Here is a 72,089-nt window from a genome sequence, read left to right as displayed (position 1 = left end):
TCATTGGGATTGTGAAGACAGACCGATACTAGTTTATCGTAGTTGTGTGATCTGATCTTGCGTCTTCTATCGTACGAGTACAATCGATTGATTGAATTGAGATCATGAGAGTTCTCCGATAGGCAACATAAAGAAGTCACAAACATCTTCGTCTCACTGTTTGTGATTCCTCGACAATCCGCTTGTGTAGTCAGAAAGGATTGTAGAGAGGTGATTGATTAATCTAGGCTGTTTTTCGGGAATATAAGATAGGATTATCAATTGGTTCATGTTACCTTGATTTTATATCTAAAGACGGAACAAAACCTAGGGTTTATCTGTAGGAGACAGATTTATCCTCTTATAGACATTTCTGTGTGAGACAGATCTGTTTATTATCAAGTCTGTGATTTTGGGTTACAACAACTCTTGGTTGTGGGTGAGATCAGCTAGGGGAATCAAGTGCGTAGTATCCTGCTGGGATCAGAGGCGTTGGAGTACAACTGTACCTTCGATCGGTGGGAGACTGATTGGGGTTCAACTATAGTCCAGTCCGAAGTTAGTTTGCAGGAGGCTAGTGTCTGTAGCGGCTTAATACGGTGTGTATTCAATCTGGACTAGGTCCCGGGATTTTTCTGCATTTGCGGTTTCCTCGTTAACAAAATTTCTGGTGTCTGTGTTATTTCTTTTCCGCATTATATTTTATATAATTGAAATAATACAGGTTGTGCGTTCATGATCATCAATTGGAAATCCAACCTTTGGTTGTTGATTGATATTGATTGATCCGTCTTTGGTACCATCCAAGTATTCCTTATATTTGATAAAGACTCACTATTTTTTTTAGCTTGAGTAAAAATCAAATCAAGAGAGAGATATTAAATCCTTGAGATACTTTTATCTAGATTGAGTCTGACTGTCTAGTTGATTCTCTAGCAAAGTATTTCGGAGTTAGTCCATACAGATTGCTAATCGAAATATTGGGCGGTGTTGTGAGACCCCCGCTTTTTCACATAGTAACTCTCCCTGCTTGGGAAAGATTAAGATCATTGTAGGCAGTGGCGAATCCAGAACAAAAGTTTCATGGGGGCACAACTTTTTCTCGAAGATCATAAGAAAAATGTATTTTAAAAAACAACGATAATAATCCCAAATTCTTCCATCAGTAAAAAAAATGATATAGAATTTAAGTCATTGAAGAACAGAAAACGAGACATTTGAGTAGCCTTTAGGGAATAAACTACCTAATCTCAAAGCAAGAAGAAGATACCTTTACCAGTAATGCACAAGTAACAGGCAAATTTGACTGCCAGCGCAAAATCACTCTGTGCACAGATGCACATCGCTTCAATACAATAAAGAGCGGAGTTAATTATATGCGCAGGCAACACGTTTTTGCATTTTTCATTAAGAGATTGTCGTGCACACAAGGAGGACTAAATCATTCACAATCGGAAGGGTTTAAAAAGCACAAAATATGATTTGTGCTCGTGCATTGGATGACCAGGAGAAGTAGTTTTTCTCTTATGATTTGGTATATGGTAAAAACAGAAAACTGGTAACTGCATTCAAGTGAGAACCCAAGAAAAGTGGTGTTGGCAATGGGATGAAAGTGGGTGCGATCGAATTAATACTATTAATCATTCATTCATTTGCTTAATTTTTAAAAAGAAATCTGGTTAACTGGTTTGATTAGTCTTGTTTGTATGGATCATTCATATATATCAAATTTAAACCTAGGGAAATCAGTTTGTTTACGATAAAATAGGGATTGTATCACAACTAATCCCTAATATTCTGGTAGTTTTGCATTTTGTAAGATTTGGATACGAAAATATGGTTGAATTAGTTTCAAAAACATCATTTTATCCGGGAAATTCACTTGAATATTGTGGGGTCACAATATGATTTTGGACGATAATTACTTGTGATTTTTACTTTTTCTAAAAAACCTATGGGGGCCAGTGTAGATTCGTCCCTGATTGTAGGTAGATAACCTGTACTTAAAACTCTCTTGTATTGATTTGAATGTTTCTTGTTTAGAATGACCAAGTATAAGAGGTGAGCTCAAGTACCTTTTTTTAGAACTCATAACCTTAACTCCAAGAATTTGAGTGAGACATTGAGCTGTTTCTGGTTTTGTATTTTTGCTGAAATGAACTGAGGACTTATCAAAGTTTATAACTTGTCCAGATTGAGAACTGAAGTTGTTGAGAAGATCCAGAAGATTGTTAACTGAATCAAGATTGGCTTGAGTGAAAATCAAACAATCATCTGCAAATAGTAGATGATTTATGGATGGAGAGTTACCTGCCACTTTAATACCCTTAATCAATTTATCTTGCTGTGCTGCAATGAGTTGCCTTGAAATATATTCCATTGCAAGAATAAACAAGAAAGGAGACAAAGGATCACCTTGTCTTATCCCTCTTGCGGGATGATATTCTTCACAAGGGGAACCATTGAGAATAACTGCTAGAGTAGTTGTACTAATATATTGATGAACAAGTTGACAAAAATATTCCTTGAAACCAAAGTAATTCAATACCTTGATTAGAAAAGTCCATTCAAGCCTATCAAAGGCCTTAGACATATCTAACTTGAGAGCTAACCAACCAATCTGACCTATTTTTCTCTTCATGGAATGGATAATATCTTTTGAAATGATAGTATTATCACTGATGAGCCTTCCTGAAACATATGCTGCCTGATATGGAGATATGATTTTCTCCATTAAATACTTCATCCTATTGACAAGAATTTTGGAAATAATTTTAAAAGATGTGTTGCATAAACCAATAGGCCTGAAATCAGCTGCACAAATTGATTTTTTCTTTTTGGGAATAAGAGAAATGTAGGTGTTGTTGATTTGCTTAAACATGTATTTGGATTCAAAGAACTTTTTACCAGAAGACACACATCGTCTCCAACAGTGCTCCACTGACTTTTATAGAATCCTGCTTGAAACCCTTCTGGACCAGGTGCACTCCAGTTCTCCATACTTTTTAAAGTAGAAAAAATGTCTTCATCAGTAGGGATTCTGGTGAGCAACATATTTTTTTCTTCAGTGATGCAAGTAGGAAGAATTAAGAAAGAACCTTCATCAAGAGTAGGACAACAAGAAGTATTTATGCTCTTAAAATGGGAAGTAAGATGAGCTGCAATAACTTCTCTTTTTTGAAGCCAAACTCCATTCTGATCTTGTAATGCATCAATGTTGTTTCTATACTTTTTCATGTTACATTTTGAATGAAAGTATCTAGTGTTGTTATCTTTCTCTTTAATGAATACATCTCTTGATTTTTGTTGGTAGAAGTCCATCTGAATTTTATGCCACTTATTAAGATCATTGTTGATGGAGATAACTTGGTCTTGAATGATATTGGTAGGAGGATGAGCTTGTAGAATTTCCAATTGCTTTTGAATATCATCAACCTGCTTGTTCACATTGCCAAAATGTTACTTGTTCCATCTAGATAAATCTTTTCTAACAGCCTTTTGTTTCTTGGTGAGTATAAAACCAGGAGAACCAGAAAATTCACTTTTCCAAGCATTAAAAATAACATTAGAACAAGAATCATCATTTAACTAGGTAAGGAAAAATTTGAAAGGTTTCCAACAATTATTGATATTAGTATCTGAAGAAAGCAAAATTGGATTGTGGTCACTACCTACTTGATTCAGATGATGCAGTTTGGAATTAGGAAAATTAATGAGCCAATCACTATTCCCTAATGCCATATCAATTCTAGATTGTTTAGCCCCTGTACCTAGGTTATTGTTAGTCCAAGTGTAGTTTTTGCCTGAGTAACCAAGATCAATTATACCACTTTCATGAATTAAATTATTTACCCAACCATCTATAGAAGAAGAAGCACTACCTACAGTGTCAGGTAAATGGAAATTCAAATCTCCTAAAACAACCCATGGCATTCTACTAGCTTTACTAATACTTAGAATGTAATTCCATTGTTCTTTATTTTTATTATAATTGTTCAGACCATACATATAAGTGACTAGAATTTCAGGTTTACTGAGATCATAATGAACAATTATGTTGAACATATTGTGATCAGCTCCAACAACATCACAAGCAAATCCATTCTTCCAAAGCAAGACTAAACCACCAGAGAGACGTACTGGCTCTAAGAAAGCCATATTTGGGTATTGAAATTGTTTCAGAAGAGGTTTACATTGGTTTTGACCAATTTTTGTTTCACACAGAAAAACAATGTCTGGGTTTTGAGTCCTTATAAGTTCAGCTAAATGATTTCTAGTTGAAATATTTTTAAAGCCTTGGACATTCCAAGAAATTATCCTCATGTTGAAAGAAAAAACAATGTTAGATAAGTAAAAAGTAGATATAAGATGAGAAATAAAATGTCTTGAAGATACCTGATTCTCCACTGATGCATTGCCTGATTGTGCAGTTTTCTTGATAGTCATTTGTGGAGCAGAAATCTCCAATTGTTTTCCGTTACCATGATTAGCAGAGGATGAAGTTTGAATATGAGTTTCATTTTGGCTAGTAGAATTTCTATGACGCTTGCCTAGTCTGCCATTTTCTTCAAGAGTATCTCCACTGCTACTTGTTGAAGCATTACCATAGCCAATGAATAAACCATCTTTTGGTGGAACAAAATGGGTCACCTTTACCACTGTCTTTTGTCTATGCTGAGGAGCAGCGTCCAGACCAGTTTGCTTTACATCAACATTTTTCCCTTGAGATTTAGTGTTCCAAAAAAAAATGAGGTTTTTGATGAGCTAATTCCAAGAATTTTGTTGCAGCAGCTCAAGCCTTGTTTGAGTGTTTTAACACAAAACAATAGGGGCAAATCCTATGTGGTTGCTTTTCATAGTAGAATCTAATCCATTTTGTGTTACCAGCTGAGTTTACTGCCAAGATTCCTCTTCTCAAAGGAGTAAGCAGATTAATTTTCACACAAACTTTCACAGATTTACCTGGTGCAGGAATTGCATCTTTTGGTTCAATAACACGAACTTCTCCCATGATTCTCCCCATATCCTCAACAATCTTGACCTTCATGAGTTCTGTAAGTAGTCCTTTTAGTTCAATCTAAAAATCTTGAATTCCCAATCAAAGTCCTGATAAATACAATTTTCCCAGTAATGATGAAGGACAGTTAGATACCCATCAATGCTCCATGGTCTTGTAATGAACACCTTGTTGAGAATTGTATGGTTCTTAAACTTGAAGACCATAGTGTTTGGCTCAAGTTCAATAACTTTAACTTCATCAGGTTGGAGAAAATTCCAAGTAAATTGAATCTGCCTCTCCACCATCTTGTCACTCATATTCCCTTCAATGATGATTTTTCCAATGAGGCAGTTATCCCATTGACTTTCTTCTGCATCTTCCCCTTCAGATTCATAGTGATAAACAATGGCTTCCGATACACTTCCTAATTCAAGTGCTGCACTCTGGAACTTTTCTGCAAGGTCTGTGACTGATTCAATTGGAACTTCCGCCATTTTCCTAAAACTGGTTGAACTATAGCTGCCTCCAAAACAATGTTGATGTTTATAAATCTTTTGGCTTGAAGGTAATTGACAACAATACCATATTTTGACTGTTGGATACTCGACCTATAAGATATATTCAAGGAGTGAATTTTGGATGAAACTATGGAAAGTTGGCTGAGATTGATTGACTTGCGAGAAGAGGGGGACTAAATTTCAAATTTGTAACGGCTTTTTCGGTGCGGTGAAAACTGAATGCCACGTGTTCTTACGTTTTGAATTTGAAAATAATCAGTAGCAGGATCGGCGCTAACTCGGGAATCGTCTTGAACTGCAATCTTGGTAATGGAAATAATGGAGACTTCTTTAGCTTCAACGAGCTTATAATCAACCACAATAAACGCTAAAACTATCAGAGACACAGAGACAAACGTCTGTGTGACAAACGTCGTATGGGCAAACGCCATTTTAACTTGAAAACTTGCACAATCTGTTAATACACAGTGAAGAAAGAAGATAATTAGTGAGAAATCAAAAACAAACAAAAATAAAACGGAAGTAAAGAAAATAACAGAGAAAAGAGAACCAAACGAGTGGTGATTTTTTTTTAAAGGGGATTCATAATGAAAGGAAATGCAAAAACGAGACAAAACTAGTAGAAATTAATCAACAGTGAAGAAATTTGATTGTAAAAAGTCTTTAAGAAATTTCACTGAGTTGACTCCATATTTTAGTAGTTATATGCTCTGGATCCAAAATCTATCTCAAAACTGATTTTTCCAGCATAATGTGGAAGAACGCTTAGATGAAAACCAAAATCCAAAATCCATCTCAAAACTGATCCAAAATCCAAAATCTATTTGTTTTAGTTACCACTTTGAATATGCACTCATTATGTGGAAGAATGCTTCATAAATATATAAAATATATTACTAACCCAGATATGTTGAAACCTAACACCCAAAAGAGAGAGGCGAAGTCACGAAAGGGGAAAAGGCAGATGTGTTTTTTTATAAGCCAAGAGGAGGATCTAAACTTCAAATTTCAAAACTTATGGGTCATCAGTGTCTTGTCGTCCTACTTTGTTGTAAGTGAGTAGAGTTATAAGCCGACCAAGACACTGATGACCCAGAAATTTTGAAGTTTGATCGTCGATAATCACCTGAAGCATAATAAAGTTTCCTCCGATGTTTGTACTTGTCAACCTAGATGCGGTCGCAAGTTGGTCCAGCAGGTTAGCTAGCGCATCCGTTCCCCAAGCATACTTATTAACGGTAGCAAGATTCTTTATTAATTGGAGATAATTAGCATTTATCTTGTTTCCGATAAGGTCAGGAAAGATATCTCTGCCAAGAGTATAAAGCAAGTAGGAGGTTCCGGTTTGCTTCACTTTGATATCGTCCATTACCAACAACCCATCCTTTACTCTCTCTCCTTTGTGTTCTCAAATTCCCTTCTCAAGTTACTTAACTTGATCTTCTTATTTTTCTTATTTCTCCCATGGGATATGAAAACAGAATCGACATCTTTAACGGATCGAAAAAACTCCAACTCATTTTTGTATGCATTCCAACCAATAGTTTCCTCGAACAAATGGTAGAGCTCCTCCCAACTCATGTCATAATAATCAGCATCCATGCTTACACCCCTTGCTTTAAGCCCTGTAATCTTACTCGCATCATCAGGAGTGATTGCCATCTCTCCAAAAGGTAATTGAAATGTGTAAGTCTCTGGAAAAAATATCTCGGAAAAGGCGGAGGCCGTCACACTATCATATTCCTGATGTCCATATTGAATGGCAGGCCATAAAGCAGGGGATTGTACGTAAGCAACCACCTCAGGAACCTTTTCAGAAAGTTTACATTCCGCTTCCCTCTGGTGTCTCAATACTCTGACTGCACGGTTGTGATCAGGAGTCTCATAAATTTTCTTTGCCCAAGAGTCGGCATAACCAATCAACACATTTCTTCCTGTTCCGGAAGACCATGAGGAAAACCATCCGATCGAGGTGGAATTACGTCATCTTCATCAGGAATGTGTAAACATGTGATCCGTTTTTTTGCAACTTTCTTCTCTTTCTCGGGTTTTGCAACCTTCTTCCCTTTCTTCCCTTTTTCGGGTATTCGTTGGGGTTGTGTTTCTTGATTATCATCATCTATTCCTCTTCTTGTCTTTCAACTCTTCCTTGTTCATCTTCTTCTTCTAAAATGTCTCCTCTACCTCCCACTCCCAATTTCTTCTTACCTCCTTCTTGGGGATCGGGTGTTTTAGAAGTAGAAGGTGTTACCTCCATCTTCTTCCTCTTTTGAGCTGCATTGTTCCTGACACAAGTATAAAAGTTATAATCCTAATACTTCGAACAACAAAGGAATACGAACTGTATGAAATATGAATTTGAAATTCCTAAAAAAATTTCAACAAATGAACAGGTTCAGCTAACCCGAAGTAACACAAATGAGCCGAACTATGTCTTAAAATTTTGATTATAATACATAGAGAGTGTTTCGGATTATATGTACAAGATACTTCCAAGCCGATCCTACATATTCGGTGCAAAACTAATAGTATCGAATAAGCCGAATCCATACTTAAGAATTGCAACACATATTCGACGCATAATGGAATCATAGAAAAAGTTGATCCCCTACACTTCCACAATTTATGAATTCAAACAACACATATTCGGCTCAAACCTAATAGTATCGAAAAAGCCGAATCTATACTTATGAATTTCAACACATATGCGGCGCATAATGAAATCGTAAAATAAGTCGAACCTATACACTTGCATAATTTATGAAATTCTAACAATACATATTCGGCTCAAAACTAATAGGATCAGATTAGCCGATCATAAATACAAGGCTTCTATGTTACTAAGTTCGGCTGATAACGAATATGAAATGTTAAGCCGAACTGTTCATATGCAGTTTCAGAGTTCAGTTTCAAGAACAATTCGGCGCAAATCTGAACTTAATTTTAAGCTGAACCCTAACCTGTAACCACCGCAAAACCCTAATTTTTGACGTATTACACCTATTATACCAATCAAAAGATCAAATAAAAGATGGGTGTGTAGAACTAACCTTCTTATTCTCATTTCAGGAGTTGGTTCTTCTTCAATTTGTTCTTCCGGTTCGATTTCTGTTTGGATTTCAGTTTGTTCTTCACTTTCTACATCTTCATCTTCATCTTCAACTGGTCCTTCAATTGATCTGTTAGAACGCGATACATTCTTACGAGGACCCATTATATAGTTGAGTTTAATCGTCGATTAAATTTTCACGAATTGACGATTATCAGTTTCGGCGATGCGATGAAGAAAAGAAGAAGAAAAGAGGTTCGACAGAGGAGAGGAGGAAGAAGAAGATTGGTTTTTGAAACTAATTTTTATTTTTATTCATTAACTGATTTTAGGTTTTTGTATTAAGAATAGGGATAGATTAATAATTTTAAAGAAATAAGGGTTTATAGGTAATTGAACTATCCATAGGATACCCTTTATAAGGTCATCCAAGATAGAACTATTGTTTTGTACCTAAAAGCTTTTGGTATGCCCAAATACAGGGTTCTTGCCGAATTGGTTGCTTTTGTTTTGAATATGGAAGCGTGTGAACCCAGTACCCAAATCTCTAGTATGCCTTTCGAGTTTCAACAAAGTTAAATTGTCTAGATTAACTGATAACTAGGACGAATCAATCAAGATTAATAGTATGAATCTGTTGTCCTAATTAGATACCAAAAGAAAATGAGAACAATCATTCCACTTTTTCTCGACTAAGTCTTTGAACAATTTTTTTTTCTTGTCGAGCCACGTACATGAACAAACTCCATTTTCCACTACGATAAATGAACAAATTTGATATTTTAGGGTCCCACAATTAATTTTATTAATATAAATAAATCGGAGTTAGATCTTACTAATGATTTTATTAATATAAACTAATAAGAATTGGGTCTCATAGATTATTTAACTAATAAAACAAATAATAAAAAACAAACACTAAATATAATAGCCAGGTTTTGGAGAGAGAAAAGCAAGGGACGTTTTTGCTTCAAACACTGGAGTTTTTCCTTCCAACTTCAGCGATCTTCCCTCCAACTCCAGCGATTGTGGCACCATCGCCCGGCCTAACATCAAGCGAGCGCTTGATCATCCAACTCAATGCTCAAACCAACAAATTTGTTAGTTTAAACATCCATTTTTCATGTTTGTTGAATCCATAATGGGATCACTAGCAACTGCATTAAGTCTTGCTCCAAATCCATGCACGCTGCCTGTACGCAGTAACTAATTGCTTTATGAGGAGAAATAGTACGTTCTACTGTATCTATGACTAGTTTTTTTCAATTCTGTGGATGGAAATGATATAGTATCTCAATTCTCAAAGAGTCGGGCGATCACAATGGAACGTGTTTCGGAGACGTTTCAAAACGTCCTATGTAGTCTCAAGAGCCAAGTCTGTATGGTACTAGATCCAGATAGAAGAATGATATAGTATCACTTGGTCGTACAAATTAAGTAGGTCACTGCATTGACTATCCTGTTATCTTGCCGGTTGGCACACTGATGATTCCACAGCGCGAATCAAGATCTTATTTCACGGCATTGATAGTTGATAGTTACTTGGCAACCAAAATCAATAACAATGACTACTACCGAGTTCCGACAACTAGTATACAAATTGGACTGCAAATTTATAGATCTAGAGATTCATTTTTCTATCACCGCCACCTCCGTCGTGGTATAACGTGGATGATTTTATAACACCGCCGTATGTTTTGTTGCCGATGGGAACCAATTGCTTATTTAATGGTCCCAACCATTTCAGTAGAGACGCTATTAGTCTCACTGCCGAATGATGATTTAAGTCGATTAATACACCATTAAGAGATTTCAAAGAAGCATATTATCAAATTATAATTAATTATTTAAGTTACATTAGTAACAAAATTTGGTTATAACCAAAGCAAAAGACAACAGTAAGTAATCATCGATGCAGTCTGTTTGGTTACAGCCTTAGGGGATATAAACGAAGCTCAATAACAACATTGCCTCGGCCTCCGGTGGGAATCACATTTTCTTATCTTTTACCTCTACGGGTTTCAGATCTTATTGCAGGTAAATATATATTAGGGAGGCGCGGAATTTTAATTAATTGCCAACTTGAAGTCTTGCCGGAGTCTTGGATAGAGTAAATGGACGGAGAACACTAATTGATATGAATCATATGATGCCAGGATATAGAGAGACTCTCCTAAAAAGTGAGCTCCAGTGGCAAAAATTGTCTCCACCCCACCAAATTCGCTCGGCATAGGAGTGTCTTGCGAAAATTTATTTGGCTCTGTCCCTAATAATGTCAAATCCCATCTCATCCGGATCAGTAGCTTGTACTTCATAATGAATACCATCCAGAACTCTTCTCAGTCCATCTTTTGATGTTGCATATAACATCTTTGCCCTTATCCTTGAAGCTGTTGGTGCCCTGTAATCAATCAATCAAATCAGTATCATCAAAATGATGATCTGAAATCGAAAATAACGATGATTGATAATCAAAAATGAAAGGATTACCATGCGATAAAGAAGATCTTGCTTTTCCTACAATTATCATCAGTAACGAAATCAAAATCAAAGACTGCATATCTACAATCATTATCAGGTAATGAAGATGTAAGATCATCGTAATTCTCAGCGGCCCCACCAACTTTATCAACGGTCACTAGCTTAGATCTTTCATCGATCTTAAAAACTATGTAACGATGAACTTTCTTCCATTTCATCTCCATGAATGCACTCTTACATTCTTCTGTTGCCCATATTCCAGTCGTTGCCTATTCAAATACAACAAATTACACCATATCAACAATTGAGTAATTAGAAATCAAAGAAGAGACTAGAGAATGGGATAGTTATCATAGAGCATCAGTATGTAGTAGTAGCATACCATCTTGAAGGCCATCGCCATGGCTGAAGCAGATCTTTAGAATAAATTTCTTACTTTTTTTTTCGATAAATTTTATTTTATTGCTTTAGGGAAAGCTGAAGAGTAGGAAGAGAAAGTGAGTAGTGAGACGTGTTATATATATAGTGAGAAAGACATCGAAATGCCACTGTAATTAATCGCAAATTACGGATTTATCGCGATTGATTCTGTGTACTACTCAAGACTGCGGCTGGTTAGCATAAGGTCTGATGGATAGATGGAATGTTTAAGTTACTGGTATGCCCTTATTTGTGATATTTTGCTAAAAACTTTATTCATTAAATGATGTGCACCACCCAAAGTTCTGCGTGATTTTTACGCTCGGTGATAGGCTGCACATAAGTCAATTCCATCTGTTTTGATTACTTGATTTTCTTCTTCCAGACAACACCACAGCCTATTATTTGTAGAATCCTATTATTGGGGTCGGAGGGGCCGGGTTTTTTGGGCTTAAAATACTAATTGCAACCTAAACTTGATAGGGGAGGCTTAATCTACGTAAAATATCAAAAATACCCTCACACTTAAATAAATCAAAAATCTAACTTTTTAAATCAATTATTTTTTCCTTCTTCTCCTTTTCTTAATCATATGTCATGATGAACATGATGATCATCGTGATGAAAATAATAATCACAGAAAAACTTAAATCTATTATTCTTAAATCTATTATTCTTCTTCCTCTTCTCTTCTTCTTCATCGCATCACGATGTCATAAAAATAAAAACAAAAATGATAGATGCACCGAGTTTTGAGTACCGTGGTGGGCACCGTGTGAGAGGGGGTGAGACCCACGCCTGCCCACCACCCTCCTGATGCTAAGCACGCTGCACTAGGGACCGTCAGATCCCGCTCGGTGCACATCACGGGACTGAATCACGGTGTGTGTATCATTGCTCAAATAAAAAACTAAGAAAACCCACCATTTATCTTTGCTTTTGATTGCCAAAAAGCTTCGATTCGATTAAATTGGAGTTAAAAAAATAATAATTCTGAAACTGTTTACGGTTCGGAGTTCTTAATTTCCCAACCGTAAATCATACTTTACGTCTTAGAAAATAGGATTTCCTACCCGTAATTTGGTTTACGGTTTGGACAATTAATACTCACGGCCGTAAAATGTTGTTTACGGTTAGAAAATCCTAACCGTAAGCGATACTGATAATCACGAAAAGAAAAAAGAAAAAAACAGAGGTTGAGTTTCGGTAAGGATTTCTTAACCATAAATCAGAAATACGGTTAGAATAATTAAAATTCCCAGTCGTAAATGTGGTTTATGGGTAGATTTTCCTAACCGTAAGGTGACAAAAAATTCCAAAATGAAAATATTTGCATTTTAATTTTATATTCGAAAGAGTACTAGTTTATTTAATACTCGGTTTTAGAATGAGTAGTACTTTATACTCGATTTCTAAAAGGATATCAGATCATTCTCGGTTGTATCAGATCATACTCGATTTTAGAATTTGATAACCGATTTCAAAATGAGTATAACTTTATACGCGATTTCAAAATGAGTATAACTTTATACTCGATTCCAAAAAGAGTATAAGTACATACTCAATTTAAGACTGAGTATAAAGTGATACTAATTCTATGGTCATAAAATGAGTACATATTCAATCTAAAAAGAGTTCAACTATATACTCATTTTCCTATAGAATAGAGCTCATTACAGCTGAGAAATGTTAAATTCTGAGCCGTAAATCAGGTACACAGTTGGGAAACTAGGAAATCCTAACCGTAAATGTATGCTTACGGTTAGGATATTCTAGCCGTATGTACCACACCACCTGTAGGTTTTATATTCTAGCCGTATGTACCACACCACCTGTAGGTTTTTTGTATTACGGCTTGGTCGACCTATCAATTTCCTAGACGTAATAGGAAAGCGGTTAGGAAAACCATACGTATAGTTTTACGGTTGGAAGTACCCAGCCGTATATTACTCTGATAACCAAAAAAACAATGGACTCCTGGTTACGGCTAGGTATCATGTCTGTAACCCAGCCGTAACATTCTGGGCAATATAACGGCCAGAAGTTCTTCACTTCCCATCGATTATTTTTATTTACGGTTGGGAGTTCCTCAGTTTCCAACCGTGGTTATCTATTTACGACTGGTTCGACACATTTTCCTAGCCGTAACAGGAAAAAAACTCAGATTTGTTGATTTTTTACGGATTTGAATTGATAAAATTGGTATTGGGAGTTGATTATAAGGTTTCCCTGGGTAAATGAGGAAGGGTTTCATCATTGTTCTTCAAAGTATTTCAAAAAGATTTCACCTAAATCACCCTTTTTCCTTCTTCAAAATCCAAGAAAATAAAGTTTTGATTTGCAAAAGATTAATGATTTGATTAGTTTAATCCATTCACTAATACTGATTAGTTAGCCTAATCATTTTAATTAGCACTAATCAATTAAGGGTAGATTAGGCATTACAAAGAAAATAAGATAAGGGGTTCTATGAATTACTATTTTATAACCCTATGAAGCCCCAAAAAACCCACCCATTTAAATCCCCAATAATATGATTCTATTTGTAGACATTTACTGGGTTAATTTTTCTAACAAAAATTCAATTTGAACCAAACTAGGAAAAAACCGCATAGACTTAAAACACCAAAAGCGTCCTCCCTGTTTTCCACAAAGGGGCAAGACCCACTTCATTTTTATGTCTATCTGGTTTTCCAGTGGTTCAAATGGACGGTCTGTCCAGAACCACTGTTGTTCTAAAAATGAAAATCGGATTTCTTAAAATATCTATGACTATTTCATTTACCTTGGACCCGTTAATAGAGTGACCGTTTATGAACATACTCTCAAATATTATTCCATTTCAATTGTAATTTCTTGATTATAGAAAAACGAAAAAGCAGGTATTTAAGCAAGTTTGATAACCGACTTAAATTGGTAACAGTTTTAACCGGTTACCAACAAGTTTCTAACACAACGAAAATGATCACCTGTACACATGAGTGAATAATCTTATGCTCTGATATATTTCCGCAAGTCTATTGTTGATGGAGGATCTGAGTCACTGAGCTTGTGTTGAAGAAAAAAACTTTGAAGTAGATAAACCTCTAGTAAATATTTTTGTTATCTGCTATTGAGTAAACAAAATAATTTACCTCCAAAAACTTTGCAACAACTAAATATGAGATTACCTGTGAGATAAGCAGCCGCCATATTATCATACCACAAAACTAGAACTCTTAGAGAATGTAATTCAAGATCTGACAAAAAAAGTGATTGAACCCACACAATCTCAGGAGTTGCATCAGCTAAAGCACGGTATTAAACTTCAGTACTCGATCTGGAGATAGTTTTCTGCTTTCTAGAACACGGGGAAATCAAGTTCGGTCTGATGAACATGGTCGGCCGTACCATTAGTAGATCGCATGTGATCAGCTGGGTCACCAGCCCAATCTGCATCAGAAAATACCTGAATCTGGAAATAACTTGACCTTTGAACTGTAAACCATACGAAAGAGTACTCTGAAAATACCCGAGAATACGCTTTACTGCAGATTAAATAACCTTTGTTGGTGACTACATATGTTGAAAAGCCTTATGAATATGAACATCAAAAGTTGGAGATTCTTCAATACACTAGTAGAGGCAAAAGGAGTGGAGCATGACTTTGGTGAATTCCATTTTGGTCCTGATTAATAAATGTGTTATGTATTGCTCTTGATAGAGAAGTATCCCTACATAATTCATAGTCTTTGATAGCAAATTATCTTCTCCAAGTCGCTAATGAGTTGATCAACGTAGATGAAGAACTACCGAGTCTAAGATGTCAGCTACAAAAATAAGGACATATCGAGCTGCAGAGGCATTTTTTAACAAAGAATAAAAACCACAATTTAACAAAAACTGACTAAGTCTATCAAACCATGCTCTAGGAGATTGCATTAAGCCATACATTGATCACTATAATTAGCAAACATGATTTGGCAGAAGCTTGTCAGTACAACATGAAGGCTGGATCATACACACATTTTGAGAAATGACCATGCAAGAAAGCGTTCTGACATCTAGTTGTCTAACTTTCCAACCTTTGTAAATAGATATATAAGGAATCATACGTACTGTGGTAGGATAATCAATCCCGTCAACTTGATTATATCCCTCGGCAGCCGGTATGGCTTTATATCTCTCTATGGAACTCAAAAAAAACTGACTAAGTCTGTCAAACCATGCCCTAGAAGATTTCTTTATGCCATACATTGATCATTATAATTAGTAAACATGATTTGCAGAAGCTTGTCAGTATAGCACGAAGGTTGGATCATACATACATCTTTTGACAAATGACCATGCAAGAAAGCATTCTTGACATCTAGTTGTCTGACTTGCCAATCTTTAAAAATAGAAATATAAGGAATCATGTGCACTGTGATAGGATTCACTGCAGTACAAAAATTGTCCTGATAAGTAATCCCCTCAACTTGATTATATCGCTCGACAACCTTTATGGCTTTATATTTTTCTATTGAACCGTCAACTTCTCTTGATCCTAAATATTTACTTGCAGCTTATAGCATTCTCACCGGAACTGAGAAGTACCGATTTCCAAGTATCGTTATGCAATAATGCATTTATCTCTCTATCCATAGCGGCTCTCCACCTAGGATCTTTACAACCTTTAGATTAATAAGTAGGAATATTGATATCTCCACACACATACTGCATCTCTGAAGCATAAACTTTAGGCTTAAAAATGTCATTCAAGCCCCTTATAGTCATAGATATATTTATTGGCAGTAGGAATTGAAGATAAAGATGAATTTGGTGTAGCGGATGATGATAATGCAGCAGAACATGATATAGAAGATGATAAAGGTAGAAATACAGTTAGATTAGATAAAGGAATGTCTAATTTATTAGATATTGCAGCACAAGAAGAATCATAATGCGAAACCAACATAGTAGATAAAGTTGCATTATCAAACTCCATTATCTGAAATAGTTTTACATAAAATAAAATAAAATAATCATGCTCATCAAACTTTATACCCCTAGAAATAATGATTTTGTTGGTAAGAGGATTGAAGCATCTGCACCCCTTGTGCATGTGACTGTAACCCGGAAATATGCATTTTAACATGCCCTAGTCCAATTTTATGGTTACTAAAAGGTCTAAGACATGGATACATGCACACCCAAAAGTTTTCAAGAACTTTGTAATTTGGTTTAAGATAAAAAAAAACATTTTAGGAGAAATTTGATGCAATATTGGTGTTGGAAATTTATTAATGAGAAAATTGGAAGTTTCAAAACCATAAGACCAATAAGACAGTTGTAAAGAAGCATGAGAAACAAGTGCTAATCCGGTTTCACTATGTGCATGTATTTCCTTTGAACTATTCCATTTTGAGCATGTGCATAAAGACAAGGTACCTGATGGCCTATTCCACAAGAGTCTAAACATGTTAAAACATTTTTGTATTTACCCTCCCAGTCAGATTGAACAATCTTTATTTTTCTATTTAGAAGATTCTCAGCATGACTTTTAAACTTGATAAAAGTACCAAGAACTCCAGATATGTAAGCTAATTGATAAATCCATGTATAATAAAGAAATCAATAAATGACATATAATGTTTAAATCCATTGATAGAACATAAGGGTGAAACCCATACATCAATGTTAATATAATACGGAGAACCATCACATTGTTATGAGAGCTAAAGGGAAATGACAATGCATGAATTCTAGCTAGTTGGCATGCAGAACAAATAATATTAGACAAATAATTTACAATGACCACATAATTTACAATGAAGGTAAAACATGTTTCAAAATTTGATAAGAATGATGAGCTAGTTTATCGTGCCAACTAGCTATAATGGAGATAATAAAATTAATGCCTATTTTAACAAATTAGTTGTGAACTCAAACCAGACCATGGAGCAAAAACTTGTAAGTAACCATATCCTTCACAAAAAAATTGGTCATGATGAAATTCAAAGTAGATCTCCTTTGTAAATTGATGCACAAAAATAAGATTATAATAATTGATGGCACATGAAAATAAATTAGAAAGAGTAAATGTGGTAGTATCATGCTGGAAAAAAAAAAGAACCAACGTGAGTTATGCACAAACCTGAGTCATTACTAACACGCACTTGATCTGTTTCTTTGTACTCATAATGCAGATTTAAGTTTTACAAATCAGATGTGATGTGTTGTATAACTCCTGAATCAGGTACCCAACCAGAATGAGAAGTAGAAGAATTCTCATTATAAACTGCAAATGCTTCAGGTTTTGAACACCATAAATCCTCAATTCATTAATATAAGCATCAAAAACTAGTGTTATAAGCTTGCACCAATTAGTTTTCACTATAAGTTTCACTAGAAGCTTGCACCAGTTAATTCACAAGAAAAATAACCAGATTTCCTACAAATTTGATATCGAATGTATTAATCGTATTTCACAGGTAGTGGAAAAATTTGTTGCCACCACCAGACCCTCCAAATCTTCGTCTATTATCAGATATACCACCTCTAACCCCATCGTTTAAATTACCATCAGAACGATGTTCACGAAAACTATAAGATCTATTGAATGTTCCTCTGGGTGAATATGAATTCTAGTGAAGTTGAGCAGAAACATAAGTGTTATGATTACTTGAAATTGTAGATAAGCAATTGATTATGGATCATTATATCCCGAGTATTATTGTTCAAAATAATAATGATTAGCAGCTGAATTTTGTTATTGAGAGACATTAGCAGAAGCAGCGGTGAGATCAATTTTTGACTAAGAATTAACTCTGGCTTCTTCAGAAAGCAGTAATCCCAAAATTTCAGAAGATATAATTAGATCTTCATCAGAAATTGCTCTATCGATTTATGCCAACTGATGAGAAATTGATCTTGCTTTATTGAACTACACAACATAGAGTCGGAACTCTTATTCCAATTAACTAGATACGCCTTTAATTATATTAACCAACATTTAGTAGTATCGGTATAATAACGCTCCAATCGAATCCAAACTACGTGAGAGAAAGTACAATCAAGAACTTGCGAGTTTGTTTCTTCAACATAAGTTACGAATAACCAGGATAAGATAGCATGATCTTGATTGATCCATTAAGTAAAAGTTGGATTATGAAAAAACTCATTTTCCACATCTAGATTGTCTGAGTTGGATTGATATGCCAAGATCGCAATACCAGCAGGAGAAATTATTTTGTAACAATTAATTGGAGATCGAAATGTTCCATCAAATAATCGAAAAAATATTGTAACTATGAAGTAATGGTACGATTTTTGATTTTAAGAGAGAGTAATTTATGGTTGTTAGTTTTGATGGTGGTTTGAATACCTAAATTATATATCATGACCAAATATGACCCAAACTTCGACTACCCGAAATTTGCTTAACTAACTCCAAGTCTAATTGGATGACTTTAGATTTTTCAAATGACCTAATTGAATCTGATTAGTCATTTAAATTCTACTTCGCTGAGAAGTGTTTTACCACGTGCCCAAAATTTACTTATCAACCAAAATCTACTATTATCATCCAAAATCAGCACGGTAATTTGCACTATAATCTAGAATTAACCAGTGATTTGAAAAAAGTTTATTGATCTTAAATTTGCATCATAGCCTTGAATTTGACTTTTAACCCGAAGTACATATTTCCGATATAAAAAATTTGGCCCTAACCCGAAATATGCATCATGATTCATACAATTGTAAGTTAAGTATGGTGTGTGACCAAAATCGTATGAAAATGACACAAAATATATCTCATGTTTCGATTTGCTTGGTAACCTACAATTTCAGTTGGCAAAAAAATTGTTTCGCGATTCAAAATATATTAAGCAATCTTAAATTTTCTTTCGTGATCTGATAGTCACTATGATATGCAAATAACACCGTGAAGCATACATGATATATGCAGTGTGATAAACACTTCTGACTAAAATTAGCCCCGCAACAAATATTATATTTCGTGATCCATAAGAACAATTCCTATTGGACAAATAAATTTTAGATTTGTTATATTGCTCCCACTACGGAATGAGCAAACATGAAATTTGGATGGGCAAACCAATACATCTGAGGGTTTGCGCATTGTGGACAAACAAGAGACGTGCATCTCTTCTTCCATCGCGCGGTTGTAGAAGAAATGCCAGAGGTTGAACTTAAGTCGTGCGGTCTAAGTTAACCAGATGGCATTTCTTCAATAGATGAACGACGCAAGAAAATACGCCCAATGACTCTATTTGAATTTTGTATATATACTCGTTTCCTACATCATATCAAATTACACCTCATTCAAATCTCAACTACATCATATCAAATTACATCTCATTTAAATCTCAAATATCACAGAGATCTCTTCTAATTTCAAAAAAAAAAATCAACGACATATATGCTATTATTAGTTCGTCGTGTTCGGTCTACTCAAAAAGAAGATTTAACTATTTGCAGAAAATATGTGTTACAGTATCAGCTTCTTATAAAAGAAACAAAAAGGGTGAGTGTCTGGGAGGCCATTTACGAAACGTTCTTGATCGCTGTCGTATGCGTCAAAAATAATATTACTTTCTCACAACTTAAAATATATAATATAACAAGGGTAAGAAAGGATCGTTCCCACAGAGAGGATCTAGGTTTTCAAGTTGTTTCGGTTTCCTATATAAACAAGGGGGATTTCAGATTTTTATGTAAAGGAAAATAAACTAAAAGCAAATAATGAAATAAACAAGCAAATCAATAAGATGAAGATATTGGTCAAGGATTAGTTTTCATTCACAAACATGAATTTGTAACAATAACTAGAATTTATATTTAATCTCAATTTTTATCAAAGGCCCTAGGATACCTTGATCGCAAGAATATCCCGCTAATTTCCTCTTATCATCAACAAACACATTAAAAGATGCGAATATGAATTCTACCTAAGAGAACAACCTAACGTGTAAAAGCACTATCAAGTTTAACTCCCTAAGAGCACTAAGTTCTATGAAATAAGACTGATCAACGCAAACGAACGTGTAAAAGCACTAATCCGTTTTAACAAAGGTTATAATCCACATGTAACTACTAGGATGTATCACTACAAGCAATAATCACAATTATGCTACGTGTATTCAAGGTGTATCACGTTTACGTATAATAAACCCTAAACTAGCAATAGATATGATTACGAGTTCTACCAATTTGCAACTTGATGAAATTAACAATCAATCATACATGCGATATTTCTAGTGAATCATAATCGATAATTGTGAGACAAAACTAATTTATTGAATGAAAACCCATATTTGGAAATCCAACTTATTCCTTAACCAATAATAAAATCTAGGTACTCATGGCATAGGAGTTCATTACAAGAAGAAAAAGAAAACTCATGTTTCTAACCCTAGGCTAAAAGTAGAGAAGAAGATAATATCAAAGGAACCCCCCTAAAAGATAGAAACCTTCTCTTTTTATATGTTTCTCAATTTCGCAAATCTGGTCGCACCCTTCTGCCAAAAATCAGTCCTTGAAAGAGCCCACAAGTGAGGCCCAAGTCCATCTGAGTAAACTACTGAATCGGTGAGTCAACTCGCCTGACTCTGATTTTGGCCGAGTTCTGGCTGTTTCTGGGTGATTTCCAGGCCTAATTCCGGCCTATTTTCATCTCCTTCTCTGCATACATTCACAACATTCAAATCCTAACATTCATCTAGTTCAGTTCACTTTTCTATAATCTTCTTTCCTGTCAGTACCAACTCCACAACTCCATTCAATCTTCCTCATGTGCTTTCCCTGTAGTAGTCCATAAGATGTTTCCAGCTGACTTGCTCAAGCTACTCTTTGATAAATGCACATATTGCAAACCCATTGTTAATTCATCTCACAACAATATCACTCCATGCGCTTCAGTTCAGATGCAACCCTTCACTGCCCATCACCAGCTAGTAAATTGCAACTCAACTCCCATCATTCCATTCCTTGTTGCACTCTCGCACAATCCATTACCTGCAGTTTCGAAAACAACAGCACCGCCAGTTTCGCAATTTCTACCAGTAGCAGCTCTTTCCCTGCAAAATCATGTCTTAACATACATCTAAGAATCTCCATTATACTTCACTGCAGGTTCAACTTCAGATCACCAGCAACACCATCGATTTCAATCTCGACCATCTGCAGCTTCATAATCCATTCCAACACTTTCCTTCTTTACTTAGCTTCATCCTATCAGTAACAGCTCATTTCCAAGTATGCGGCAGCATCAACCTTCTCTGCAACTTGTACTCATACCACCAACTGCTGCCATTCTCTGCTTTAAACTCAATAGAACTCATCACTGCAATATCAGCACACCATCTCCTTGTACTGCTCTTCTGGATCCTAACTGCAATTGCACTTGCATTATCACCTGCAACACCACCACTTCCTGCAAATTTATCTTCAGTTCAGCTTTCCTGCTTGTATCTTCTTAGCAGTAACTCAGGACATTCTACGTCCATGCTCAAAGATAATTACCAGCACCAGTTCAGCTGAACCATTTCCAGGCCATGTCCAGCTCTTGACCTGCAATACTCTAGACAACACTTGGTAACTGCAACAACAAGAACATAATTTCAGCTTCATTCTTGAATTAGTCACCAATTGAACTCCAACCCATCTTCTAATTCCTTCAGTTCGGCCATGATTACAAGCACAACCCAACTTCCTTGTTCAGATCGATCCCTCAATTCTTCAAGAACAACACCACCAGCAGATAACCCTCTTGGATGATTTCTTAATTTGAATTTCTGTCTGTGCCATATCAAAATACGAATTTAGGGTCAACCCACTATTTCCTGCTTAATTCAACGCAGATACATTAACAGCTTCACTAATTTCCCATCTCAATTACTTCCCGGTCTGAACCTCGATATCGGCTTGAAACTTTGCCCAGTTCGAACTCTGAATTCTTCAATCACCATCACTCCTCACATTAGACGATGTAGCTACATCATCTGTTCTTTCTCCTCATTAAATATTCTTCCCAGCAAATTTCGTTTCACCAAATCTTCAATCGGCAGCAAAACTCTTCTCAGATCCCCTTTTAAAATGTGTCTGAATTTCTGATGAAGTCCTAATTTTGGATGTAAAAGAAGATAAGGTTATTAAGGAACCCCAATAGATTGGATAAGGGCCATCCATTATTCCATTCAACTGTCGGTTCTGGAGGACTGACAGTTTATTTTCCTGCTTAATTCATGTATTATCAGTTCCCTGGAACTGGCAGGATTATTCAATGGCTTTGCAAATAACTTTCTCATATGAAGCCGGAATGAACTAATTCTTTCGTTGCTAGTTTCGTCTTTTTGTTCTCTTCAAGATGATTGGGAAGAAATCATGGATTTGAGCGAGTTTCACTTCCTTTTGCTCCAATGACTCCAAAACACCTATAAAACTCAAAAGCAAACATAAGATACATAATTCACACGAATAACAGCAAAGAAAGCATAAACAATAGATAAAAATGAAGGTGTTTACCACACCTATCAGTTCTGCACTGATACCAGAAACCCAAATCGTTGTGCTATATCGACTTACAGTGTTGGTTTCAAAAAATTATAAAACCAGTAAATGAATTTATAGCTTTGACCATACAAATCAACTGATTACGAATTATGCGGGAAACTGATGCTCAGTTGGTACGAAAATCTTTAGACGAATGACAAAGATGGAATAAACAACTTTCCATTTCGAAAGTTGTTTTCAAATCCTTAAGGTGTTGGATAAAGTCGATCCCTTTTTGTTGGATGCTTTTCCACCAATTACATCTCAATGAAGATCTCTACTCAGAGGTATAATATGTAATGGTTATGAAAGATGAAATTGTGCCATCTAATTAGACGTAATAGAACTTTTACGAAGCAATTTGAATTCAATGTAAAACATGTAACATAAATGAAATTTACAAGCATTTCAATTTGGATCATCATTTTGTTCCTCATTTTCGTTCCATGCTCTAAGATCCGAAATACTTCCACTTTCCAACAAATATAAAAATGTTCTTATTTGTCCAACAATTTTCTCCATATCATTGAAGATCATAAGTCTTGATGCCCGGACACATGACCTAGAATTAACTCTAGGTTAGCAACTACATTCGGCGAAGCAAACTCAACAACACGATTTTGAGTATATTCGATATTTGTAGCGGGCGCTAGTTCATTCATCTTTTCGATTTCTTTGTTCCCTTATAGTGTCTATGACAGTCTTCATTTTTGTAAACTAGTTAAGAATTAAAAGGATAAATAGTATATTTCGTTTAGAAAAATTAGGAAGAAGAGAATAAACTGGTGTGAGTAAAAATGGTTGAAAATATAAGGATATGTAGTGTTTGAAAGTTAGAGTCATTGGAAAGTTAACCGCATATGCTCATTCTTCAATCGCCAGCGTCTTTATTCCAACTGCCAGCGGTTCAACCAACCACACGCGTCCAAACATCCACAACGCATTCTTTTTTTTAACGAATATATTTTCCCACAGTGGAAAAGTTTGTTTGTTCACCCACATAACTGACCAAAATTCCCAGTATACAAATTCCCTTAGGCTAAACACTATGGTGAAGGATTTCCTTTAGCTATAGATTATTTGAAGCTAAGGGAAATAGGTCTCAGGACAACCTCACTATGGAGCGATAAAATCCCTAAGCTCACTACTTGGAAACTCAGTTTCCGTGTAAATAGTGTCAAACGGAAACTGAGTATCAAGTTTTTTTTCCCCGTAGAAGTATTTGTATAGGTTAAAAAATAATCAAGAGAAGGCAATAAAAATATAATAGGTAAAATAAAATAAAATTTAGTGAATAAAAATAATGAAAAATAAAAGTTTTAGTGTATAAGAGTAAAAATCAGAAACTCGGTATCCCTTGAAAATCACACGTAAACTGAGTTTCCGTAAAGTAGTTTTTTTAGCGAAAACTCAGGGTCCGTGTGATTTCCTTAGCTATAAGGTGGATCAGATCTGATCAACTACTCTGTGTATCTAAGAGATATCACTACATTTAAGCGACACGAAAGACCATAATAATTAAGCCATAGCGAAGCGAAATCGCTTATCATAGTGCTTGGCCTTAGGTTGGGTGTTATGGTCATTCAAGATTCAGCCTAAAAACCGCTACAAAAGCGTTGTCTTTTTTTCTGATTCAACATAAGGTTCAAGCATTTGCTTGGATGCTATCTTGAATCAACACATGAGCGACCAACGGGTTAGCGCTCAGAAATCTGCTTTAGCATCCAATGGTTTGGCGCCTAACAACATATTCTCCCAGAATATGCTTCCTAGGGTGTACTGGTAACGCGCCCAGCGACTAACCATTCGGCGCCACACCTGAGTGCCAAACCATTGGTCGTCGGGATTAAATATTTGTTTAACCTATTTTAAGCGACACCATGTTAACACTCAGACGACATAACTCACATTGTTAATGATAACTCATTTTCTGATCGGGATATGAAGGTTCAGAGAGAGGACTCAACTTCGTAGGGTTTACCTATAACTGATAACTTGATTTTTCAAACCACTTTACATATGTGTCGTCTACAACCACTTTACATATGTGTCGTCTACAACCACTCGCTCCTGATGAGTCTTTCCCGTAAATTATCAAGGGAAGTCACTCATTATATAAATGTCATGTCCGCCCATTATCGTCCATTCAATCCTGAAACGAAACGCATTTTTCAACGTGTCATTGATATCTCATTTAGCACAGAATTTCCATCATCCTTATCAACGCACTTTTATTGGAATAGAAATCTCATTGTCCTTATCAAAGTACTTCATTTCTTTCACGCATCTACACATCCCATTAAAACCACCGTTCTTACTATAATCATTCTCAAAAATACCCGACAACCATTAGGCACTTTGATCGAGTTGACTGGGTCAAGCGTCCAATAATTTGGCCCTCAGTCAGAAGCGTCCAATGGTTAGACTCTAAGCGCCTGATAGTTAGACGCTTTTAGAGGGAATGTTGAACTACCGGAAGGGCTGGGAGGTGGTTCAAAGCCACGTGACACCGTCTTGAATGCTGAATGACCATAGCACTCAGCCTTGGGAAACGCCCTATTAGCAAACCTATCAGTAATGCTATATGTGTCTCCGGTGTCGGTAACAATATGAATAGGTGATGGACTTTGCTTTTCCTGGTAACCTTGGGATTCAGTCTGAAACGCATCGATTAAAGTCGGGTGATGACTTTTATAGTGGAGACCCTTTTTGTCATCAGCATATGCTGCATATCCGTTGCTAGAACTTAACGTTTCAATGTTGAGCAACGTCATTGTTCCAGCTAAACACGTATTTCTAGTTTTTTCTTTTCAATGCATGCGTGAGAAACTGAGCATACGGCAGGTGTAACCCAAAATATCAACAAAAGTCTTACGGCTCATGATACCATTAGTACTGTGGATGGTAAATTTGTCTCATCTTTTAGAGAGGTAATCGTGGATAATGAATAGTAGCTGTCACGGTAGAAAAAGCAAAGTGGGTTTCCTCATCTTTTAGTTTTATCAGGAAAGACAAGATATACAATAGAGTAGTGTGGAGAAAGATGAACTCTTCGAGTAAAAGCAAAGTCTGGGAAGAAAGAAGAGATAAGAAGGCGCACCTCACAATGTAAACTCACACCAAAAAAAGAAGGAAGGAAAGATATCGAGAAAAGTAAAATGAGAATGAATCCGTTTTTATCATGAAAGTAAAAGGATTCGAATTGAGGATTTCTTGTTATGTCATCGAAGTCTCTCATTCAATATTTTTATGCCCACTATGATTAAAGATCTAAATTCTCTTCTACCAAGAATCTAAATTATTAATCATCATACTATATTAAACAAGTTGACGTAGTACTACTATAGGGATTATTATTGAGGAGGGAGGGGAACAAGAAAAAAGATAAGGATGGGTATAGTTGGTAAAGATAAGATTAGGAGGAAGAGATGTAAACAAAAATCATTCATGCGAATAAAAAAATAAATAAAAAGAGTCCAAAAGAGAGAAGGCAAATTCAGGGGACCATAAAAGACGGGGGTAATATCAGACAGTCGATCAATCAAGTGTTTTTGGACCATCGGCTTTTTAAGCACAAAACAAAGACTCTCATCAGTCCCATCTCTTATTATACACCAATACTTGATCATCTACAACTATTTCTATCTGTTTCTATCCTTTAGTTTTAAATGAATTTGGTACAGAAGAAGTTGTTGCAGTCAAGTTACATGGGTGGGGGGACAAGGAGAAGGTGTTTGGTCCTAGTTTCACGCTGTCGACTCGCTGCTTCTTTGTATTCTATGTATCTCACAAAAGTAAATAGAGAAAAGTAGAGATTATAGAGTCAAAATCATGAAATCAAATTCCCAGATTAACTTTACTTGCTCTCTCGTATAGCCATATTATGAGTTCATATTCAGCTCTCTTAATCCTTATTAACAGTTCCCAATATCTGCTTCAGTCCTACAGGCCACAGTTCTATCATGACATAACATGCCCAGCTGTCTGCACAGTCATGTCTTCCTTTGAATGAATCTGGGAGTGAACAATAGTACAAGGTTAACAGTTCAGGAGGCCAATCTCCTATCTGGCATTGTCCAACACTCTCTAACAGATGCCAACAAGAAATACAGTGACAGTTTAAACCAGGAAAAATTTGCTGATTCTTTTATTTCCAAAAGTTGCCAGTTTGAGCTTATCGTCTGGAATATTTCAGATTTAAGGTGTTAAGACAACTCCGGCAACCATTTGGCTTAACTCAAGGATTAAAGGGAAATGTAGAGAAGCAGAGTTGTACTTCAAAGCAAATGAAACAGGCATAAATAAAAACTGTGAAGTCCACCATCGAACAACAATTCTGGAAACTTAAACTTAAATATCAGTTGATAAGAAACGACGTAGTGGTTACAAGAATATGGTCTGCGAAGAATACAATCATTAACCTCTCACAAGACACAACTGAATGTTTGGACCTTTAAAAGAACAATACTGGTGCTTGATTGGAGTCATTGGAAATACAGAGCCCTACTCTGGCCATTCAACTGATCTAGACACATAATACTATTTCATGCCAGTCTTGAGGAACTTGAAAAGGATCAACCTCGGTGACTCGACCACAAGTGGGACCCCTTTATGGCAGCATCACTTCTTCTCCTCCTCTTTTGACTGGTTTTCATCCTTCTTCTGTGGATGGTAGTTTTCAATAGAAAAATCATCACAAACATCCTAGTAAGAGTATATTCACATAGTAACATACTGGCATACTGCAGCTTATAAATGATACAAGTTTCAAGTGAAACACCACTGAGATAAGTTTTATATGAATTCGTGCCAAGCTGAGGGTCAACAAATAAGTATGGGAAACTTACTGGATGGTATTCATATCTGAATAATTGACTCCTTAGACCCTAGCTTCAGATGAAAAAACTTCTACCAACTCTTAACACTTGCTTCAGTTAGATATTAGAACGTTCAAGTGGTTACAGGGCATTAACATTATTAGATGGATGACTAGGCTAACTTATTTCGTGTGTCAGTAGCTGTTTGCCTGTGAACAATTTTCATAAACCATATTTAAAGATGAACGTGCATAAAGTTACCAAACAAAATATGAAACACAATGACACCGTGATCATCGTCTAAAGACCAACTCAAGTACGCAGGTTGCAGCTGCCTCTAATATTAAAATACACCTTCAAAACCTTCTTACCCCTCCTAGACCTGCTGTATCTTTTCTACGCTTATGATTTCTCACTACGTCAAAGTTCAAACCACTGTTTTGTCTTTATCCAAAAGAGCTCCTACAGGTTCGGCATTTGACATTTGTAGCACCACCGTTTCTAGATAACGAATTCAGTGACCTATAAATTTTTTTAATGTGTTCAGTTTCTAAAACTTTACTAAGACTGAGATACCATCATGTCTACAATCAGAATTTCGTTTTGACAGGCCACAAAAGAGTATAGGACTGCTGGATAAAGCATACTACTACAGGAAAAGCATGCGATGAATTTTCTTTTAAACAACAGATCAAAACCAAGAAACAACAAGAATCTAGAACAATCATATCTAAGAGAAACGAAAAACAAGATGTAACCAAATACTAAATATAATATTAACTTTCTTAGTCCTTACTAACCTCTCCTTGGCCTTGCAAAGATGCAAGCAAATCTTTCACTGAAGGATCATTTGGATCAACTCCTGGAAGCTGTAACAGGAGACACATATCCATTATCCATTATATAATGCAGAAAGAACTAATTCAGCAAAACTTGGTAACTGCAGAATGAAATACATACAGAAGCAAGGATGGATGTCATAAATGACTGATCACCCAGCACTTTGTTCATTTCAGTGTCTTTTGCACTTTCCTCCACAGACATCTGAAGGGCTGCATGAATCAGTAAAAGCACAACAATTAGCCAAGCAGAAAAGCACAACCTGAACTCTTATCTACTAAGATCCCGACAAATGAATACCAAGTCATCTATCAGCCAAATTTCTAAGCAATGCACAGGAAAAATCTATATCGATGGTTTAACAAAAGGTATAGCATACTCACCCATGGCCAGCTCCTGATCGTCTGTACTTGCGTCCATCATATCTACGTCACCTGTTGATTTACCAGAATGACTTGACGCTGGATCACCCATGGACATTGACAGGGCTTGCTGAAGCAATGCAGTTTCCTCATCCTGTTAACAAAACTGAGTTAGACACTAATAGCACCTATTAAACCCAAGGCTACAGCGAATATTTTAATCATACAAACATTCAATTCACGTGTTTTAAGCCGATATAGTCATTTAATTTTCATTGTGTGATATATAAAACTTAATGTAAGCATACGAAGGCATTCACTGCCTACATGCAAACAGCAGAATACAAGTTGTGGAAAAGAATGATAGATCTTGAAGTTAAAACAGAAGACTAACCATTTGATCATTTCCTTTAACGTCATCAGCAGCCACATTTTCAGTCATTGTTGCATCTTGTGAATTTGAAGATTCCCCTCCTTGTTTAGCAGCTTCATCTGCTGTCTTCTTGGCAGCAGCTTCTTGTCTTGCTCTCTCTTCTTCCATGGAAACCCTAAGAGCAAGAGCAAGCTCAGGATCTAAGTTTGGATCCACTCCAAAATCATAACCACCACCTCCAGATGCCGCTGCTGCTGCAGCTGCAAAACCACTTCCACCTCCTTCCCCATCCCCAGTGAATATGGGTGTGCTGCAACCCAAAAACGAAATGTCAGCTTAATGAAGCAGAAATCTGCATAAGAAATTATGAGAGTTACCTGATGAGAACATCAGAGAGAGCATTAGGACCAGCAGGAACATGGACAATGCGACTACTGTCGCTATTGTTTACAGATGCAAGGAGAGCTTCAAGCTTCTCTGGCTTCTCATCGCCTTCTTCACCAAAATCAACAATGTCCAGGGCAACACTGTTCTTTTTCAGCTTCTTTCCAATTGTTTCCAATACCTTCTTATCATATTTCACTGGACTGGAGCACATAATAAAAATAGACACTGTAAGTATAAGTAGGAAAGTTCGTGAGACTGCAATACCAATAGGGATGTAACACAGGTTACCTTCCAGCAAAAACTATAATTCTCTGTTGCTGCTTTTTATTTTGACGATGTTTAAGAGCCAATTGAGCTACCTGGATCCCAGCAGCCAAGTTCATCTCTCCACCTACTTCTAACCCTATAAAAGCAAACAATTCAAATTCGAACAGTAAATTTCCAACCTGAAGGTTTGCCCAAGATAAAATTTGAGACACGTGATCAGACCATACCAAAAAGAACATCAGTACATAAAATATTTAAAATACAATAACAGGAACTTTGGAAAAGACGATAGAGTAATTACCATGCATGCAAGCCAATATCTTTCCAAGATCACTGGTAGGAGTAACCAATACACGAACACCTTTACCAGCCATTGTTAGAATTCCAACTGTATTCTCAGGATTAGACTGCACAGCAACCATAAATTTGCCAACTTCAGATCACAAATTTAAAATACCCCAAATTTTAATTTCCCAAACTAATAAATTTCATAAAAATCCATAAATAACTTATCAACTTGAATTAAACCCTAAGAAATATCAAATATTCAGCCAAATTTCAAGAAAGGGTTTTTTCAAGATGACCTGTGTTTTAGCACCGCAGATGAGATTCACAGCATCAGCTTGAGCTTGAAATCTAGTTGGTGAGTAATCACCGTTTCTTGTCCATTCAGAATTGTCGATACATATCATCGTCGCCTGATTAATTAACCACATACAAAAAATAGATCAAATCAAACCCTAATTTGTAAAAAGAACACACACAAGTATAGAAATCTAATCAAAATTCTTGAGTAGACGGTGGGCAAGAAGATTACTGACCTCGAGAACCATCGTTGAAGATTTAGAGTGTCGCTGAAGTAATCAAATATATCTGATTTTGACGAAATCTCTTCTCGCTAGTGGAATTTCAGAGGAGAAACGAGGGAAAAAAATAATGACCAAGGACGCGATCCAGCTTTTCCTTGATATTGGCACTACCCCGATCCTTTTGTTGTTTCGGCCTCAGGTAAAGTTTGGGCCACTGGCACCCAAGTCCAACAGCCCAGTCCGTAATGGATTCAGCAGGTGTTTGGTAAAACCAAATCATAAAGAGAACTGTAAATAGTAAAAAATATATATAGGGTGAGGATCCTCTCACATTTTGGGAACTATCTTTTCTACAAAAATCAAACGGGAGCGTATTTGAAGTTAATATTTTGGGATATGTTCGTCATACCAAGCTCCACATGTCCACAAAAAATGAACACATTCCGAAATATAAAACTTCGTAATCTACTACTTTGAAAATCAACCGTCGAAAACCAACGAATTTTCAACGGTTAAAATTGAGATCGATAGATGGCGGGGTTTAGTATTTCGGAATATGCTCATTTTTTGTGCATATGTAGAGCTTTGCTAGACGAGCATATTCCCAGAATATTAACTTCAATACTCTCTCGTTTAAGTTTTATTAAGAAAAATATCTCCCAAAGTGTGAGATAGTGTGAATATAAGAGTGTGAAGGGATACTCCCTCATATATATAATCATAGAGAGAACTGAAAATTATCATACATTTCTGAATTAAAAATGGATAACTAGCTCAGTTGGTCATTCTCGTTTCTCAAAAGTTTGATACACTCTAAGAGGCCTCAGGTTCGAGTCCCACTGTCAATATTTCAGAATTTTACATGGAAGATAGAGTTAGCTTTTCCACCCTGCTGACATAATCAACCCCTATCTGTTTCGCTCGTTTGGCTGGTTCCTCATGAGGCTCGCTGATAAGCTAGCACGACAACCTATTCAACTAATGTAGTAGTACGTTGTTGGAGCTTAGCTTGTTAGGCTTCCAACTAGTTTCTTGTGATAAGACTCTTTATTTTCAGAAATAGAAAAATACTTCCTCCGTCCGGATTTAGTTGATAAAGGATATTAAGAAATAGATAAATAACAATTATCTTTCCAAAAGTATGTAAATAGACTTTTGAGTGATATATGAGTTCAAGTCTCCACATACCTTTTGTTGATGAAGTTCCACAAGCTTCCTTAAGTAGTTCTTCGTCTTCAATCGATGAATGTTGTGAAGTCTAAAGCTCAACTACACATTCTATCATAATCCGAGACTTAGCTATAAGCAGACTAGAAATCAAGACTTATAGTTTTGGCAACTAAACTTGACAAACAATCTTGAGATAGCAACGCTTGCGAGTTCGACCGAGCAATGCTCTACTAAGCTCTCAGACTTCAACTAACAAACCAGTATGCATACGAGTATGCATACTATGGTTCCCGGACTTGGAATAACTTGCAACAGTTAGCATACAAGTACGCATACTATGCTATATCCAATCAATGGTTAATTTTTCTAAACTCTCAGTTTAGTCATTGAAACATTCTTAGAAGACGGGAATAGCTGTGTCACACAAACTATTAGCTTCAAAGTAATATTTCTCTCTTATGATAAATCATTTGCATGGACAATTTTCAATTGATCCAAAAATTAATTCATAAAACAATATTGTTAAGGACCTTTGAACATCTTTTCTTATAATCATATTTCGAGATTTTTCACAAGACAAGCTTGACTCGAAACTTCTTCTTTGTAAATCTACTAGAAGTCATATAGAATGGTAAGATAGTGAGTAAAATAAAATGGTCCAGTCTTCACACACCTAATAAAAAAGTTCTTCAAATGTCTTCGTCGATCTTCTGTCTTCAAGGGTGATGTTTGATGCTCAACAACAAATTCTAATCTAGGCCGAGACTTGACTTAGTAGACTAGAAATCAAGATATAATTTTGATCACTTAAATTGACAACAAGCTTGAGATAGCAACACTTGTGGGTTCGACTGAGCAATGCTCTAACAATCTCCTTCTTTGTCAATTTTAGTGACAGAACTATTCAATACATATGAATACAAAAATAAATGAACTTTTCAGCTCAATCCACTATGCTTGATTTCCTTGGTTCTTCAACACACGTCTTAAATTCTTCGTACTTCAAGTTCTTCTAATGTTTTGCATGTGTTTGTTCAACACTTTGTTGTTGAAGATCCGTAGCGATAATAACTTTTGAGAAAACTCAAAAAGAACTTTGATAGAATGAGATAATCACTCTACTCATTGGTTGTTATACAGAAACACAGTATTGTTACCTTTCTAAAATCCAATTGCACCACAATTTTGAAGAAATACTACAGTGATATGTTCTCCCCCTTATCCAATACATACTGTTTTTGAAAAATAGGTAAAACCTATATCTAATAACCCCCTCACCCCCATACATGATGCTCCGTAACGCCATATGTGATGTAATAAAATACTACTTAATAATTCTCCCCCTTTTTGTTAACAAAATTGGCAAAGGTGAAAAATCAGGATAATTATGAAATAATCAAAAGAGTTTCAAGACCAGAGAACACATACCAACCTTTAGTTTAAACGATTTATGAAATAATTACTTTCAGGGGCATAATGTCTTCTTGTCTACATCTAAGAGTTTTTCTAATGCATACATAACCAATTTGAGAACTAATTCAACATACAATTCATAAGTCTCGGAGCAAAGCTCAACAGAAAAATTATAATGTCGTTGAGAACAAAATAATATGCAGTATTGTCTCCTAGAAAAAGACAAGAAGAACTATGTCACACGGCAGAACTATTTAAAACAAATAGAACACATGTTTACTGAAATCCTCACCTTATAGGATTTTTAAAGATGATAAAGATTACAGTCTCCTTGCTTAAAGAGCATCAAGATGCGTATTTTCCTACTCACCATTTAAGATTTTTTCACATTTCGAATTACCTCTAGTTATGTGTTTACCATTCGGTTTTGAGAAGTTATCATAAAACTCACATGTAGTTGGAAATTTTACCCGAGTTCTTCTGCCTTTTAAAGGTACTAGATAACTTATATATAAGATCATTGTAACCTGCAATCATCAAGTCCATGTGCGCAAATTGAGCCGTCTTTTTTACATGTAAATTCTTAGATTTTCCAAGAAATTGAGTTTATATTGGAACCCAAGTCTGCGAAGACTTCTTTAGGTTTTTCTTAGAGATTTTATCAAATCATGTGCTCTTAGTTCTGTTTGATGAGTAAGTTTTCCTAGCATTCTTGGAAAGTGCCTTGATTCGAGAACCAATTTCCTTCGTTTTAAAAACCAAAGGTTTTGTCTTTTGAATGTCAATAACTTCTTGTAAGATGAGATTCAAGGTATCTTGAATAGACTCAATATGATTGTTTCTCAATCTAAGCTTACACTTCCATTGAACATGTCATTCAGTCTTGTAGAAGTAGCAAAGTTTTTGAACCCTGACAAAGTCAATTTGCACATACTTAGCACAAGAGCATTTCTTTCTAGGAGATACAATTTTTTCTTGGTCATAGAAACATAACTGATCATGTTTTATCAAAGAGGTAAGACTTTGATCATGGACTTATAAAATATAATAACTTGATATGTTGTGAGTGTCATTGGCAATTACATCCCCTAACTCTTTTATTTTTAAAGTGGCCATTGATAAGGATAATTGCTCAGATTCACATGTAATACATGGAGTTGGTGGAGTCTCCAGAAGACGTTGAAGTTCCAAGAAGTTTTTCTCAAGAAGAATCATGGAGTTGGTTTGAATATTTACTTCAGCTTCCTCAAGAAGAATCCTGATTTGTGAATCCTTTTCATTAACCTTTCCAGTAAGATTGTTGACTTTGTTCGTCAGCCTATTAACCTCGGAAGCCTGAATTCCAAGACGACTAAGAATCACAACGCTTTCCTTAGATGCTTCCCTTTATACGTATGAATCACATTTATCAGTAAGGTATTAGGGATAACAATTGTCAACAATATATTGCTTTATGGGAACCGAAGATTCGTGTAATTTAGATACGAAGGGAGATCCTATCTCATTAATAGAGTCCATAAAAATATTTTTTTATATAACTGGTGATACATTAACAGAGATTGCACTCTTTTTCATAATACAGATTGCTTCAAATACATACTTATTAGGTTAGTGTTTGCCTTCTCGTATACCAGTTGAAAACGCATGGGATACCAAATACACCCAATTTTTTCGTTCGATAACATGCATAGGAAAAACTTAATGTTAGAGCACTGCTCGGTCGAACTCGCAAGCGTTGCTATCTCAAGCTTGCTTGTCAAGTTTAGTTGCCAAAACTATAAGTCTTGATTTATAGTCTACTTTTAGCTAAGTCTCGGATTAGGATAAAATGTGTAGTTGAGCTTTAGGCTCCACGACATTCATCGATTGAAGACGAAGAAATACTAAGGGGAGATTGTGGAACTTCATCAACAAAAGGTATGTGGAGACTTGAACTCATCTATCACTCAGAGGTCTATCTACTCTATCTCCTATTTGAGACAAAAGTCGTATAGCTATATAGACTTCAATTATACACATTTGATATTTAAAGCTGAGTTTAACTCGCTTACATATTTCTCGAAATATGTGTTGGTAAGCTTTCGCTTTAACCAAGTTCATCTTATATTCTTGATGAAAGTCAAAAGATGATCATGTGAAAATCGCCTGGTAACATCTTATATGATTTGTGTGAGACAGTCATTTGGTGTAGACTCAGAACGTTTCGTATTGATCATTCGATCACTTGAAGAGGATATATACCCAACTAAGATAGGTAACAACGCAAAGGTTATACACCCAAGTTTTTCGTTCGGCAACCTGTACCGACAAAACTTAATACAATAACAAGTATACCAACTGAATGATCCTTGACAATATGTATATAGAGTTTATATCTTAACCTATACATACTCAATCAGTATACCTCTTGTAATCCCTCATGAGACTATAACTCGTTCACTAGGGACACCTAAGCGTTTAAAGGCATGTTATTTATGCTTAGAGTAACCGTATCCTCACGACATGGAGTTGTTGTATTTATGATTAGTTTTATTTAGTTTACTCGAGGACTAGAAAAAGCTAAGTGTGGGGGAATTGGATAAGTGCATAATTCATATGATTTTAATGTCCATTCCATACTTGTTTTAGCTATTATTCTTGCATATTTTCGTATTGTTACTCTTGTTTTCTCTTATTTGTCTCTAATAGGTGAATCATCCAAAAAGTAGCTACAAAGTGCTGAAAAGAGCTAGGAAGAGAAGTATTCCAAGTATCCAAGTCCAAGAGAAGTGGAAGAAATGCGACGAAAAGGAGCAAAACGCTCAAAATCAAGAGAAGGGTCAAAGACCGATCTTAACTCATTCAAATTAAGGATTTCTCATCCTCATTCAAATTAATGCAAGAATAATGAGGTCATTCCGAGTTTGGATGAAGAAGTTGTGGCCAAAACAAGCTTTTATTGAATACCGAAGACAACAAAGTCCGCGGACGGGTTTCATACTTTAATTCCTAAAATTTATGCTGGAATTTGAAGTTTGCGGACTGGGTTTGCGAACTTGGCAAGTGGAAAACGTGTATTAATACTTTGGAAAGCCTAAGGGCACGTTTGGATTCGTTATTTCGGGTCGGGTTCTTGAACCGAACTAAATACCTGGTGGGCAAGCAATGTAAACCTATAAAAAGGTATTAGGTCATGGAATCAATAATCTCATATTATACTTTTGTTCTTCATTAATATTTTAGGGTTTACCCCTTTAGGGGGAAACCGGGTAATTTTGTAATCATGAGAAACTAAATCCTTGGTTGATTAAGGATGAATTCAATGTTCTAAGCGTGAAGCTTTATTAATAATACAAATATATTGAAGGTTTTTATCATCATCATTTGTCTTTACCATATCTAGGGTTTATGAGTGACTGTGATTCTTATATTGATTTGGGATGCATACTAGATTAGTCTATTGATTGTTCTATCGCTAGTAGAAGTTATGAGATAGGTAATCGTCGATTAACTCTCTACACAAGTAGAAATCGCGAAACCTTACAGAGGGATTCTGTGGATAAATCGTGTGTGAAGACAACACCATCAAGTAAACCTTGATCTAAGAGATTAACTACTGGGATCAACCTAAATTCACAAATATTAAGGCGTTCGATTGGATTACACCTTGAGTGATCTACTACTTGGTGGTTCGTTGGATAGAATATGGTAGTCGAGAACTTCTGTATCCAGTGGTAAAAGGAGTTTTGAGGATAACACTGATCTAGATGTTATTCTACGGTTGGTGATGAATGGTTCTTACGAACGATAAATAATTGTATTAATCCAATTATCGCTTGGTAACGGCGAAGGATTCCTTGATCATCTCTTTCTTTTAATATTATCTTTTTATTTACTTTAATCAAACCAATCCCCCTTTGTTATTTACTTTATTTTTCTAATACAAATAACCTATCAATTACACAACTCTCTGTGGGAACGATCTCTTACTACCACTATATTACCAGTTAATTAGTGGGAAATATATTTATTTATTTGTTGTGCCTACGACATCCCAAACAAATTTTGGCGCCGCTGCCGGGGAGCAGTCGCTAATTGTTTTGTTATTTGTTTAGCTTGTTTTTTTTTTATTTTCTATTTTACTCTTGTGAGTCGTCATGTTTCCTTACGGAAATAACATGTACGAAGCACAAGATTACGAATACAACAGTGGTAATCAATATGGTTTTCAATCTTATTCATATGAAAAATACCAACCATCCTATGGGTATGATCAAAACCTATCTTTTGGCTATGGTCAATATCCCACGGAACCTTATGGATATTCTCATTCATGTCAACAACCTTACGACGGGCATGTAAGTGAACAATCACAAGGATGGGAGGATAGTTATGCTTCTAATCCTATTTCTCCAAGTGTTGCAGAACAAATGTGTACCATGATGGAAGATCTTCATGTGCAAATAGAAAATTATTATGAAGGATTAGAGAAACGTCAACAAAGTATTGATCAACGTCAACAAAGTGTTGATCAATCACTCCAAGAACTTCAAGAGGTTATTAACAACTTAAGGAGAGGCATGAATCAACTTAAGGAGGAAATGGAGAAATATGAGCAACCTTTGGAAATCTTTTGTAATAGTGATGAAGTTATTCCAACTCCAGATCGTAATAATGATCATTCGCATATCCAAAGGAGGAGCCTTGGTATGACCGAACCATTGTTATGAACGGTGTGACATACTCAAATGCATATCAACGTTACAATGAATATCCATATTACAATGTTTTTAGTCTGGTTAATTTTCAAGAAGTATACCCGATTATTCCCTAAACGGAAACTCATACAGAATACCCTAAAATTTATACTGAAGAAGATTTCTTGAGAGCGGGATTTGATTCGGATGATGAAAGTGTTGAAGAGATGGAGATTGAGAATGAAACCAAATTGATTGAAGTCGTGGAAGACCCAATTGAGCTAGATAACAATAGTTTGATAGAGGACCACGATATACTTGAGGTAAATACTTCACTAGAGATTATTACGAATGAGGATCGAAACAAGGTTTGTCTAATCCTTTGCATAATTCTATATCTATTTATCCCTTTTCTCCAATTGAAGTAGCTTCTCAAAGAGCTGTTAACCCAACTTTTAAGAAAATACCTCACTTAGGATTGGAGTTATGTGCTTCTAAAATTTTAACGGATTATTTTGCCTATAAGTATCCACCACTTGATGTGTTTGATTCGAGTATTATGCAGGTTCACCAAACTGAGGAACCTTTTGAAGTTCCCGAATTTTATGTTATCTATCCACTTTCAAGTGTAGAAAGGACTAAGTGTGGGGGAAACTTCAATAAAGTGATAGCTTCAATATTTATATTTCGTGCTAATGGTTTTGTGAAGCTGTTATTTGAATTGCAGATTGTTATTTGGAAGGATTGCCAAGTTTTCAGATTATTAGTGTACGGATGATAACAATAATGTCGGGTTGACGACGTTAAACCAAGCGCTAAATGGGAGGCAACCCATCGGTTTTGTATCTCTATCCCTTTTTGTTTTAGTTTTCTTAGTTTTGCACTAGTATGTAACCCGTGCTACGCACCGGGTCCGGCAAGATCAGCTAATGTAGATTATTTTTGAACAGTCTTTGATTAGTTTGATCTTTTAAAGGGATATGGAACTATGATACAATTTAGGTATCTAATGATTTGATGATTTAAATTTAGTATTATAAACCTAAATTTATGTATCAATTTTATAGGCAAATATTAAAATAATTAAAAAGAAATTGACTCAGTAGATTTTGGATTTAAAATAATTAAATTTTCCTCTGAATATTTGCAATTAAACATAATTACACGTTTTTTTTTTCAATTCTTTTTTATTAAAAAATTGTCCTATCCAACGATCTTTTCTGTAGAAGTCTCGGAAGATATGTATATCACATGCAAATTTGTGAAATGCAATTTTCAAAACAAAACAAAAAGAAATGTGAAATGCTAGAAGTGTGCATGCAACGTTACTGCAGAGACACCTTTGTTAATGTCTAGATTTAGAAGTCGATCGATGTAACAGTACTATGTTGAGTCCAGTTTTGTATAGTACTTTGTCAGTACTACATGTTTGTTGGTGGTGTTTGAACTATTTTTTAATTAAGCGTAGTTCATGATATAACTTAATATATCTTATCTTAGATGGACACTGGTCCCCAAAAAAGAACACCATGATAACACTGTTAATATAAGATTCACATTCATTTAGTTTAAAATTGCCGCCATTTAAAAAAATTAAATAATATACTGTTGGTGAATAATAATATGTTTCAAAATCTGTGTGCCAAAAAATAAATGCCCATGCTATCTATAATCTCTATTAATAAGTAAACACTTCATTGCCTTCTTCATTTATCTCAACCAACAGTGGCATGTCAGGTTCCTTCTCTATAATCTCGTCCATATCTTCATCATGTTCATCCAGTTCGATCAACGTTGGCATGTCATCGTCGTTTTTTATTGTGTCATACTTTATTGTTTTACCAGGTAGTTCTTAGTAGGTGTCAGAGTTGTTCTCGGTCAAGAATTGTACTTATCCGTTCGTTTTTGTTTAACAGATATGCTTTCTCCAAAAAATTATCACAATGAAATATCTCATGTACTTTTAGAGTGAGATATGTGAAGTTTATTTCTTCAAGTTTGAATTTGAATACCATTGATTTCCTCAATTACAGCTAATATTTCTTCTACCCATTATGTCCGGTTTTTACAAAATAAAATTATTATCTAAGAGATTGCATTCTATTTTTTTCCTCGAAAATTGTGCTTATCATAAACATTATGGTTACCTTTACATCACCGAAGAAAATTTTAAATATACATGTAATTGTAATACTTTTATTCTTATCTCGAATGATGGCGTAGATCCGCCTGTTAATGCATTCGGCTCCATTTGGTAATTATATTTGGAGCAGCGAGTTATGATGTGTTTACATATTTCTGGATTTCGTCTGAGATTTCTTTTCCAAAAATACACGAAGATTGAATATCATAAGATATTTTTATTAAGCGTATAGGTGTGCTTTCTTCATCTACGTTGAAGTTTTTCTCCCGATTCATGTTATGACTGGTCTCGAGCATATCCCTTCCCCATCATCGTGAATGGGTGATTTTGCTGGTTTTGTTTTATTATCATTTTTCCTTCAAAGATATAAACATGTGATTAGTATTTAAAATCACCAATTTTTTTAGTAAGGGAATATGGAATTCAGGAATAATCAAACTATGAAATTATAGCAAGTTCAAATTTTATAGGCGGATAGTGTGTAACCGTGCCGGGGTACGATAGAAATTGATAACCATTTGGTGAGGCGAGGCTTCGTCCTACACCTGACCCAAGAAGGGTTCTAATTAAAAAATACAATCCATAACCAATTATATCATCATTTAATTGATTAATAATGAAAAAAATATTCACCAATCACTGTCTAAAGTATCAGAGATTAAGAAATTGTCTTAAAAAAAATTTGAATCGCTGACTAATCGTATAATCACTTGTAAGAATTAGATCGATTCTACCATTTGCTACACGTCAAGACGTCGACACTTGGCTTTCTAAGAATCTTATGCGAGTACCTAGAGTTTTACGCTACAATGATAGAAATGTTACGGTAGTAAGCTTCGGAAGTCATACAAACTCAATTACCGTTATACCATGTTTGAACAACAGAAGTCAGAAGCAAAAAAAATATTATTATGCTTAAAATCCATTTTTGTTTTGCTTCTAGAAATCATTTTGAAAACATATCCTCAAACTGACTTCTAGAAATCGAAAAGTTACTTCTCGGTGTACATCATAACACCCAATTATAACGCGTTTGAATATAGAAGTTGAATTCTCCACAACAAAATAAGAAAAAAAATATTTTTTCACAAAAAGTTACGGTCTTTTTTGCTTCTAGAAATCGATCTGAATTGTATACCCAAACTGACTTCTTCCAAGAAGTCAAAAAGTTATTTTTAAGTTTTAGATTCTCTACTTCATATTGATGCCAAATGCGATATTGTGAGGTGCCTTGTTCAAAGATCTCAATTCTTTTGTTCCTTTTTACTTCTGCAAATACTTGAAATAATAAATTTGATGTGCGTTGGATTCAAAATTTCAGTTGGACTTAAGGAGTTTGAACATCCTGATGTTTTCTCAACGGTTAGAATTATTGCACCAACCTTCTTCCCGGTGATTGCCAGTTCGCATTCTTATTTGAAACTGGTACTTTGGTCGCTGAGAAAAAACTTAAACTACGCCAGGTCCCAGATATAATTTAATTATCAGTAATCTATTCGCTTATGGAATATCTTATTTATTTATATGCACACAATCACATACAATCAACACATAAAGATGATAAAACTTTCACATGATGGAACAAAAAACCAATCACCTGTCTCAATCTTTCTTTTCACAGTAAGGACCGATCACGATGGATTTAGGTTTTGAACCATAAAAACCAACATATTTGAGTGCTTTTACATGTCATTGGCAATGTATCCATTAACAACCCTGCTAATCCTCTTCTCGATAACCCATCATTCTATTACTCCTAATTTCCAAGTAGCGGTAGTGTTCATCATGAACACAAAACTTATAATCAAATAGAAATAATCACAAACAATTTCCTTTTGAAATATTATTGCCCTTTGAAAATATTATGGCGTCGATATGATGCTTCCTCTTTTCATTATTGAACAAAATGTTATCTTATTCCATCCTTGATTCACTGGGAACTACCGTAATCATTACTATTGGACAGTGACGCTTGTACTCTCTCATCGGCAAAAGATAAATCAACCAATTGTTATTGATATATACTTCTCCTATGTATGAATATCAAATTGACCGTGTCCGCACATAGCTAAGAGCATAATTTTTTTAATTCTCCGGTTTCTTTACAATGGAGAGCTTCCACTACTGTGAGAGCTATTGCATGAGTTATTTATGTGTGTCAGTAGCAAGTCTTCAGTTAGAAAATTGTATTGCACATGTAGCAACAACCACAACAGAAGATTTAATCCTTAAAATTTCCTTGAACACATTAGCAAAATTATAATAAGAAAAAGTAATAATACCATTTAACTTTAAAACATTCGATTTGAGGGATTGCAAACCCTTTCTTCATCCAGCCTTCGAATTTAACAAAGCAAATTCATAAATAAATAAAAACAAAAACAAAACGCTGGTCTTGGTGATACTATAATGGGTCAAAGCAGAAATTTGAAGATTTCTATATGCAGAAACTTGAAGTTACAACATTAGTTGATTGACTTAAATTCCTACCATTTCACATTGAAGAAAAAATATCGAGTTCATTGTAATTGAAGAACACATTTCCATGTTCCCAAAACAAAGAATACATTTTTTTTTTCTTAATACATCTAACTCGATCATAATGATTCTTACCACTGAATAGGCTTTTTAATAGATAGTCGGTAACTGGCATTCTGTTGCTCGGCTCATCATTTTAGTGGAGGAGAGGCAATTGTAATTTTTCCTATACCGAGACACCGTGAAATAATAACAAAGAACCGCCATTCTTGCATCATTATAAATACATTAACACTGAATGTAAAATTGCTCCTTTTATCACCGCTGACACTATGTATAGTATGAGAAAACCAATCGTCAATCATGAACTCCACAACAAAGAAAAGGACTAAAGAGTTAGCTTTGATCATGTTACTCATCGCCGTAGTACATGACTATTGTGTGAAGACTGCACTGATGATTTGATGATTACTCCATGCTGTAGTACATGACTACTGTGTTGAAAAAAAAATGGGTTTCACAAAGGATGAATGAATCAGAGAAGAAAGTGTTGCACTCCAAAACTTTCAAGGCTTGTATAAATTTCTTTTAGACAAATATTTCTACCCTCCCAATAACAATTGGCGATTACAACAGGTATGCGAAATATTGCCTTCAGGATACAATGAAAGCCCTGCAACGAAAACTGAATTCAAGGTTTGTACCCCTTGATTCAATCAAGAACACACAAAGAGATTTCTGATTTCTGATGATGCTTTTTGAAACAGAGAAAACAGATTGATTTTTCTTATATATTAAACGAAACTGGGAGAAGCTATTTATAAAGGGTTTTGCACCTGTTGGGAATAGGCTTTTTTTATTCGCCAACAGGTTTCTATTCACGAACCGTCAGGTTCCTTCATCAACAGACATCAATGGTGTCTTTTGGATTCGAAATTTTCGAACAGGCTTTTATCGGCCAAATAAAACCTTCAGTTCAAAAAATTCTTCCGGGGGCGTTGCCCCCTTGAAACCCCCACCAGGGACGGTCTCCCCTGGACCCCCACGACCTGACCTGTCAGGTCGACCAAAGCCTGGGGGGCGATGCCCCCCAGAATCCCCCTTTGGTTAGCGGCGTTGAAAATATTCCAACATACTGTGTGAAAGACTGCAATGATCATTGGTATTTCATCCGCCAACTATGCTAGTGGTCGGTGTGTTTTTGTAATTAAAAATGGAAGAATGATGTTCTCGCCTTCACAGAATTTCCACTAACCAAATTCGTTTTTTCTAATAAACACAGCCATAGTAAAAAGAATTCTTGAAGTTTCATTTGTATGCACTTAATTGCAAATTTCATCAATTATGATGTCTCAAAATACAAAGTTGAATCACAAAAGATAAACTTGAGTTGATGAAATCCTTGGTTACCATAATAAACATTTACAAAAGAATTTTTGATCAAACAATATATTACCCATTGTACCGACACACAGACTGCCATTGCGTTTGCCCCATATCATCCTGGAAAATATTTTGGTTGGAGAGGACCTGAAACTTGAACGTAAAAGCAAACCTTCGTGAGAACTTCTTAATAAAAGTTAAGGTATTCTTACTAACGACACTAAAGATGCCGTAGAAATCCCAAGCAATCAATCTCCTTTCGAACATCATCCCTTGTATATTATTTATCATATACAACTCTGGCTGCCATAAAGATTCATTTATCCTTGCTTTTTACAGTTTCTAGTTTGGGAGAACTATTGACACAAATATGTATAAAACAATGATAAAAGTATCCACGCACATTAGAGACACCAAACTCTTTATTAGTTGGTTGCGTCCAATAAAATCCCTGGCCATGGGGGTACGTTTAGGCTCTCGGTCATTCTTAAATGTTTCAAAACCCCTTTAAATTGGGACAAATATGTACCAAAGTATCCCTCCACATTAAAGACACACCCACTTTGTATCTATTAGTTGCGTCCAGTACCATCCTTGGCCATGGGGGCCCGTTTAGGCTTTGGGACATTCTTAAATGTTTCAGAACCCCCTTAAACAGATGTGGATACCACACCTTCTTCCGCCATTAATAAAGCAGTAATACATTCTTGTGCTTTTTGTTTGGTTCTCAATTGAACCGAATTTAGAGCAATGATGATGTTTGATCTAGCTTTGTAGGGAATGTCGGGAATTTTGATCTTCGGCGGGGATAATCGTTATTCCTTCAAAGAAGTTGGTTTCAGTCATGTAAGGACAAATTGGCAAAAATGAGTGGTAAGGCTTTAAAAAAAAATGTTGGGTGATGTTAGAAATATGGTTGTCTGACACAGTAGAAGGAAATCTGGCAATAGAAAAGGAGACAAAAGGTTGCATAAAAATCCATAAAACATAACAATAGAGTAGATATTTTATCATTTATGACCATATGCCTAACAAAAATGTACATCCGCTACTGGAATTAGGAAACACTCACAAAGAATTAGCATTGGCTTTCTTGTTCAGCTTTTCATTTTTGTCTTACCATAATAACTTCCGGTCAGTCAGCCTTACCTAGAAGAGCTTAGAAAAAAGAACATGGTATCTGGTGCCTTTGGTATCATATGCAGTTCAGTATGCGGAGATTTGTCGTGGGGCCAGTTATCTTTCAGAATTGTGCCAACGATCCTTGTTGGTGGCCAGTACGGTTGTACACAAATAGGAGATAACATAATAGGAACTTAGGAGTAGCACACAACATAATATTATCATCATCATTTAAACAATTAGGAATTAAGTCTATCATGCTCATATCAACAGTAGGGTTTACGGTGGTTGCAATAGATTGAAAATGGTTAGTTACGCAATTAGCTATTTCAACTCTAGTGTTGACCGACTCCCCATTAGTATTCTGGATAGTCTCGATTCTGTTTCTTCTGTATCTGATTTTAACCTTGTTATGCAAATATTCGGTGTTTCTATCTCCTAAAGCCAAATCTAGGTCTCTACTTTTATCTTTCCAGAATTTCTCTTGAATAGCATACCACTTAGATAGATCAACTGTCAGCTTAGCAAGGTCTTTAGCCTTATCCCTATATGAATGTCTCCTATTTGTTTGGTCTAGTTTTTTCTTGATAAGATTTATGTTAGTTCTAATTCTTCTTAAGGAACTCCTCTCTTGGAATCCTCATATTTACTTCAATTGGCACAAAAACAGTCGCATAGAGGAACCTCAGGGCTTGCAAAAGAAGTATAAGACATGGTACCTGCAGCTATTCTTTGGGAAATCCTTATCAAATGCAACAAAAGAATTTTTCAAGTAAAATATCAATCACACTTTCAGGTCAGTGGGAAAGTCTGTTCCACTAACACACGAACAGAAACATGTAAAACCTCGTCTTTCTTTACTTCCAACTTACTTGGATGTATAACATTGCTATTCTTTCAGCTTTTCTTTGCTCTTACACGACTCCCCTGGATAATGACCACCATTAGTTAGTAACTTAGCACTAAATATTCTTTTACTCACCTTGCTAAATTGGGACGTTGACGTGCATTTTCCCACACCCTCCCTCTTAACTGGACACTTTTCCACCCTCTTTCTGTAGTTTTTCATGTCCAAAAATAGCTATATATATAAGAAAGCAGAAACTGCTGAAGGATACTGAAATAAATTTCTCAATTTCTTACATACTCACAATTAGAACTTTACTCCACAAAACATCATAATAAAAACAACAGGTATTTCATTTTTACTATATCAATAGCCTCCTTCCACAACTTCTTGCAAAACTATCTTTTGTAAACTCGCCTTCTCCTTACAACTTGAGCAACCTTCTTTGGAAAAAGAAAAGAAAATAGAGAGAACTTAATGACCCGTGTTCCATGTATTGGAAGAACATGTGATGTCTCAGCGCCTATGCAATTTGGCGATCTTGTCATCGCATTTATACCAATTAGTTGCATAAAACTATAACTAAAATCATGCTCAAGCATCCTTATAAAGGGAAATTAAGGAACACATAAAAATTTGTGGTGTATCCATGAAAAAAGTATTTTTTTTTTGCTCTCATGAAACTGCAAATACACAAAGCATTAGCGCTACTTTAACACAAGCAAAATGTTAGTCAAATAAAAGATCTGTAATCAAAATAAAACATAGAAAGGGAGTAAAACGTAAGGGAAGTTTGGTTCGCATAGAGAAACTAAATAGGAACATTCAGGGGAATTAAAAGAAAATATAAAACAAAACCAACAAAGAATTGAACGATGACTGATCTCCAGCTATGTGCACAAACCAAAATAAGAATCAGTGATACAATATTACCAACAAAAAAAAGAAGGGAAGAAAAAACAAATTACAGAGAAGCAGCCGACCGTTTACATATTTTCAAAACGTCAATCTTATAATCAGCGACACCTAAAAATGGAGACACTTAAAATAGGAATCAAGTAGATTTTCTTTCAAATTTTGCCTTTCTTATTCAACGAAGGTTGACGGAGGTACTACTACCACCAGCGGGTATGCTGGTCAGGCTGGAAAAAATCATGATTATCTCAAAGTAAACCAAAACACAATAAAGCAAGCACGCTACCAGTACAACCAAGAGTATACTATAGACCAAGGTTCAAAAATAAGAAATCTAAAGTAACAAAAATATACGTCATAGGCATTGAGGGGGGCTATTAAACCAAGATAACTTTTGCTACCTACTAAAATCCCGGAAGCAGACAACATGATCTCCAACTTCCAGTCCTTGTATTGGAGAAGTAGATTTGGGATGGATTCTAGTATATAATGTTTTCGAATTTCCACATGCCTTTTGAGTTGTTTGATCCGGTCCGAGATCAATGAATGTTGTGTAAACTATTCCTGCAGGCGCGTAAACTATTGAGAGTTAATAAAAAACCAACAAAACGATCAAAAATTCAATCATACATAACGATCAAAAATCCAATAATACATAATATGTGTGTATAGTCTAAAGTATAAAGAACAAATTAAACGTTAGTTCAAACAACACCAATCAAACATACTAACATGCATCCTAATTTGGGATGTACAACCACTAGAGGAAAAAAAAAATACTCACATTATGATCCATAACATGAAGCTCAAGACTCCATACTTTCCCACTCTTCTTGTTTTCGAATTTCCACACCTTCAAAACCAATGCTTACAACTTTATTAGCTTCCTTGTTTGCTTCAAGATCGATGAACGATGAATAAACTGCCCCTGCAGTCTTGCTAACCACTGCAAGTTAACAAAAAAACAACAAAACGATCAACAGAACAATCAACAAAATCGGATAACATATTGCAGATTCACCAAAAAACTAAAACACAAACTGCTACTAACCTTGCCACCGAATCTTCATCGGTCTTTGATGTTCCTTCTCACACATTGAACGTATGATACTACGTATCATACTAATAGCCTGATTCTTAAAAACAAAAAGAGATCGGTTGCTTGATACTCAGCTCTGCGTAGCTTATATATATATATATATATATATATATATCTCCTAACTCCAACTCCACGAAACTGCCTTTTTTGTTTCCATTAAATAGTCATGCAATTCCATCGCAGTTTCGATCCAAACTTATTATTAACTGCCAATGATAGAACTTATTTCCATTGAATAGACGTGCAACAATATCATAGCTTGGATTTGGAAGTAAACTTAGCATAAACTGCATAGAATCGCCAAAACTTAGATTACACGAAATTTCCATCCTGCTCCATTAATTTCCGATGAAAAATCCTATAAAAACTTATTTGGATTAATTATCCTCTTGATATGGAAATTATCAGATTTTTTCCAAAAACAAAATTATTTCGACTCTTACCCCAAATATCTTCAGAGATTGCTTTTCCATTAATTTCGCATGATAGAATCTCGTAAAAAAAACATATATTTGCTGATTTTCTTTTTATAAGGAATTTCTCGGATTTTTTCCCTCAAAAAGAAAATTGTTCGAACTTGTCAGGAAATATATTCGCAGTTTCTTTATATGGTATTTTATTTACGGATGATCCAAAGGCCTGGAGCATCCGATCGAAACGGTCCCATAAAAAATTAACGATCACGAAATGTAAGGGGGTTAACTTGTTTTTCAGCCAATCAGGAGCGAGGGTTCCGTTCACCGACCAATGAGAAAGTAGGTTACCACAACTCTCGACGTGGAGTGAGAGATGTGATTGGGTGTTTAGGTTGTTGATATCATATCTTGCATTCCCATCTTAGATTTTACAAAGTCCTATATCTATAATGAAAGCTTTGACGAAACTATTTTCGTCAGAAAATTGATTGCGTAGTTGTCACGAAAACAACTCTCGAGACTTCATATGAAGTCCGATTTGAGTGGTTGACCCGAACTTTTAAAGAGGACAAACTCGCCTTTCTTTTCCAAAAAGAAAATATGGATTCGGAGTCTGTTAAATTGTAGCGATAGGCCTAGACATTTGAGTTTTAGTATTTTTTCAGAACTTTTTCAGATTGCATGTCTGTCAGTCCGGAGGCCATAAAAGTTAGAAAATTCATCTAAACACTGTGCCCTTTGACACCTTATACAAAAGACGTAGGCAAACAACTTTTGTTTAGGATGTTTTTCCTAATTCCCTACCCATTTGTACATTTTTCGAGTTTTTCAGGGCTGTTACGTCAAATCAGAATTTTCGGTTTTGAACATTGAAGACAATGTTGAGTTTAAGTGTGGGGGAGTGGTTAAGCATGTTTGGTTTGCATAAAAAAAAATAAAATAATACTCTTTGATTTCTTGCATTCTTGAGACTTCATATTTTGGAGTTAATTATGAGCTATTTAGGATGACACTCTAAGCCTTTTCAGGTTGAAACAGTTCTTACATCTGTAGATTGAGTTCCACTTTGTCGTTCCACAATCCTTTATTATATACGTTCATAAATGAATGCGAAACTCAGCTATGGTAGTCGTTTGAAAGATTCATCCTCGCAATTAATCATTACTGAATCACTTTCTTTTTATTTTTGCAGTTGTATGTTTCTCCAAAGTGATTTGGTGGGATCCTGATACTGCCGTGGATGTTGTATCAAGGTAATCATTGGTTGAGTATACAAAACCCCATAAGACAAGTATGTCTTACACTCATAAAGAGTGAGCCGAGAAAAATAAATATATATATAAGGCTCCTCTTCATTTATTGACACTAATAAATGATTGGTCCGGAATTGCGGACTAATAATGTAGTCGATGAAAATAAAAACCATATCATCATTATATAGCAAGTCAAAATGACTATTGATGAGTTTCTTGACACTTGGATAGCAGTATGTGTGAAACGTTGTCCCTGTCTTCGTCGCCTAAACAAGCGTGGAATGCAGGATCCAAGGCAACTATCATGTACTTGCTGAAAAGGAACATGCACTTAGAGTATCTAATCATGTGGTCAAGTTAAATGGGTCCTTCTCTCAACTGGTACGCTATAAATACATATCCTTTGACGACATTCACACAAGTATTGTGGGTAACATCTTTCACTTTAGTTAACATTTGCATACTTCACTTTTCTATTTCCATTTCCTTATCTATCCATGTGATTTTAGTATGCAAGTGTTGTGGAAAACGCTGCAACAAGTACGATGACTATCTTAGTAGAGTTTTGCAATCAGGTTGAATGTCACACTTAAGTAATTGCTTATGTGTGATGATTAGAATGTATGTGGGATGTTTGCAGCTAAAGAACGTATGCAAGCTAATTATTTGGCTTTCTACTTTGTGTCTATCCTTAGTGGTTCTTCCAAGGCAAGAAACTGGAGTAGGTTTTGTGGGTATACCTCTTGTAAGCCCTCACGAGACTATAACTCGTCCACTAGGGACACCTAAGGGTTTAAAGGCCTGTTATTCATGCTTAGAGTAACCGTATCCTCACAACATGGAGTTGTTGTATTTAGGATTAGTTTTATTTAGTTTGCTCGAGGAATAACAAAAGCTAAGTGTGGGGGAATTTGATAAGTGCATAATTCATATGATTTTAGTGTCCATTCCACACTTTTTTAGCTATTATTCTCGCATATTTTCGTATTATTACTCTTGTTTTCTCTTATTTGTCTCTAATAGGTGAATAATCCAAAAAGGAGCTACAAAGTGCTGAAAAGAGCTAGGAAGAGAAGTATTCCAAGTATCCAAGTGCCCGAGGTGGGTGAACCATCATAAATATCGGGTGCCCCAAGTCCAAGAGAAGTGGAAGAAATGCGACGAAAAGGAGCAAAACGCTCAAAATCAAGAGAAGGGCCAAAGGCCGATCTTAACTCATTCAAATTAAGGATTTCTCATCCTCATTCAAATTAATGCAAGAAGAATGAGGTCATTCCGAGTTCGGATGAAGAAGTTGTGGCCCAAACAAGCTTTTATTGAATACCGAAGACATCAAAGTTCGCGGATGGGTTTCATACTTTAATTCCGAAAATTTCTGCTGGAATTTGAAGTTCGGGGACTGGGATTGCGAACATATCAAGTGGAAAACGTGTATTAATACCTTGGAAAGCCTAAGGGCACGTTTGGATTAGTTATTTCGTTATTTCGGGTCGGGTTCTTGAACCGAACTAAATACTTGATGTCCAAACAATGTAAACCTATAAAAAGGTATTAGGTCATGGAATCGATAATCTCATATTATACTTTTGTTTTTCATTAATATTTTAGGATTTACCCCTTTAGAGGGAAACCGGGTAATTGTGTAATCATGAGAAACTAAATCCTTCATTGATTAAGGATGAATTCAATGTTCTAAGCGTGAAGCTTTATTAATAATACAAATCTATTGAGAGTTTTTATCATCAGCGTTTGTCTTTACCATATCAAGGATTTATGAGTGATTCTTAGATTGATTTAGGATGGATACTGGATTAGTCTATTGATTGTTCTATCTCTAGTAGAAGTTATGAGATAAGTAATCGTCGATTAACTCTCTACACAAGTAGAAATCGCGAGACCTTACAGAGGGATTCTGTGGAGAAATCGTGTGTGAAGACAACACCAGCAAGTAAACCTTGATCTAAGAGTTTAACTACTGGGATCAACCTAAATTTACAAAGCTTAAGGCGTTCGATTGGATTACACCTTGAGTGATCTACTACTTGGTGGTTCGTTGGATAGAATCTGGTAGTCGAGAACTTCCGTATCCAGTGGTAAAAGGAGTTTTGGGGATAACACTGATGTAGTTGTTATTCTACGGTTGGTGATGAATGGTTATTACGAACTATAGATAAGTATATTAATCCAGTTATCGCTTGGTAACGACGAAGGATTCCTTGATCATCTCTTTCTTTTATTATTATCTTTTTATTTACTGTACTCAAACCAATCCCCCTTTGTTATTTACTTTATTTTTCTAATACAAATAACCTATCAATTACACAACTCTCTGTGGGAACGATCTCTTACTACCGCTATATTACCAGTTAATTAGTGGGAAATATATTTATTAATTTGTTGTGCCTACGACAGCCCAAACAAGTTAGCTTGTCCACCCTACTGACATAATCAACCCCTATCTGTTTCGCTCGTTTGGCTGGTTCCTTATGAGGCTCGCTGATAAGCTAGCACGACAACCTATTCAACTAATGTAGTAGTACGCTGTTGGAGCTTAGCTTGTTAGGCTTCCAACTAGTTTCTTGTGATAAAACTCTTTATTTTCAGAAATAGAAAAATACTCCCTCCGTCCGGATTTAGTTGATAAAATTGCGTTTATACGAATATTAAGAAATAGATAAATAAAAATTATCTTTCCAAAAGTATGTAAATAGACTTTTGAGTGATAGGTGAGTTCAAGTCTCCATATACCTTTTGTTGATGAAGTTCCATAAGCTCCCTTTAGTAGTTCTTCGTCTTCAATCGATGAACGCTGTAAAGTCTAAAGCTCAACTATACATTCTATCATAATCCGAGACTTAGCTATAAGCAGACTAGAAATCAAGACTTTTAGTTTTGGCAACTAAACTTGACAAACAATCTTGAGATAGCAACGCTTGCGAGTTCGACCGAGCAATGCTCTAACACATACTAAGTTCCCAAACTTCAACTAACAAACCAGTACGCATACGAGTATGCATACTATGGTTCCCGAACTTGGAATAACTTGCAACAGTTAGCATGCAAGTACGCATACTATGATATATCCAATCAATGGTTAATTGTTCTAAACTCCACGTTTAGTCATTGAAACATTCTTAGAAGACGGGAATAGCTGCCTCACACAAACTATTAGCTTCAAAGTAACATTTATCTCTTATGATAAATCATTTGCATGGAAAATTTTCAATTGATCCAAAAATTAATTCATATAACAATATTGTTAAGGACCTTTGAACATCTTTTCTTATAATCATATTTCGAGATTTTTCACAAGACAAGCTTGACTCGAAACTTCTTCTTTGTAAAACTACTAGAAGTCATATAGAATGGTAAGATAGTGAGTAAAATAAAATGGTCCAGTCTTCACACACCTGATACAAAAGTTCTTCAAATGTCTTCGTCGATCTTCAGTCTTCAAGGGTGATGTTTGATGCTCAACTACAAATTCTAATCTAGGCCGAGACTTGACTTAGTAGACTAGAAATCAAGATATAATTTTGATCACCTAAATTGACAACAAGCTTGAGATAGCAAAACTTGTGGGTTCGACCGAGCAATGCTCTAACAATCTCCCCCTTTGTCAATTTTAGTGACAAAACTATTCAATACATACGGATACAAAAATAAATGAACTTTTCAGCTCAATCTACTATGCTTGATTTCCTTGGTTCTTCAATGCACGTCTTGAATTCTTCGTACTTCAAGTTCTTCTAGTGTTTTGCATGTGTTTATTCAACACTTTGTTGTTGAAGATCCGTAGCGATAATAAATTTTGAGAAAACTCAAAAAGAGCTTTGATAGAATGAGATAATCACTCTACTCATTGGTTGTTATACAGAAACACAATATTGTTACCTTTCTAAAAATCCAATTGCACCACAATTTTGAAGAAATACTACAGTGATATGTTCTCCCCCTTATACTGTTTTTTCAAAATAGGTAAAACCTATATCCAATAATCCCCCTCACCCCATACATGATGCTTCGTAAAGCCATATGTGATGTAATAAAATACTCCTTAATAATTCTCCCCCTTTTTGTTAACAAAATTGGCAAAGGTGAAAAATCGGGATAACTATGAAATAATCAAAAGAGTTTCTAGACCAGAGAACACATACCGACCTTTAGTTTAAACGATTTATGAAATAATTACTTTCAGGGGCATATTGTCTTCTTGTCTACATCTAAGAGTTTTTCTAATGCATACATAACCAATTTGAGAACTAATTCAACAGACAATTCATAATTCTAGGAGTAAAGCTCAACAAAAAAATTGTAATGTCTTTGAAAACAAAATAATATGCAGTATTGTTTCCTAGAAAAAGACAAGAAGAACTATGTCACACAGCAGAACTATTTAAAACAAATAGAACACATGTTTACTGAAATCCTCACCTTATAGGATTTTTAAAGATGATAAGGATTACAGTCTCCTTGCTTAAAGAGCATCAAGATGCGTATTTTCATACTCACCATTTAATATTTTTTCACATTTCGAATTAACTCTAGTTCTGTGTTTACCATTCGGTTTTGAGAAGTTAAGTTGGAAATTTTACCTGAGTTCTTCTGCCTTTTAAAGGTACTAGATAACTTATATATAAGATCATTGTAACCTGCAATCATCAAGTCCATGTGCGCAAGTTGAGCCGTCTTTTTGACAGGTAAATTCTTAGATTTTCCAAGAAATTGAGTTTTTATTGGAACCCAAGTCTGCGAAGACTTTTTTAGGTTTTTCTTAGAGATTTTATCAAATCATGTGCTCTTAGTTCTGTTTGATGAGTAAGTTGTCCTAGCATTCTTGGAAAGTGCCTTGATTCGAGAACCAATTTCCTTCGTTTTAAAAACCAAAGGTTTTGTCTTTTGAATGTCAATAACTTCTTGTAAGATTAGATTCAAGGTATCTTGAATAAACTCAATCTGATTGTTTCTCAATCTAAGATGTTATGTTTTTAACAAGATGGTATAGAAACAGGAGGAGATTTGAACACTAAAAAGAACCCTAATTCACAAAAAACTCACTGACTCATTCCTGAGAGTTCAACTTACTCTTATCTTCTTATTTCCTGCCAAAACAAGGCGTACAACTTATGCTTAAGTAGTGACAGAACACAAACCCTAATCTGGCCGACAAGATGCACAGTCCTGTCCCTTACTTCACTAAAGCTTCTTACCCAATTAAACGGCTAGTTAATCATTTATTAAGCTACTTACTCCTAACTAACATGTAGCCTTAGACATGCATATGAATACACCCCACCATACTACTCGGGGCTAGCCGGTTACATGACAATACCTCCTCCTTAAACGATCCTTGTCCTCAAGGATAGAACCTTGGAAAACTTGCCCTGATGTTAGCTGTGTCTTCCCAAGTAGCATCTTCAGGATTTGAGTTAACCCATTGTATCAAGAGTTGTGGAAATGAGACGACCAATGTAACTCTTTCCCCTAATATGGCTGCTGGCTCGACCTTGAACTGCCCATGTTGATCCACCAGAGGTAATAAGGGGGAAGGAACGACCGTGGAACCTATCTTCTTTTTAAGTTGTGATACATGGAAAACAGGGTGTACCTTGGAGTCTGTAGGCAGCTGTAGTCGATAAGCCATCGTGCCAATCTTCTCGACGACTGTAAAAGGTCCATAGTACTTAGCTGACAGTTTGAGATTCCTTCTCAAAGCTACTGTAGTTTGTCTATAGGGTTGTAACTTCAAGTAAACTTCATCCCACACCTGGAATACTCTGTCTTGCCTCTTCTTATCAGCAAACAACTTCATTCTATCTTGGGCCTTGTGGAGAGTCTCCTTGAGCAAGTTGAGCATTTGATCTCTTTCCTTTATGTAAACTTCAATATCAGCCACTGATGTAGTAACAGAGAGTGGGAAGGCTAGATTAGGGGGTTGGTAACCATATAAATCCTTGAAGGGTGACATGTTTAAGCTAGAATGGTAGTTGGAGCTATACCACCACTCAGCTAAGGGAAGCCATTTACTCCAAGCTTTAGAGTTGTGCCCTTTCATGCACCTTAAGTAGTTCTCTAGGCATGCATTAACTCTCTCAGTTTTCCCATCAGTTTGTGGGTGATAGCTGTGCTGAGTTTCAAACTGGTACGAATAGAAGTGAAAAGATCTTTCCAGAAGTTACTTGTGAATATCTTGTCTCTATCTGAGATGATGGAGGTTGGCAGCCCATGTAGTTTGAAGACATTGTTGAGGAAGTGTTGTGCTACTGTTGATGCAGTGAAGGGGTGACTCAGGGATATGAAATGTGCATAATTAGTGAGCCTGTCTACTACCACCATAATGACATCCTTGCCTCCAGATTTTGGGAGACCTTCCACAAAATCCATGGTAATATGCTGCCAGGCATGATCAGGGATTGGCAGTGGTTGAAGTAACCCATCTGGGTAGGTGTGCTCATTTTTATTCCTTTGACAAATGTCACAGGATGCCACATATTCTATGATATCACTCTTCATTCCAGGCCATTGAAAATAAGCTTTGGCCCTCATGTAGCTTCCTTGAACTCCAGAATGTCCTCCAATAGTTGAGGCATGCAATGCAGTAAGGATGGAATGTCTAACCCCATGACCAACTCCCACATATATCCTATCCTTACATCTGAGGATCCCATTTGTGTAGGTGTAATGACTCACATCATCAGCAGAGATTAGTAGCTTTGAAATTATTGAATTTGCAGCTTCATCATCTTCATAGCTCTTGATAATTTTAGTGGCCCAAGCAGGTTGACAAGAACTGATAGAACTACAAGTAGCAGTGGGTAATATATATAAGGCATCAACAACCTTATTCTCCATACCTCTTTTATACTTGATCTCATAATCATAACCCAGTAACTTCATGTGCCACCTTTGTTGTAACATAGTGAACATCCTTTGTTCCATGAAGTACTTTATACTCTGCTGGTCAGTGTGGATAATGAAATGGTTTCCCAACAAATAATTTCTCTACTATTGCAAGTAACTCCTTCTCATAAGTTGAGATCCGTAGGGACTTTGGGGCTAATGGCTTGCTATGATAAGCTATTGGCCTTCCTTCTTGCATCAATACTGCTCCCACCCCTCTTGCACATGCATCAGTTTCTAAGACAAATGTTTTAGAAAAATCTGGCAATGCCAGGACTGGGGTGTTACACATGATTTTCTTGAGCTCCTTAAAGGTTGCTTCAGCTTCTTCAGACCAATTATAAGCATTTTTTTTGAGAAGGTCAGTAAGTGGCTTGCAGATTGTGCCATACCCCTTAACAAATTTCCTGTAATACCCTGTTAAGCCCAAGAACCCTCTTAATTCCTTAAGGAAAGTAGGAGTAGGCCATGAAACCATACTTGAGATTTGAGAAGGATCAACAGCAACTCCTTCAGAGGTGATAATATGACCCAAATATTCTAATTCTTCTTGTGCAAAACAATATTTTGACTGCTTAGCAAAAAACTTATGTTTCCTCAAAAGCTCTAACACTGTTTTTAAATGTTTAATGTGTTCAGCATGGGAGGGACTGTAAATTAGGATGTCATCAAAAAACACCAACACAAATTTCCTCAAGTAGGTTTGTAGACCTCATTCATAAGAGCTTGAAAGGTAGCTGGAGCATTGGTTAACCCAAAGGGCATTACTTTGAATTCATAGTGCCCTTCATGAGTTCTGAAAGATGTTTTGTAAATATCAGCTATATCCATGAGAATCTGATGATAGCCAGACCTGAGATCTAACTTGGTGAACACCACTGAGCCATTGAGTTCATCTAACAGTTCATCTATGACTGGTATTGGGAACTTGTTTTTTATGGTGATGTCATTGAGCTGCCTGTAATCAACACAGAATCTCCCAGAATTGTCTTTTTTCTTCACAAGGAGAATTGGAGCTGCAAAGGGGCTATGACTAGTTTGAATTATCCCAGACTGAAGCATTTCCTTAACTAAGGATTCAATGACTGATTTTTGAACATAAGGATATCTGTAGGGTCTTTGACTGGTGGGTATTGAGTTGGGTTTGAGTGGAATTTTATGGTCTAAGGACCTTGAAGGGGGTAATGACTTGGGTTCTTCAAATACATCAGCATATTCTTGGAGCAGCAACTTAATTGGTGGTGGTATTTCTTGTTTGGGTGTAGAAGTTGAAATGGAAAATAATAGCCCCATGATGCCATAAGAGCCTTTCTTGAACAGTTTTGAGACAGCACTGTAGCTCATCATCCTTAGAAAAGAGTTTCTTTGGCACTAGATAAAGTGAATCTCTTACCTTGATGAGCAAAGCTGATACAAAGCTTCTTGAAGTTGAATACCACATCCCCCAAAGTCCTAAGCCAATCAGCACCCAGAACCACATCACAGCCTCCCAAGGGAAGTATCCTCAAGTCAAAGCTGAACTTGCTGCCTTGCATTGACCAATGTAGTTGTCTACACAATCTTGTATTGATAGTCCTTTCACCATTTGCCACTGTGACTAGTAGATGAGCTGTTTGCTCAACTGTACACTCCAGCTGTTGAGCTAACTCCTTGTCAATAAAACTATGAGTACTTCATGTATCAATTAGGATGGAGATAAATCTATTCTTAATATATCCTGGAATTCTTATGGTGTCACTTCTAGAGCAACCTGTGAGAGCATGAAGAGATATTCCCATTTCTGATTCAATTGGGGCTTCACCATTGTCCTCAGTCTCTTCTTGTGGTTCTTCCTCCTCTTCTTCCTCCATTTCTTCTAAAGCTAACATAAATAGCTGTTGTTGCTTGCATTTATGGCCAAAAGTAAACTTCTCATCGCAATTGTAACATAATCCTCTTTCCTTCCTGTCTTTAAGTTGCTCATATGTAAACCTTTTAATGGGTGGGATATTGGTCTTTGAGTTAAAGGCTCTAGATTGTGGGGTAGTTTTTTTTTGGGTTACTTTTGATGGAGGGGGAATATAGGTGTTTTTCTGATTGTGAGTGGTGGTAGAGGTGGAAGGGTAATAAGAGGTGGTTGGTTGGGATTTGTAAGTGCTTTTGAATTTCTTATGTTGTCCATCCACATTCGGTTTTTGTAATCTAGCTAACTGATATGCTTCATCTAGAGTGGTAGGCTTAAACATATGAACTGTACTCTTTAGTTCTTCTCTTAACCCACTAATGAAACTCATAATGAAATAAGACTCAGTCATATGAGGGTTTTTGCTTAACATAATGGCTTTAAGGGTCTCAAACCTTTCAAAATATTCCTCCACAGTTGATATTTATATAAATTTATTAAACATGCACACATAATTATCATTTCCTATATCCTCAAATCTAGTACAAACTGCCAGACTGAAATGAGACCAAGAGATAGGACCCTTACCTATCTGATAATCAAAGAACCAAGAATCGGCTTTACCTTCTGGTGGACCCGGGAAAGCGTATAAAATTGAAGCGAAATGAAAACGCGGGCCTACAGTAATACCGCAAGTGCACGGTCGTCAGTTGTAGCTCGTGCAAGTACGGGTCGATCCACAGAGACTGGGTGTGTTTTGGAGTGTCTAGCTATTTTGGGTTCTAGTTGCTATTGTTGGGCTTTGGGTACCAATGGATTTTGGTAACCAATGGGTTATGATTGTGCTTTGGGCCTTTGAATACTCTTGGAATGAATTGGGGTGTTGTCTTAATGAAATGAACTGAGCTTGGGCTCAGTTGGTTTTGTAGTGCACTAGGCTTTGGTTTTGAATTTGGGCTTGGGCTTAGTGTAGTGAACTGAGCCTTTGGTTTCAGTCAAGGATCTGGGCCTTTGGAAATGTAATGAATTTGGGTTCAAGTGAACTGAACTGAGCCTTGAACTCAGTTGGATTGTAAACCAAACAGTGGCTAGATTTGGGCTTTTGGGCTTTGTTCCTGGGCTTAGCTTTTGACCTGAGAGTAACTAGGCCTTTGGAGTTAACTGTGGACTGAACTGGGCTTGTGCTGTGAGCCAAGCTCAGTTGCAGCAGCAGCAGTGGAAACCAGGTTGCAGCAGCAGTGGTGGCTGGCACAGCAGGAGCAGGTGCACAGCAAGGGAAAGGAAAGAAAGCAGCAATGGTGACAGTGCAATCCAAGTAATAACAAAACAGAGATAGTTGCAAACCAAGGCTACAAGCCAAGGGCAGGAGTGTGGAGATAAGCTGAGAATGAAGTAAAAAAAAGGAAAAAAAAGCAAAGCCAAGGCAATGGCTTTAGGCATTCATCTAGAGTGGGAAGAGAACCAGCTTGCTCACAGTCACTAGTGAGCACTAGTTTCTCCCCACTGCTCAATCAACTCAATGCTCCAAAGGCTTTAGCCTAACATTCACACAAAACAGTAAACTAATCCTAACATTTGAGAAGCTAACAGTTGACAAAACAAGAGAGCCTAGGCATACAACTAGAGTGGGAAGAGAACCAGTTTGCTCACAGTCACTAGTGAGCACTAGTTTCTCCCCACTGCTCAATCAATCCAATGCTTCAAAGGCTTTAGCCTAACATTCACACAAAACAGTAAACATCACAGAGATAACATAGTAACATACACAAATCAGGAGCATTTACAGTGAAATTAAACAGTGAACATTCTAATTAAACTATCCTAACATAGATTAAACAATGAAACATTAACAAAATTTACAAAATAAAATTAACAGTAACACAGACAATTAACAGCAAACACTAAGAATAAAATTGAAAATTGAAATTAACTGAATTTGAAATTAAAACTAACCTAAACATGGAATTAAACAATAAAGTATGGAATTGAAATTTGGACAGTGGCAGCAAATGAAGAACCCTAAATTAACAGAACCCTAACTGTTTATGAAATTGAAATTAGAATTTTACAAACTAAAATTAAACCTAATTGGTAACTTGGCTAGTCCAAGAACAGTTTTCTACAACACCCCAGCTCTCAATTTATAGTTCTATACATTTTACCCAAATTCCCCCCCAAAAACAGTTGAGGCTAGGGTTAGGGATTACTCACCCAATTTGACACAACCACTCCAGTTTGATGTCGACCCATGCTTCTATTTGTCCTCCTCTACCTCTCCATGCCTTCAATTTCTCTCTAGCACACGTTAATCCATCAACCCATAACCTAGGGTTTAGGTTAGGTAATAAGTTGATGGGATAAAGGGCTAGAAGGATGGGGGAAGCTATCAATCGCGTGTAGGATAATAGGGTGGCAGTGTGTGAGCTCGAGGTGGTTGTGGAAGGGCGTTTGGTGGCGCGGCAGGGAGAAGGTGGTGTTGCAGGTCTGGTTTGGTCGGGGGAGAGGAAGAAGAAGGTGGAGGTCGATATGGGTTAGGGTAGGGAGCTGTTTGGCTAGGTCATAGGGTTCGAGTATTAGTGTGTTAGGCGGGTGTATCAAGATGGGTTTACCTCGAGCTGAAGCCGCTGGATATGGAGATGGTAGGTGGATCGGACGGCTAAGAAAGAAGCAGCTTGTAGCGACCGTAGGATGTAAAATACAACGAAGTCTACGGTGCGAGATTAGGTTAGGTGTTGTAGTGTTGAGCGGAATCATCGGGATTTGATGAACAGGCATAGGAGCGACCGTAGGATTCAACTGCAATCTAATCTGATGGCTTGGAATTTAGGCACTATGGTGTTTTGCAGGGACTTCAGATTTTGATGAACGATGAAGAAGCGACCATTGGATGATGAGATGGATCCGATCTAACGGTTGATAATGGAGGCGGGTATGGATATAGAAAATGGGTTTGGGTAAGGGTTTTGGGCCTTGGGTATGCCAAGCCCATATCTTCTTTAAGAACAATTCTTCCTTCTTGAGCCCATTCCTAGCTTTTTGGTCTTGTGCGCAACATTCTTCGCGGCATCCTTGTGTGATTCCTTTTGGCTTCCACCACTTTTCTGCTCTATTCCTCTTCGCAAGTCATCCAGACTTTATTTATTACCTAAAAATGCAAAATTAAGTAAGAAAAATATTTATTCTTGAAAACAATGAAAATACAGAATATGGGATAAAATGTAGAATTACTGCACAAAAGATGAGTTAAATGCCAACAAAAAGGGATAAAATTATACAATATTTGGCACTCATCACCTTCCATGTAAAGAGAGACGATGTACCCACATAATCCTTTTCTTCTATAATATTGTTGATATAGAAGAATCTCTCACACTTGCGTATCCATCCTCTTGGGTTGTCTCCATCAAATCTTGGGAAATCCAGTTTTGGGGGTCGATGAGAGAGATAGTTGTGGTTATTATTGTGATGTGAAGACTCAACGGAATCATGATGATTCATAGCACCAATAGTACTCCTCCGTGAATCTTCCTTATTACTCTTCTGTACACTCATCTGCTCTATTAACTTTGACAACAACAGGTCAGTCTTATCCTAAGTGTCCTTCCTGCGAGCTGCTTCAAGTTCGTACATGGACTTTAAATCTGCCGTCATATGTGTAAGAAAGGTCTTCATTTCTATGGTGTTGGTATCAAACTGTTTCTCTAATTCTTTGATCGTTGGACCTGTCATGATAGATCCAAACTGGCTCTGATACCAATTGTTATGTTTTTAACAAGACGGTATAGAAACAGGAGGAGATTTGAACACTAAAAAGAACCCTAATTCACAAAAACTCACTGACTCATTCCTGAGAGTTCAGCTTACTCTTATCTTCTTATTTTCTGCCAAAACAAGGTGTACAACTTATGCTTAAGTAGTGACATAATACAAAACCTAATCTGGCCGACAAGATGCACAGATCCTGGCCGTTACTTCACTAAAGCTTCTTACCTAATTAAACAGCTAGTTAATAATTAATTAAACTACTTGCTCCTAACTAATACGTATCCTTAACCATGCAGATGAATACACCCCACCATACTACTCGGGGCTTGCCCGTTACATGACATAAGCTTACACTTCCATTGAACATGTCCTTCCATCTTGCAGAAGTAGCAAAGTTTTTGAACCCTGACAGAGTCAATTTGCACATACTTAGCACAAGAGCTTTTCCTTCTAGGAGATACAATTTTTTTTTGGTCATAGAAACATAACTGATCATCTTTTATCAAAGCGTAAGACTTTGATCATGGCCTTATAAAACATAATAACTTGATATGTTGTGAGTGCCATTGGCAATTACATCCCCTAACTCTTTTATTTTTAAAATGGCCATTGATAAGGATAATTTCTCAGATTCACATGTAATACATGGAGTTGGTAGAGTCTCCAGAAGACTTTGAAGTTCCAAGGAGTTTTTCTCAAGTTGAGCCTCAAGTGAAATTGTTTGAATATTTACTTCAGCTTCCTCAAGAAGAATCCTGATTTGTGAATCCTTTTCATTAACCTTTCCAATAAGATTGTTGACTTTGTTCGTCAGCCTATTAACCTCAGAAGCCTGAATTCCAAGACGACTAAGAATCACAACGTTTTCCTTAGATGCTTCCCTTTATACGTATGAATCATATTTATCAGTAAGATATTAGGGATAACAATTTTCAGCAATATACTGCTTTATGGGAACCGAAAATTCGTGTAATTTAGATACGAAGGGAGATCCTATCTCATTAATAGAGTCCATAAAAATATTTTTTTAAATAATTGGTGATACATTAACAGAGATTGCACTTTTTCCATAATACAGATTGCTTCAAATACAGACTTATTAGGTTTTATAGTGTTTGCCTGCTCGTATACCAGTTGAAAACGCAGGGGATACCAAATACACCCAAATTTTTCGTTCAATAACATGTATAGACAAAACTTAATGTTAGAGAACTGCTCGGTCGAACTCGCAAGCGTTGCTATCTCAAGCTTGTTTGTCAAGTTTAGTTGCCAAAACTATAAGTCTTGATTTATAGTCTACTTATAGCTAAGTCTCGGATTAGGATAGAATGTGTAGTTGAGCTTTAGACTCCACGACGTTCATCGATTGAAGACGAAGAACTACTAAGGGGAGCTTGTGGAACTTCATCAACAAAAGGTACTGTGGAGACTTGAACTCATCTATCACTCAGAGGTCTATCTACTCTATCTCCTATTTGAGACAAAAGTCGTATAGCTATATAAACTTCAATTATACACATTTGATATTTCGAGCTGAGTTTAACTCGCTTACATATTTCTCGAAATATGTGTTGGTAAGCTTTCGCTTTAACCAAGTTCATCTTATATTCTTGATGAAAGTCAAAAGATGATCATGTGAAAATCGCCTGGTAACATCTTATATGATTTGTGCGAGACAGTCATTTGGTGTAGACTCGGAACGTTTCGTATTGATCATTTGATCACTTGAAGAGGATATACACCCAACTAAGATAGGTAACAACACAAAGGTTATACACCCAAATTTTTCGTTTGGCAACCTGTACCGACAAAACTTAATACAATAACAAGTATACCAACTGAATGACCCTTGACCATATGTATATAGAGTTTATATCTTAACCTATACATACTCAATCAGTATGCATAATGACACAGTTTCCATGAGCCTAATTGTTAAGAAGATTACTTAGACGATCCCAAAAATCAATATCCAAGATCAATCTAGTCGTATCCAAATAATCTAATCGGAGTTCTTCCTGTGATTAAACTTGTTATCTATTTTTCAAGATACGAATTCTACAAGAAACAAGTCTCATAATCGATTATAATTAAGCAGATGTATCTACTTAGATTGAATACGTACAAACCTGTGCAAATCCAATTATAAAGATAAACAATATAATACGAAAAAGGAAAAACACAAGATACCGGAAAATTGGTTAACGAGGAAACCGCAATAACAGAAAAACCTCAGGACCTCGTCCAGATTTGAACACCACACTGTATTAATCTGCTACAGACACTAGCATACCATCAGACTTCGCACTGGAATGCAGTTGAGACCGAGACCACCCTCCAAGCGATTTAGTTACATTCGCGCTCCTTACAACTCTTGAATCTCGCAAGGCTCTACGCACTTAATTCCTTTGACTGACGTTTTTTATATCCTAAGAGTTGATTCCGCTGAAGTGAATACTTTTGATACAAATCTTCCTCTAACAGATAAGCCTATTTGATTTTCGTTTATATCAAAGATCAAGGTGTGAAAATCTGTATGTAATAGACAAAGCTAGAAAACCTCAGAAATCCGAAACTTACGACTCCCGAAGAGCAATCTATATTCTTAAACACCTCTCAAGAACAATCTTCAAAGGATCAACGCAGATCAATTTTCAGATATCTACCTTGAGGAATCACAAAGTCTGAGATGAAGAGTACTATCCAATTTCTATCTATCTTGCCTGAGAACTTCGATAACATAAAAGCAAGATCAGGATACACAAACTATCAAAGTAAAGATAGTCAGACCTGGATTTACGAATCCCCAAAGCGAAGTCTTTCAGTCGTAGACCTAATGATGTTTCTCAGAGGAAACCCAGATCAATAGAGGACGACTCTAAAATTAACTAGGACACAAATATATCAGGGATTAATTTTCCTAGTTGACAAAGTATCTCTTTTTATAGTTTTCCAAAATCAGGGGTTTCTTATAATTTAAGTTAAGATAACTTGAGAATAAAGCAAACTATGTTCTTGAAAAATATAATAAAATAATATACACTTAGGTCTGGTTACGGAACCGTGTATAATGATTGCTCGGTTTGGACAGTTATCCAAACAATTAAAAACAATTTGATATCCACTCATACACTTAAAATTTTAATCACGACACACAAACACATTAGTGTTAAGTAATTAATGAAGTCTTAGACGTATTTAAGAGAGTTCTAGTCATGCTAACATATTATGTGAAAAAGCGGGGGTCTAACAATACCACCCAATATTTCGTTTGGCAATCTGAATAGAAAACTCCAATATACTTTCTAGAGAATCAACTAGACAGTCAGACTCAATCTGGAGTAAAGTATATCAAAGAGTTTAATATCTCTATTTCAACACAATCAAAGTTAAACAAAAACAAGTCCGTAAACCTGATTTTAGTGTGAAGCTCTTGAAACAAAGTTTTTTGTTTTAATCACAACCTATTCAATATCCACCGTGTATAAACCTCTTTAAGCAACAATCACTAAAAGAATATTTCAACACAGTCTCCACTTGAAATAGGGTTAGTCCAGACTGGTCTAACAATGTGAAAATAACAAAATCAATTGTTCAAGATCAATCAAGTCTTATCCAACAAACAAGGTCGGATTTAACAACTATGATTGACTAACGTACAACCTGTATTATTTCAATTATATAAATAAAATATTATGCGGAAAAGAAATAACACAGACACCAGATTTTGTTAACGAGGAAACCGCAAATGCAGAAAAACACCGGGACCTAGTCCAGAATAAACACACACTGATTATAAGCTGTTGCACCAAATTCCTACTACCTATTCAGACTAGATGTAATAGCTTCTTCAACACTTGTAGAACTCCTAGAAGAACACCGATTCTCTTTAGGAACTCTTCACACAAATCTTCTAGCAGAACCCAAAGTTCTCTTTAGAAGATACACCGCAACGATCGATACGATTTGATATTTTATCTGAACAAAACACCAGTTTGATTTCCCTTTAGATGTGAATCAAGGTTTTGGAAATCTTGTGTTTATTTTGATAAAAACAATTACTAGGTAAAATTCATATCAAAACAAACTTGTAGATTAGGGTTTTAACTTACAATCAGTATGCGTACACACAAGGAGTCCGTGAACCTGATTTCCGTAAGTAAACTTGGGTGATTCCAAAGATCAATTTCCAAGTTAAGAAAACCCTAATAAATCTACCACAAGAACAACTAGAATAAATCTAGAGATATCTTGTTTAAAACTTCTCAAGGATTTTTACGAGATGCCTCAAAAGAAGTTTTTCTTTCTAGTCTCCGATTTCGATTAACAAGTGTTGGTATACGATCGGAAACTGAAATCTATCAAAACCTAGGGTTTAAGATCAACAACTCTTGAATGGTTTTGAGAAAACCTTAGAATAGACAAGAGGTGAAAATCCTAGATTACAAGTTGTATGATCAATCACGAAGATTAAATCCAACTTGGCTTTGTGATCCCTAATACAAAGACTTTTATCTCACTCTCGTTCACGAAGAACGGAAGACGAGGAAAACAACCTGCATAGCTTACGCCAATTTTCCAAAGGGATGAAAAACTTGTAAACTCACGAACTCCTTATTTATAATGAACAATAGTTTGGAAGCAAAGAAAAGCTATTTTCCTTTTACAAGACTCTCCTAAATAAGGGAGTCTTTCCTAAGTTAAAACTCTTGCCAAAAAATAATTAAATAAATAACTTATTTAGCAAAAATTATACTTATGTGAATAAATCACATTTTAACTTAGGCAGGAATCACAAACACTTTAATATGGTAATCAAAAGTGATTGGACCAATAGCTAACTTGCCTAGATAAGGAAACATCACCAACTTGAATCCCTTTTAGTCACGTATTGGGCCCAAGTTCGCGGACCACTCTAAAGCCCATGGAATGTTTCCTACTAATGAACTTAAATCATTCATAACTTTGTCGTTATAACTCGGAATTGAGCGATTCTTGGCTCTTTGGATTCGCAAGCTCATTAACTATAACATGAGATACTTTATAGGGATAAAATTTATTATCACCAAATTCATGAATCAAATAACCTCAAGTATATATACATAAATGTACATTTACCGTCATCGGAATTGTTCCATATAGTGAGCATATATCTTGATAGATTAGAAAGGTAGAATAGAACAAGAATCCAAATGAAATCAATCACATACCTTTGATGAAGTATTTGTTGATGTCTTCTTGTAGTCTTCAATCTTCATCCTTTAAGAATAGCTTCGATTCAACTTCTTAGACCTAATCTAGTCCGAAACTATCTTTAGTATGCCAAATCAAGAATGCATTTTGGCAACTAAAATTGACAACTAACTTGACATACCAACTCTAGTGGGTTCAACCGAGCAGTGCTCTAACAATCTCCCCCTTTGTCAATTTTAGTGACAAAACCATTTTACATATGGCTTGTACTTGTTAAAAGTAAAAACGACAATCTTGATTTCCTTGGTTCTTCAACTCTTCATGTGTTCATCCTGTACTTGTTGAAGATCCATCATAGTATTATTACACAACATCAAAGTTCCATTGTATCACAACTTTGACAATAATACTACAGTGATATGTATCACTCCCCCTTAGTCAATACTCCATCTCACATGGAAACCACTCTCCCTTACACAATGATTCGAAAACCATATGTATATGTAGTAGAACTACACATTAATTCTCCCCCTTTTTGTCAATAAAATTGGCAAAGGTACAAGAACGGGTTCCTAATGAAATTTCCGAGAAGAGACGTTTCATAGACTAAAAGAAAAATACATACCAACTTAATTTAGATGCAATCATAAAGCCGAAGCTAAATGCATTCATCAAGAAGTTTTAAGATACAAGATAACCCCTATAAAATTCCACATGCGCACACCCCGTAATATATTACCATTAAGCACAAGTTCAAAAGAAATCTCCCCCATATGATGTCATTCCCGAAAGAACAACAAGAGCTACCTTACTCCAGAGAGAAGGATTTATAATGGATCTTAGAAATCCTACAAGGAGATATGATTTAAGAACCAATCATTGAAAGTCTCTCATGAGATCATGTTACTAAAAAGTTTAGAACTATCTCATGGTAACAATACACAATATGTGATCATCTTTTCTAAGATACAAACTTGTATAAACAAGACTTGATATGCTTAGAAGGAAGAATAAACTTTTCCACAAGGATTTACACCAAGAATGGTTACCATAAGAGTATGAAAAAGTTTCTTTGACAATAAAAACCAGCATCCATGGCTTTGATAATTGCTTCTAACCTGTTATATTTAAGAATTTCAATCACAAATCAAGTTAGGTAATTAAGACTCATACATGTGGTATCTAGCCATATGATCACTTCCATATAAATCATATTCTTCTTCACCATAACTAGTTCAATTGACTCAAATGAACTAGTTAGAGAGTTGTTCAATTGCTATGAGATCTTATGTAACTACACAAGACACAATTGAAACAAAGATGATTCGATTCGATGAATCGGCTCATGAACTTTATAGCCACGGTTTGCATAAAGCATTCCTTAGTAATTTAAGTTTCATGTTCAGAGCACATCTTTAGATCATAACCTCTTAAGTTCACAAACAAGTTCGCGGACTTAAGTTAATCGGTTGAGTTTTCCAAACTCAGCAGAAATTCTCGGAAAGAGAACTTCCGCCAGTTCGCGGACTTAGCTCACAAACGAGTTTTGGAAAATCCAGCAGAAATTCTCGGTCGAGAACTTCCGCAGTTCGCGGACTGGGTTCGCGGACTTGGCAAGCCAATTCCACAATCCTTCCGATTTCTCTTGATCAACAAAGTTCGAAAACTTCGGTTCAAGGAATACATGGTTATGTAATCTAAACTCTCATTTCAATCATTGAGACATTCTCAGAGGACGCTATGTAGCCGTTATTCACAGACCGATTCACGTCGAGAATTCTCAAAGTGATTGAAACTTTTCATGACTTTCGTCACTAGGTGAAGATAAACTTGATCAAGCGAAAGCTTACCAACACATGTTTCGAGGAATATATAAGCGAGTTAAACTCATTCGAAACAATAAATTGTTCCACATATTCAGAAATTTCCCAACTTAATATGTGCGCCCCAATTCTTTTGCAATCCTACCGCATTTATTAGGGCTTCTTGGCGAGGATGCACTTTCAACACATCAGGTTGTGTTGAGGTGAGCAAAATCTTGCTCACTACAGGTATTCGAAACAAAATCATGCATGGACTCTAGGAATTTAAAAACTTCCTTGAAACTTTCAATAAATGTTCCATACCTTTTTAAGATGTTATCCCTTGTCAAACTCTTGTCTGGGAGATCCTTCTTAATAGAACTCGTTGCTTTATTGGTCTTCTTTGGTACCCATTTTGAGTAGCTTTTGGAGCAACGTATTTTTTTTTCCCCAATATAATTGTGAAACTTCTTTGGGGGAATACTGAAAGAACTGATATTATGAGACTCAGTTTTTCTCCAGTTTGGAACATCATATCTTGTCATCCTAACAGAATCATATCTGGTTTTATCTCGTTTAAGAAATCTGCAATTCCTTTGCAAGTGACCTGGTTTTCCACAATAAAAACAATGTTTAGTATAATGGAAAAAGTTATGTTTAGTATTACCTGAATGTGTATGTGCTTGCTTTGGAGCTTGGCAGGATTTTTCTTTTCGCCATCCGTAGTTGGTAGAGATACTTTACTTTTGTCAACCGTGGAAGGTTTTGGTTGAGAAGAATATTTAGCTTTGACAAATTTTACCTCTTTACAAATACTAGGAGCGTTATTCCTTCATAGCCCAATCCTCGTGTATCATGATGAATTCTACATGCTCCCAATATCGAGGTTAATTTATCTGAGCTGCTATTTCTAGACAAACTCTCTTTTAAGCTCAAGTTTTCTTCTTCCAAACTTTTGACCTTCTCAAGCGCAATAACTAGATCATTCTTGGATGATTCACATTGAACTTTGAGATCTTCTCGTTCCGAATCAAATAAAAGTTCATCTCAATATTCTCCAAGTTATCTAGCTTTGCTTGAAGAGTAACTTCCCGATCTCGACCTTCGGCAATTTCTTCTTTAAGCTTTCGTATTTCGTTGAGATAATCTCTTGCACCAATAGAATCAAGTTGGTCTTGCAAGTCTTTATTCCGACTGAAGTCTGTCATATTTAACTTTCTCACTGAAAATGGTGCTTTCAGCCTCCGAGAGTTTCCGATGACTTTCTTTAAGAAGATTATTAGCTACTGGATCATCATGGAACACTTCTTCGTCAGAATCAGAAAGAATTTTTCCAGAAGCTAATGCAACCTCGCCTATGAGCTCTTGAGGATTATAATATTCAGGTCCATCATCAAGAGTAGGCAAATCTGCTGCATATGCCGATTGTCTACGACTCCAGCTAGGACATACTGCAGACAAGTGCCCGAAACCACGACAATTATAGCATTGTACATCATCCTTAGGAGATGTCACACTTTTAGAAAAAATCTTTTTCCTGTCTCTCAAGAATTTTCTAAATTGTCGTGGAGTAACATCCTTAGTATCTGGCGAACCAGATTTATCCTTAGAGGATTCAGAATTGTTTGCAGCTTTAAGAGAAATCACCTCTTTTCTTGCGTGTTCATTATCAAAGATCTTTAACTTTCCAGCAAGAGTACTTCTGGAGAGTGTAGAAAGATCGTTTCCTTCAATGACATGTTTCTTAGACTCGTATCTTGATGGTAGAGACCTGAGAATTTTGCACACAATATCTTTCTCCGGAATAGTTTTTCCTAATGAAAAGATGAGTTAACTATTTGAGAAAGTCTTTGGTTAAACTCATCAAAGGTTTCATCATCAGACCTGCGAAGGTTTTCCCAGTCAGAAGCTAGAGATTTGAAGCCTTGCTTCTTTCTCAGCGGCATTCCCTTCGAATACGGTTTCTAAGATATCCCAAGCATCTTTAGACTATTGCACGTAGTCACGTGGTGCTGAAGATCTGGGGTAATGCTCAAACCGTCGGAGTTTTGCTTGAAACAAGTATCTCGGAAGGACTGTATCACCAATGTTTCTTGGGAACGTTTACATCTCCAACTGCCACAACGGGAGCATCATAGCCATTAACTATATATACCCATGATTGAAAATCACGTGCTTGAAGGAAAGCTCGCATAAAAATTTTCACCATAAGTAATTAGTGTCATCGAAGGCTGGTGGTACGTTTATAGAGATAGCACCTCTGTCCTAGAATCAGATTGCTACAAACACAGACTTATGAGGTCTTAGCGTGTTTGCCTGCTCTGATACCAATTGAAAAAGCGGGGGTCTAACAACACCATCCAATATTTCGTTTGGAAATCTGAATAGACAAACTCCAATATACTTTCTAGAGAATCAACTAGACAGTCAGACTAAATCTAGAGTAAAGTATATCAAAGAGTTTAATATCTCTATTTCAACACAATCAGAGTTAAACAGAAACAAGTCCATAAACCTGATTTTAGTGTGAAGCTCTTGAAACAAAGTCTTTTGTTTTAATCACAACATATTCAATAGTTTCCTGTATAAACCTCTTTAAGCAACAATCACTAAAGGAATATTTCAACACAGTCTCCACTTGAAATAGGGTTAGTTCAGACTGGTCTAACAATGTGAAAATAACAAAATCAATTGTTCAAGATCAATCAAGTCTTATCCAACAAACAAGGTCGGATTTAACAACTATGATTGACTAACGTACAACCTATATTATTTCAATTATATAAATAAAATATA

At 36.0% G+C, this 72,089-nt stretch overlaps 2 protein-coding genes and 1 long non-coding RNA gene across 4 annotated transcripts; all 3 read right to left on the bottom strand.

Moving 5' to 3' along the window:
- Positions 1-10,355: 10,355 nt before the first annotated feature.
- On the bottom strand, positions 10,356-11,567 carry LOC113290734 (actin-depolymerizing factor 5-like). The gene is made up of 3 exons (XM_026540320.1): positions 11,409-11,567; positions 11,036-11,295; positions 10,356-10,946 (listed from the first exon to the last, which is right to left on the bottom strand). The coding sequence occupies exons 1-3, from the start codon at positions 11,427-11,429 to the stop codon at positions 10,796-10,798; spliced, it is 432 nt and encodes a 143-aa protein (XP_026396105.1). The 5' UTR covers positions 11,430-11,567; the 3' UTR covers positions 10,356-10,795.
- A 15,690-nt stretch (positions 11,568-27,257) lies between these two features.
- Positions 27,258-30,983, bottom strand: LOC113290722 (26S proteasome non-ATPase regulatory subunit 4 homolog). Of its 2 annotated transcripts, none has more exons than XM_026540313.1 (10): positions 30,849-30,983; positions 30,612-30,725; positions 30,329-30,434; positions 30,049-30,163; positions 29,751-29,960; positions 29,395-29,683; positions 29,022-29,154; positions 28,759-28,850; positions 28,584-28,667; positions 27,258-27,643 (listed from the first exon to the last, which is right to left on the bottom strand). In XM_026540313.1, the coding sequence occupies exons 1-9, from the start codon at positions 30,858-30,860 to the stop codon at positions 28,584-28,586; spliced, it is 1,155 nt and encodes a 384-aa protein (XP_026396098.1). In that variant the 5' UTR covers positions 30,861-30,983; the 3' UTR covers positions 27,258-27,643. The 2 variants fall into 2 exon arrangements, with proteins under 2 accessions (XP_026396098.1, XP_026396092.1); XM_026540307.1 differs by having other exon boundaries at positions 28,599-28,667.
- A 16,193-nt stretch (positions 30,984-47,176) lies between these two features.
- LOC113330390 lies at positions 47,177-48,097 on the bottom strand. The gene is made up of 3 exons (XR_003350236.1): positions 48,035-48,097; positions 47,768-47,929; positions 47,177-47,547 (listed from the first exon to the last, which is right to left on the bottom strand). It is a non-coding gene; the product is annotated as an uncharacterized LOC113330390 (long non-coding RNA).
- Positions 48,098-72,089: the final 23,992 nt, after the last annotated feature.

Source organism: Papaver somniferum, chromosome 1 (assembly GCF_003573695.1).
Source record: "Papaver somniferum cultivar HN1 chromosome 1, ASM357369v1, whole genome shotgun sequence".
NCBI lineage: Eukaryota > Viridiplantae > Streptophyta > Magnoliopsida > Ranunculales > Papaveraceae > Papaver > Papaver somniferum.
This window is presented reverse-complemented; position numbering and strand designations above follow the sequence as displayed.

Coding starts and splice junctions, on each gene's coding strand:
- LOC113290734 (XM_026540320.1), bottom strand. CDS start 11,429: ATGGCGATGGCCTTCAAGATG. Junction 11,296..11,408: donor TGGCGATGGCCTTCAAGATG/GTATGCTACTAC, acceptor GTATTTGAATAG/GCAACGACTGGAATATGGGC. Junction 10,947..11,035: donor AAGATCTTCTTTATCGCATG/GTAATCCTTTCA, acceptor GATTGATTACAG/GGCACCAACAGCTTCAAGGA.
- LOC113290722 (XM_026540307.1), bottom strand. Junction 30,435..30,611: donor TCTGCGGTGCTAAAACACAG/GTCATCTTGAAA, acceptor GTTGCTGTGCAG/TCTAATCCTGAGAATACAGT. Junction 28,668..28,758: donor TGACATCCATCCTTGCTTCT/GTATGTATTTCA, acceptor CTCCTGTTACAG/CTTCCAGGAGTTGATCCAAA.